The 72089-nt window shown below is 41.2% G+C and overlaps 2 protein-coding genes and 1 pseudogene across 2 annotated transcripts; all 3 read left to right on the top strand.

Moving 5' to 3' along the window:
• Window positions 1-14640: 14640 nt before the first annotated feature.
• Window positions 14641-17448, top strand: LOC122001946 (probable sulfate transporter 3.5). Its single transcript, XM_042556942.1, has 12 exons — window positions 14641-14962; window positions 15039-15246; window positions 15309-15480; window positions 15570-15635; window positions 15712-15825; window positions 15897-16013; window positions 16099-16225; window positions 16293-16579; window positions 16645-16835; window positions 16912-16991; window positions 17109-17185; window positions 17317-17448. Exons 1-12 carry the CDS (start codon window positions 14641-14643, stop codon window positions 17446-17448), a joined length of 1893 nt encoding a protein of 630 aa, XP_042412876.1.
• A 5-nt stretch (window positions 17449-17453) lies between these two features.
• LOC122001936 lies at window positions 17454-35478 on the top strand (annotated as a pseudogene).
• A 3195-nt stretch (window positions 35479-38673) lies between these two features.
• On the top strand, window positions 38674-39735 carry LOC122001928 (F-box/kelch-repeat protein At5g15710-like). The gene has a single exon (XM_042556926.1). It carries the CDS (start codon window positions 38674-38676, stop codon window positions 39733-39735), a length of 1062 nt encoding a protein of 353 aa, XP_042412860.1.
• Window positions 39736-72089: the final 32354 nt, after the last annotated feature.

Genomic DNA, 72089 nt, shown 5'->3' with positions numbered 1-72089 from the left:
AAGGAGACTTTCTCACCTGTGTCGACGAAAGACTCCCTCAGGGTAATCATGGCACTAGTAGCTCATTATGATTTGGAGATATATCAAATGGACGTAAAGACTGCATTCCTCAATGGAGACATAGAGGAGTCGATATATATGGTGCAACCAGAGAACTTTGAGTCTAACGACTCAAAGCACTTAGTATGTAGATTAAAGAAGTCCATTTGTGGTTTAAAACGGGCATCCCGCCAGTGGTGCCGGAAATTTGATCAAGTGATTACCTCATTTCGATTTAAAGAGAACCCCGTTGATCAGTGCATATATGTCAAGTTCAGTGGGAGCAACTTTGTTATACTTATTTTTGTATGTGGATGATATATTTCTTGCGAGCAATAATAAGGGTATGCTGCAACAAACCAAATTATTTCTATCTGGTAATTTTGAAATGAAAGATCTTGGTGAAGCATCCTTTGTTTTAGACATACAGATCTATCGTAATCGTTCAAGAGGCATTCTTAGACTTTCACAGCAGGCCTATATTGAAAAGGTGCTTATAAGGTATGGTATGCAGAACTGTACACCTGGTGATACACCTGTGTCAAGAGGTGACAAGTTCAGCTTGCAGCAGTGTCCACGGCTTGAACTTGAAATAAAGGAGATGGAGCAATTCCCATATGCGTCAGCAGTGGGAAGTCTCATGTATGCACAAGTTTGTACTCGACTAGATATAGCATTTATAGTGAGTATGTTAAGCAGATATGTTAGTAACCCAGGACCATCACACTGGAAAGCGGTAAAGAGAGTGATGCAGTATTCGCAAAGAACTAGAGGACATATGCTTACGTATCGGAGATCAGATCATCTGGAGGTGATTGGATATTCAGACTCTGATTTTGCTGGATGCTTGGATAGCAGAAGATCTACTTCAGGCTATATTTTTATGCTTGCTGGAGGGGCTATATCTTGGAAGAGCGTCAAGCAGACGCTAATAGCCACTTTTACTATGGAGGCAGAGTTGATAGCATGCTATGAAGTGTTTAATCACGGGATTTGGCTGCGAAACTTCATCACAGCATTACAGATCATTGATGACATTGACAGACTACTGAGGATATACTGTGATAATAAAGCCGCGGAACTTTATGCTAAGAACAACCACAGTTCGTCGAAGTATAAACATATCAACATCAAGTTTCTAGCGGTTAAAGAAAGAGTTCAGAGTTGTCAGACTATGGTAGAGCACATCAGAACAGATTCCATGTTGGCCGATCCACTCACCAAAGGCTTGGTGCCTAAGGTGTTTCATGCGCATGTTGTGGATATGGGAGTCCTTCTTATGGAAGAAGAACTCATCTAGTGGGAGTCTGTATTTACTTTTATTGCTCTAAATTTAATAATAAAGACAAACATTTTATTTTGATTATTGTACGTACTTAAAGTTCAAAACATTAATGGGAATTTATATGTTTGTTTGACACTCTGACTATGATATCATATTTACTACTGTTGTTTAGCATTTGGTGTTTGTAAATATGATATAGATTCCTTTTGGAATCATACAGTTTGGATCATGGTTTGCTATTGTAGTTTAGCATAAAGTATTTTGCAAATATGATCTGACCTCTTTTGAGGTCATCTTAGGACCAGTTGAAAATTGACATGTATTGATCACATTTCATGTAATTTCCACTCTACACATCCACATTTTGATCTATGTCATTAATGATATTGGTATTGTGATTACTGTTGGGGCTTGCTACAATCATATACAGTAGTTATGACCTCTTTAGTCCTATACCAATAAAGTTAATGGACCATGATCCTGTCCGAGCGCTGAGTCGACGGGCACTGGGGGTGTGGCGCTCTCCACTATCTCTGACTGGTGATGTGGATCTCCGGCGAACCTGCAAAGAAGCCGAGCCGGGAAGGAGTTCCCGGCGACGACCCTCCGACACTCAAGTCAGACCACGAAGAAGAAAGGAGGTAGAGTAACTGTGGCTACAGTGATGAGAATTCTGCAAACCTCCGTCGAAGTTTAGGGTCCTTATATAGGACCCCGAGGAGATGCAGGCACGCTTCTCGATACGTGCACACTTCCCCAAACATACCTCCGAATGAGTGTGTCAGAAAAGCATGTCTGACCCCATTCCGTAATCGTCCGTGCATATCTCTGACATGACCGGTGGAAACTTCCACCGTACGATATTCTGTCCAGTCCATCCGCCGACCATGTTGTTTGTTGGCGGCAGGCGTCTCGAGGATGATGTTACCAGCTGTCCTTTTGCGTCCCTTGTCTGTTCCAGGGCCAGGCGGTCCTGCTACTCGGCGCTCCTAGCACTCGGGCCCTTGTATGCCTCGGACCGAGCGAGAAGATCCTCGGTCCTACGTTCGGATGAGATCGCACCTCAGTGATTTGTGCTCGGCCCATAAGCTCCTTTACCTTGAGCGTCGGAAGCTCGACCACAGGTCAAGCTATATTTCGCTCGGCTGGGAGGGTATCCGGCCGGCCGGTCAGATGTCCTGTCTACTCGAGGACCTTGGGGCTGCCCTTATTGACCTTAGACCTCCATGTGTCGTTGACCGCCACCGACGTGGGTCCCTGTCCTTACCACCGAATCACATGTCTTCCCCTCAAGTCTAGTCGAAGGAGGCGCTAAGTTCGACTGACTGGACTATGAGTCTGACTGGGTGGCATCTGCTCTGCCGCCTTCTAAAATGCCCTTTCACTCGGCCAGTACGATGTCAAGTGGGGTCGTTCGGCCGACTTGACCTGCAACCTGTCACCGCCGACGTCCTCAGGATCCCCTTGGAATGCGTGTAAATCCACGCCATTATGGTTGAGCATGCGGGCTCTGCGTCGTAATGGGGCTCATTAAATGCATTCCTATGACCTGACGACGACGTGGCGTCGCTATCGTCATCGTACGGTGACGGCGTCGCGTCCGATGGGACCCTTGGCGGTTTAAAATGAGTGGCCAGATACGGGCCTCAGTCCTTGTGACCTGCATCCGACGGTTCAGGACGATCGGGCCCAACCCTATAAACCCTTCGCCCCCTCCTCCGCCGCACCTTTACAGTCGTACGTTCAGAAGCCTCCGCTTGCGCTCAGTGCACCGGTGAACTTGCTCCCTGGTATTCTGGCGACTCCTCATCCTCTTCTTTCGACCGTCCTCTTTTCTGTAAGGATCCTTTGCCTCTTGCTCCTTAGTTCTCGTGTTTTCTTTGCATTCTTCGTCGTGTTCTTTGCTTCTTGGTCACTGCTCCGTTCATCTTCTCCATTGAGCCCCTTGCTTTTTCCTCTTGACTTTGCACTTTCCACTGTTCCGGCAATGGCTAGTTCTTCCCAGCCCTCAGACCTCGCCTCCGGCCCGTGGTATACTACCATGGAGTCACGGTTCGATCAGCGTGACGCGGAGGGCCTAGTGAATGCTTTTGATCTTCCCTCTGACTTTGAACTTATTCTGCCCTCGCCTTCCGCCCAGCCGCACAAACCGCCGCCCGGCACTGTTTGTTTTTTCTGCGACCAATTTTTGGCCGGTCTGCGCTTTCCTCTTCATCCCTTTATCATTAAAGTCTATAATTTCTTTGGCATTCCACTTGGCCAGCTGGTACCAAATTCCTTCTGCCTTTTGTGTGGGGTTGTTGTGTTATTCAAAATCCATAATATTCCCCTCCATCCGGAGGTTTTCTACTACTTCTATTACCTTAAGCAATCTGAGCTGGGCACTTATCTGTTCCAGTCTCGGATCAGCTTGGTCTTCTTCGATAAGATGTCCACCTCCAACAAACACTAGAAGGAATATTTTTTCTTCCTTCGTCTTCCCGGACGGCTCCCCTTCTTGAGTAAGTGGCAGGTCGGACCACCGACCTCCCCCGAGCTAAAGAGATACAAGACCCGGTCGGACTATCTTCAGGCAGCGAATATGCTAGCCAGCCTCAAGCTCGATATCAATAAGCTCCTACCAGAAGGGGTGATGTATATGTTCAGCCTGAGTCCGAGCCGAACCAAGCTTCCGAACACTTTCGGTAAGAAGTTCATCTTTGTCTATAATTTGCGTCTAACTGATTTTATTCTCTTTCTTTCATAGCTAACATTATGATGGAGTCCGTCCTGTTTGACATCTTGAAGAAGAAGGCGGCAGCAATTGAGGCAATAGCAGCCAAGGAAATGGAGCAGCTGAACATCGCTCCGGTCGACTCTCACGAAAGTGAGAGCGAAGCGGACGCCGGGGAGTCGGCCGCTCCGACAGCCCCCATGGAGGCAACGGGCGAGGCAACTACCAGCAGGGGTCCGACTGCCGGTAATTCCAAACCGGAAGATGGTATCCCCCTCAACCAAAAGAGACGCAGGATGGAGGTGCCCCTGCGCTTAGCTACTTTCGCGATACAGGCATCCGAGCGGGCAAGCGTTCCTTCCCCGAGAGAGCAGGTGCCGTCTGTGGAGGCCCTCTCTTCCGACCGGACCCTCTCCCAGCTGCAACTGCCAGCAGATCCCATCGCGGCTCAGCCGGTCAGCTCCCTGCCTCCTGTGTCTCGGAGGCCTCGCCGCTCGGCCATACTTTCCGCGCCGTCTGCACCAGCATCTGATCCCTCCGCGTCCGCTCACACGACATCGGGCAGGCGCCGTACTATTAAGGTCACCCTGCATCTCCTCACCGAGGATTACCTAGCGGAGTCAGATCGGCCCACGGCCCCTGAGCACAAGATCGCCATCCGGGGGCCGCTTGCCGAGGTATGGGAGGATGCCCAAGCTCGCGTTGCCATAATGCCTACCGGTCTGCTGGCTAACAGTCACATGCGACATGCCACCGGCGTAAGTCTTTTGTCCACCCAAACTTCTGTGCATCGCTTCCCCGTTAGGCACTAACAAGCTTCTTTTTCGTTAGCGTTGGGTGGAAGATGTAGCGGTGGCCGCTCGTCTTGCGATGCTGGAAGAAGAGCTGAAGCATCTCAAGACTTCTGGCGGGCCGTCCTCTTCTTAGGACCCTTCATATGCCGAGTTGTAGAAGGAGCTGGCCAAGACCAAGGAACTGCTAGAAGCCGAGTGGAAGAAGACGGCTGATCAGGCGTACATGCTGGGCCAACTCGAAAAGTAGGTCAAGACTTATGACCGCAAGATAGAACTCGCGACCACTCGGAAGAATAACGCTATCGCCGATCTGGAAGTGAAGAATCTGGAGGCTCGCGCCCTGGAACAGCGGATAAAAGAGTTGGCAGATCTGCTGGATGGCGAGAAGAAGGGCTGTTCGGCCGAGGTGGTGGCTCTTAACGACAAGCTGAAGGCCCTGCAAGAGGCTCTCGATGCTTCCCGCGCTGCCCTTAAAGAGTACCAGGAGGCTGAGCCGAGCCGCTTTGCCTTAATGAGGTAGTCCTACATCCGCTCAGTCGACTTCATTCAGAAAGTGTGTGATCGACTCGTCCTTGCATTCGAGTTGGCCATCACTGCCACCGCGGACCACCTGAAAGCTCAAGGTCACTTGGAGGAATCTTTTGTCATTCCCGTTCGGGAGCATGCAACACTTCTCACCACCATACCGAAGAGTGTTTTTGATTATCTCGAATGAAATGCCTCTTGCGTCTTTGTATTCATGTCGTTCAGTCGGCCAACTTTTGTTTTAAATGCAATTTCTGTTCTGTTAGCTTGCTTCCCATGGTCGGCATTAACTATCATGTGGCCTGAGTGGGTGGTATGCCATCACGCGACTACTTTTTCTTTATCCATGAGATTTTGGATCACTGCTCGCCCATGTGTAGATGCAGGGCCTTAGTGTTGTTGCATGACGGTCTTCGGGTCAGGGGATTTATAGTCGTCGGTCCGACTCTAGAGTTTAGCGTCGTTGCTCGACGATCTTCCGAATGGGGTATTCATGGTTGCCGCTTCGACCCTAGAGTTTAACGTCGCCACTCGACGGTCTTCCGGGCGGGGTATTTATGGTCGCCGCTTCGACCCTAGGGTTTAACGTCGTCGCTCAACGGTCTTCCGAGCGGGGCATTTATGGTCGCTGCTTCGACCCTTGAGTTTAACGTTGCCGCTCGACGGTCTTCCGAGCGGGGTTTTATGGTCGCCGCTTTGACCCTAGAGTTTAACGTCGCCACTCGACGGTCTTCGGGTCGGGGGGTTTATGGTCGCCGCTTTGACCCTAGAGTTTAACGTCGCCGCTCGACGGTCTTCGGGCCGGGGGGTTTATGGTCGCCGCTTCGACCCTAGAGTTTAACGTCGCCGCTCGACGGTCTTCGGGTCGGGGGATTTATGGTCGCCGCTTCGACCCTAGAGTTTAACGTCGCCGCTCGACGGTCTTCGGACCAGGGGGTTTATGGTCGCCGCTTTGACCCTAGAGTTTAACGTCGCCGCTCGACGGTCTTCGGGCCGGGGGGTTTATAGTCGCCGGTTCGACTCTAGAGTTTAACGTCGCAGCTCAACGGTCTTCGGGTCGGGGGGTTTATAGTCGCTGGTTCGACTCTAGAGTTTAACGTCGTCGCTCAACGGACTTCCGATTGGGGTATTTATGGTCGCCGCTTCGACCCTAGAGTTTAACGTCGCCGCTCGACGATCTTCGGGTCAGGGGGTTTATAGTCGCCGGTTCGACTCTAGAGTTTAACGTTGCCGCTTGACGATCTTCCAAGCGGGGTATTTATGGTCGCTGCTTCGACCCTAGAGTTTAATGTCGCCGCTCGACGGTCTTCATGGAGTTTTTCCGTTCGACACAAAATGCTCATATCCTTTGTCTTTTTTAATCTCTACTCCTGCAACCAAAGGATACAGATGAACGGAGCATACATGAAATAGATTACACTGGCGCACCTTTTACCCAGCACGGTACGGCTGGAGGTGGTTTGCGCTCCATGGTCGTTCTAGCCGTCGTCCATCCTTATCTTCCAGGTAGTAAGCACCCGATCGGAGCTTCTCAATGACTCTGAAGGGCCTCGCCCAGCGAGCTTCCATCTTGCTCACATCGCCGACCGGCTTCACCTTCTTCCACACTAGGTCGCCGACATGGAATGCTCTGGGAATTACACGCCTGTTGTAATTCTGCTTCATTTTTTGCCTGTATGCCATTAGCCGGACGGCTGCCTTAGCTCGTGCTTCGTCAACTAGGTCCAACTCCAGTTGCCTCCGCTCGGCATTGTCCCCATCGTAGCTCTGGATCCGATCGGACTCTACTCCGACCTCGACTGGGACGACCGTCTCGCCCCCGTATACCAAGTGAAACGGTGTTACCCCCGTTCCTTCCTTTGGGGTTGTGCGAATGGCCCATAGCACGCCCGGCAGCTCGTCCACCCAGCTTCCTCCTATATGATCGAGCCGAACCTGAAGCATTCGCAGGATCTCCCAGTTGGCTACTTTGGCTTGACCATTACTCTGAGGATACACCACAGAAGTGAAGTGTTGTTCGATGTCGTACCCCTTGCACCATTTTCCGAGCTGCCGGCCGACGAACTGCCGCCCGTTATCCGAAATTAGCCGACAAGGAATGCCAAACCGACAGATTATATGCTGTCAGATGAACTTCTTGACCATCTGCTCAGTTATTTTGGCCAGTGGTTCGGCTTCGACCCATTTGGAGAAATAGTTGACCGCCACTAGTAAAAACCTCCGTTGCCTGGTCGCCATAGGGAAAGGTCCTACTATATCCATACCTCACTGGTCGAACGGGCAAGACACAGTAGAGGCCTTCATCCCCTCCGTTGGCCTATGGGAGAAGCTGTGGAACTTCTGACAAGAAAGGCAGGTGGCGACGGTCCGAGCGGCGTCTTCCTGTAGAGTTGGCCAAAAGTATCTGGCCAACAGGATCTTCCTAGCCAACGATCGCCCGCCCGGATGACCTCTGCAATGTACTTCCTGGAGAAGATATTCTGTGTCTTCCGAGCTAACACACTTCAGCAGCGGGCGAGAGAATGTCTTTTTGTAAAGCTGGTCCCTAATGAGTGTGAACCGGTCGGCTCTCCTTCTCAGTAGCTGGGCTTCCTCCCGATTGGACGGCGTGGCTTCCGAGCGCAAAAATTCCATTATGGTTGTTCTCCAATCGCTTGGGAATGTGAGGCCTTCCATCCGGTCGATGTACGCCACCAAGGACACCTGCTCAATTGGCTATTGGATGACAATCGGCGTTATTGAGCTAGCGAGCTTGGCCAGTTCGTTCGCTGACTGGTTCTCGGCTCGGGGGATCTTCTGTATGACAACCTCGATGAAGTTAGTCCTGAGCTTTTCAAAGGCCTCCGCGTAGAGCCGGAGTCTTGCGTTGTTTTTCTCGAAGGACCCTGAGAGTTGCTAAGCGGCCAATTGGGAGTCAGAGTACAGTATCACCCGACGGGCTCCCACATGTCGCGCAGCCTGTAGGCCGGGTATGAGGGCCTCATATTCCGCCTCATTATTTGTTGCCCGGTAATCCAGACAGACGGACAGATGCATCCTCTCTTCTTGAGGAGAAAGCAGCAAGATACCGATTCCGCTACCGAGCCGAGTGGATGACCCGCCGACAAACACTTTCCACAAAGCTTCAGGCTCAGGATTGTGTACTTCAGTGACAAAATCTGCCAAGGACTGCGCCTTAATCGCCGAACGGGCTTGATACTGGATGTCGAATTCATTGAGCTCCATCGTCCATTTGATGAGCCGCCCGGACGCCTCTGGATTTAGGAGCACTCTTCCCAGCAGACTATTCGTCATAACGATGATCGCATGCGCCAAGAAATAAGGATGAAGTCTCCGAGCAGCGAGGACTAAAGCGAACGCAAGCTTCTCGAGACCAGTGTAGCGAGACTCGACATCTTTTAAAATGTGGCTCAGGAAATACATGGGTTGCTCCTCTTTGCTTCCTCTCACCAACGCCGAGCCGACAGCATGCTCGGTGGAGGACAGGTATATGCGTAACGACTCGCCTGCGTTCGGCTTAGCTAGCACAGGTAAAGAATTCAGGTACCTCTTCAGCTCTTCGAACGCCTGATCGCACTCCTTGTCCAATTGGAATTTAGTAGCTCTTCGCAGGATCTTGAAGAAAGGGAGGCTCCGGTCGGCCGTTTTAGAGATGAATCGCGATAGTGTCGTTATCCGACTGGTAAGACGTTGAACTTCTCTCAGATTTCTGGAGGGTGGCATATCTTGCAGTGCTTTCACCTTGCTAGGGTTTGCCTCGATACCCCGCTCGGTGACAATGTATCCCAGGAAATGCCCACCTTTTGCTCTGAACAAACACTTTTGTGGGTTCAGCTTGACTTCGTACTTCCTTAGTGTTTGAAAGGTTTCCTCTATATCTTTGCAAAGATCTGTCGCTCGGAGTGATTTGATGAGTATATCGTTTACGTAGACTTCCAAGTTGCGCCCAATCTGCCCCCAGAATACTTTGTTCATCAGCCGCTGGTATGTTGCGCCAGCATTCTTTAGCCCGAATGGCATCACGTTGTAATAGTAAGTGTCGTCCGCGGTGACGAAGCTGACTTTCTCTTGGTCTTCTCGGGCGAGCGGCACCTGGTGGTAGCCCTGATAAGCATCCAGCATGCATATCAGCTCACACCCGGCGGTAGAGTCTACTAGTTGGTCGATCCGGGGCAAAGGGTAGAAATCCTTCGAGCATGCCTTGTTCAGGTCCCGGAAGTCGATGCAGACCCTCCATTTGTTGTCCGGCTTGGAGACTAGTACCACATTTGCGAGCCAGCTCGGGAACTGCACCTCCCGTATATGGCCGGCCTCCAGGAGCTTCTCTACTTCTGCTCGAATGATGACATTCTGTTCAGTACTGAAGTCCCTCTTCCTTTGCTTCACCGGCCGAGTGTCCGGTCGGACATGAAGCTCGTGTTGCGCTATGCTCAGCAAGACTCCTGGCAGCTCGTGAGTCAAGACGTCGCAGTTTTGTTGGAGATATTTGATCAGCTCCTCCTTCTGGCTTGCCTCCAGGTCGGATGCTATAAAAGTCGTGGCCTCCGGTCAGGCAGGGTGGATTTGTACTTCCTCTTTTTCCTCGTAAATTAACGTAGGGGGATTTTTCAGTTATAGCGTTTACCTCAACACGTGGCGTTTTCCAAGCGGCATTTGCTTCGGCTCGGACCATCTCCACATAACATCGTCGGGCTGCTAATTGGTCTCGCGGACCTCTCCAACCCGATCTTCTACTGGGAATTTAATCTTTTGGCAAAATGTTGAGACGACCGCCTGGAACTCATTGAGAGTTAGTCGTCCCAATATCACGTTGTAGGCGGAAGGGGCATCGACTACGATGAAAGTAGTGGTCCGAGTCCTCCGAAGTGGCTCCTCTCCCAGCGAGATAGCCAATCTGGTCTGTCCAATTTGAAGAACTTCATTGCCAGTGAACCCGTACAGTGGAGTCGTCATTGGCAGTAGCTCGGCTCGGTCAACTTCAAGTTGGTCGAACTCCTTGAAAATTATGTTGACAGAGCTGCCTGTATCAATGAATATGCGGCGAATAGTGTAATTAGCTATTACCGCTCAGATAATGAGGGTGTCATCATGGGGGACTTCGATTCCCTCAAGGTCTCGGGGCCCGAAGCTGATCTTGGATCCGTTCGCCCGCTCATGACTGCAGCCAACCGCATGGATCCTGAGCTGCCTCGCATGCGCCTTCCTTGCCCTGTTGGAGTCACCTCCGGTTGGTCCACCAGCGATGATGTTGATTTCTCCTCGGGACGTGTTGCTTCTATTCTCCTCCTCCCGAGTGAATGGCCTAGGACGCTCATGCGATGCCCGAGGTTGAGTTCTGGGCTGCTGATGACGTCGCCGCTCGGGGGATTCTCTTTCTACACGCCGATTAGGGCTTTGGTATTGGTGTCACCGGTCCGACGAAGGTGATCGACGGCGATAGTTCCTCGGCGTAGGATGAGCGATTGGGGGGAGGCTCCGACAATCGCGTGTGTTGTGGGTTTCTAACTGATAGAGTGAACAAAACATGAGAGTCCATACCTTCCCTCTTGGCTTAGGTCAATCGGCCGCTACTTGTTGAACGGCGTGCAGCCTTGCTTGCTGATGAGGCCGAGCTGCTTCCTCCTGAGGTCCTCTAGGTGGATGGTAGCTAGTGGGTCGCTTCCGCTCGGCTGAGGCCGGTGGCTCAGATGGTGCTTCCTTCCTTCTGGTCGTCTGGGCTTCCTCTATGTTGATATATTTATTGGCCTTGTGCAGCATATGGTCGTAGTCGCGAGACGGCTTTTTGATGAGCAAGAGGAAGAAATCACCGTCCACAAGCCCCTGTGTGAACGCATTCATCATAGTTTCTGAAGTGACTGTTGGGATGTCCATGGCCACCTTGTTGAAGCGCTGGATGTAGGCTCGGAATGACTCCTTCGAGCCTTGTTTGATGGTGAACAGACTGACGCTGGTCTTCTGGTAGCGCCTGCTGCTCGCGAAATGATAGAGAAAAGTTGTGTGGAACTCTTTGAAGCTCATGATCGATCCATCCGGCAGCCTCCGGAACCATCGTTGCGCCGATCCAGGAAGGGTGGGATGGCGTCGGAGAATTATCGGTTGATCCGCTCAGGTGACATGTCCGCTCAAGGCACTTTGCCCTTTCTATTGTCTCGAACGGGGGCTTCATCGGAAGAAGATCCTTGGATGAGGTTGGCCTGAGAGACTTCTGACGGTGTTTGGAATAAAGCCCGATGGAATGGTATCGGGGCGGGCGGGGCTTCCACCTGAGTGCCGGTCGGACCTTTGTTCTGGCCCCATATTGAGAGCTGCTCCGGCCGGTCTTCTGGTGCCGCTCGATCGCCCAATGCCGACGTTGCCTGCTGTGCTATCCGATCAGCTTGAGCCTTCTGCTGTTGCTCGACAATCTTTACCACTCGCGCTTGGACGAGCGCGTCTAGTTCTTCGGGAGAGAGCGTCACCATGAGTTGGCGTCCAACTTCTTCCATCGTCTCTACTCGGATTCAGGTATGTTCCCACAAACGGCCCCAATTTGATCCTGTCCGAGCGCTGAGTCGACGGACACTGGGGGTGTGGCGCTCTCCGCTATCTCTGACTAGTGATGTGGATCTCCGGCGAACCTGCAAAGAAGCCGAGCCAGGAAGGAGTTCCCGGCGACGACCCTCCGACGCTCAAGTCAGGCCACGAAGAAGAAAGGAGGCAGAGTAACTGTGGCTACAGTGATGAGAATTCTGCATACCTCCGTCGAAGTTTGGGGTCCTTATATAGGACCCCGAGGAGATGTGGGCACGCTTCTCAATACGTGCACGCTTCCCCAAACATACCTCCGAATGAGTGTGCCAGAAAACCATGCCTGACGCTATTCCGTAATCGTCCGAGCATATCCCTGACGTGACGGTGGAAACTTCCACCGTATGATACTCTGTCCAGTCCGACCGCTGACCATGCTGTTTGTCGGAGGCAGGCGTCTCAAGGATGATGTTACCAGCTGTCCTTTTCATCCTTTTGCGTCTCTTGTCTGTTCCGGGGCCAGGCGGTCTTGCTGCTCGGCGCTCCTAGCACTCGGGCCCTTGTATGCCTCGGACCAAGCGGGAAGATCCTCGGTCCTACGTTCGGATAGGATCGCACCTCAGTGATTTGTGGTTCGACTGAGCGGCCTGTTTGCTCGGCCCATAAGCTCCTTTACCTTAAGCGTCGGAAGCTCGACCGCAGGTCAAGCTATATTTCGCTCGGCTGGGAGGGTATCCGGTCGGCCAGTCAGATGTCCTGTCTGCTCGAGGACCTTGGGGCTGCCCTTATTGACCTTTGACCTCCATGTGTCGTTGACCGCCACCGACGTGGGTCCCCCGTCCTTACCACCGGATCAGACCAGATTATATATAGGGGTATTATATACCAATAAAGTTTGATATCAACTAAAGTTTTACTTGTATTTCATGTACAACTCATATATAGCCCAAGTGGGAGATTGTTGGATATAATTATCCTTATTAGGTGGGCTTATTTGTAAGTTGCACACGTGAATACGATCCGAACCCTTTAAAGTGATCTTACTTATGTCCAGTGGGTTTCGGGTAATTGGATGTGGATTTCGTATGTGTAGAACCTTTAGTCCCGTATCTATTATCATCTATATGCTGATAATAGATGTTCAGTATATATGGACTTATAGTCTCACATCTATTATTATCGATGGGCTGATAATAGATGTCCATTATATATAGGGTTGGTCCCCAAGGGCTTAGGATGATCTTGATATAGCTTTTGGTTCTCTATTGGCCTAAAGCTTTTCGGCACCGTCATCTCCTAAGTTCCTTACCTTTTCTTTCCACTGCTTCTTCTTCCACAAGATCTTCTCGACGACGCTAAAGGACAAAGATATGACTCTTCAATCAGGTTCTTTGTCATTATGTTTATGTATTATTAGTTTCTTATGTCATGTTCTCGACGAAATCAAGATCCATGCTTATATATTTTTGTTTTCCCTATTTGAATTCTTATTTCAGTTGTTTAGAATTCATGCGGCTTAGATTTTACGAGAACTTACAAGTGGTATCAGAGTCCGGATTGCCAGAAGGTTTAACCATCAACTGTGTACAACAGCCATTGTCTGATTAAACCATGTGGGTACAATATTATCTCGAACAAAGAAAGTGGGGGCTCCTATGTTCGAATTAAGAGGACCAGACGCCAGATAAGGAAATCCTAGTAGGTCGAGTGGATCGAAGGGCAAAAAGACTTGGTGGGTCGAAGGATCGGACTTGGGAAGCATGTGGTCCTTTGTTTGAAGGGGGGGGATTGTTGGGTTTGCAATGTTGCAAACATAGTCAATATTGTAAAACATATGAAAAAGATCATGAGTTTAGAAAGAGAAAAGATATCTCCATTGGCATGAAACCTTTTAGGGAGAGTTCAAGAGCAAAGTCATGAGGGTCTAGGTCTAAAGTGGACAATATCATGCAAATATGGAAATATCTAAATTCTTTTCGATCCTACATATTGAATATTCTAGATGTGAGACATCTTAAGAATGAAGGAGCGGTTATGAGATTCTTCAGATTTAGTCTCTCATATGCCTCCTATTGACACGTGGCATTGGATGCTTAGCAAACAACCAATGACTTCAGATCAGATCTGGTCCTCTTACATGCTGTTATTATGATTATATTTTGATCTATGTGAAAATACTCGCTTGATAACTATATAGATGCTCACAAAAGCAATGAGGGAGCCTCTCCAGATTCTCCTCCATTCAACCAGGTTTTATCTTTCATCTCTATCTTCATTCTTCAATTTACCATCCAAACAAATCATAACTTGAATGTCAAAGTGACCCGAATGACCCTAGGATCCATCCCTCAGTCAATCTAATTCTTTTTAAGTACATCTAAGGTCTTTTTATCTCCTTCATCGATCATTTTTTAAACACTCACCTACTAATAAATTCGTTGATTGGTTACTTGATCATATTTGGCCGGAACGAAGATCATTGTAATCAACTTTTCAATGGAGAAAAAGAAATTGACTCTCCATATTTATTTTAATTTTATCCCTACATTTCAGCGCGAAATTATATTTTGTTCTTTATAATTATTGATCAGGAGAAAAAAACGAGTTCCTCCTAAATTTATCCAGTCAAAGGGATCACAAGCGTCAACAAAATGTCAAACTCAGCGCGCCAAATCTGTCCCTTATCAACTCGTCGCCGATCTACCGCCTCCGCTCTCGGCCTCTCGCATTCAATTTAGATTTTAAATTGAGTTGGAGAGAATTTATCTCATGCATGAATGGAAGCGTTTGAAGGAGCCGTGCAGCGCAATGCCGTGAATTTTTCAGGCAGCGGTCAGACGTTCCTCTCCTCCTTCAGATCCGACCTCAAGGAGACTCTGCTTCCGGACGACCCGTTCCGGCACCTTAAGGGGCAGCCGGCTGGCGCCGTTACAGTGGGATTGCTCAGGTACTTCGTGCCGATACTTGAGTGGGCGCCCAGTTACAGTTTTGCCAAGTTCAAGTACGACCTTCTCGCCGGCGTCACCATAGCCAGCCTCGCCATACCTCAAGGCATCAGCTACGCCCGCCTCGCCAACCTCCCGCCCGTCATTGGCCTTTGTAAGAACGCAGCATCAGCCAGAAACGAACGATTTCGATCAGTTCAACTCATTGGTTTCATTATATATTGTGGCAGATTCGAGTTTCGTTCCACCATTGGTCTATGCGCTGTTCGGTAGCTCCACCAGTTTGGCGGTGGGGACGGTGGCAGGAGCCTCGTTGTTCCTCGCCTCGATCATCGGAACTGTAGCCTCGGCCACCGAAGACCCGCAGTTGTATTCCAACCTCTTCTTCACGGCCGCTTTCTGCACTGGAGTCATCGAAGCAGCATTAGGAATTCTCAGGTTGATCTAATCATCAGCTTCACACATTCCGATTATTGCCTTTTAATATTGCATGGATTTAGATTAGGGATATTGGTGGATTTCTTGTCGAGATCGACCATTACTGGCTTCATGGCTGGCACAGCCTGCATTGTGATCCTCCAGCAGTTGAAGGGCTTCCTTGGACTGCTGCATTCCACTCACAGGACTGATGTGGTTTCAACTTCGCATTCGCTTTTCACCCAAACAAACCAGGTTAACTTCTATGTTCATCCAATTTCTGAAGACAAAACAAAAGAGTTTCTTCACCATCTTCGACTTAAGTTTGCTACTTGGTGATATAGTGGAGATGGCAGAGTGTGGTGCTTGGAGTTTTCTTCTTTGGATTCTTGCTCCTAACGAAACATATAGTGAGTGTGGATTAGCATTATCTTATGTTACAATGTTTCATCATCTTGATACTAATGGTTACAAAATAAATTGCAGAGAAACAAAATCCCTAGACTATTTTGGTTGCCAGTGATTGCTCCACTGATTGTGGTCGTAGTTGGATGTGTTTTCGCATATCTTGTGCATGCAGAGGATCATGGAATTCATATAGTAAGTAAAGCTGACAATGTTACTGTAACTAGATACACACATATTCCCTTGACAATGTTTTATCTTCTCAGGTTGGTCCTTTGAAGAAAGGACTCAATCCAATCAGTATATCTGATTTAAATTTCCAATCTAAATACCTTAGTACTGTCATGAACGCCTCTCTAATGGCAGCTTTCCTAGCACTTTCGGTAGATTAATTTCAGTCTCTTTCACTTAAACATTTGTTCACTTTATCCTTTCCTCTGTAAAATAACATACCACTGTTTAATCTAGGAAGGAATTGCAGTTGGTAGGAGCTTGGGAATTCTGAAAAATGAGCAAACTGACGGGAACAAAGAGATGATAGCTTTTGGGTTGATGAACATTCTTGGCTCCTTTTTCTCATGCTACTTAACTACCGGTAATTAAACGCTGTGATATCCTTAAAAAAACTTGGTTTATCAGCTACTGATACATGGCAAAAACAGGTCCATTTTCAAGGTCAGCAGTTAACTATCATGCAGGGTGTAAGACTCAAATGTCTAATGTGATTATGGCTATTTGTATGATGCTGGTGTTGCTGTTCTTGGCACCTGTTTTCGAATATACGCCTCTAGTAGCTCTATCTGCCATAATTACTATTGCAATGATCGGTCTCATCGACTACGAAGAGGCTTACCGCCTCTTCAAGGTGGATAAGTATGATTTTTGCATTTGCATGTCTGCTTTCTTTGGAGTTGTATTCTTCAGCATGACTATTGGACTACTAGTTTCTGTAAGTACACTAAACAGAGTTTTCTAGTCTTGATCAAGTATTTCTATTAACACATACTTAAATAGGTCATGTTGTCGATACTGCGTGCACTATTGTATGTGGCTAGGCCAACTAGTTGCAAGCTAGGGAATATAGCAGGAACCGAATTGTATCGCGATGTAATGCTATATCCGAACTCGAAACTTCTCTCAGAAACTTTGATCATAGAGTTGGGTTCTCCTATTTACTTTGCTGCCGCTGGATATCTCAAAGAACGGTCAGAATAAACATTTCTACCATATAATTTACTTTGTTGTTTTACATACGAAGTTTAGTTTTGCATTGTGTTTTAGGATTCTAAGATGGGTCGAAGAGGAAGAGAACATTGCTAATAAGGATGAACATTTGAAGCATGTTATTCTTGACATGGGAGGTGATAATTTGAGGCATATTTTCTTTCTTGTTAGATGACTTATGGCTTATGATGTTAAAGAGATTAGTGGTAATTAAGAATATATCTAAGAAACGTGTTTGGTTTTTGATCAAATAGGTGTGACTGCCATCGACAACACCGGCATTGGAATGTTATTTGATGTTCACAGAAATTTGCAAAAGAAAGAGATCAAGGTAATTTATGTTTTTCCTTCGAGTACAAGGTAGAAATGATCATTGTGGAACAGACACTGAAGAAAGTGATAACAGTTGAAGATCAATGAAGGTTTATATCACCAATTATTGCTACTTGTTTAAATATACAGATTTCTTTGGTGAATCCTAGACCAGGAGTTGTAGAGAAATTGATATTGTCTCGCTACATCGAAATAATTGGTGGCGAAGAACGCGTATTTCTTTCGATTAAGGAAGCGATCGCATTGAGTCACTTCTCTTGAATATAATGGGCATTCATCACAATGATATGCCCATTGATGTGTAATTGTATACACAACTTATATTTCAACAAGCTTTGTTGCTCATTTTATCTTGTTTTTATAGTTGCGTGTACAGCATTACGAAGAAAAACTTTGACACAATGGTAAAGTTAATACCGCATGACTTAGAGATCACAGGTTAGCTTCATACACTGAACGACCCTTTGTGTATGTAACATTATCACTCATTTTTCTAGAAGCATTTATCATAAATTGGTAAAGATAAATTTCAAGTTAGTATTGTGGTTGGAATATTTTCTACAAAATGTACAATTAGACAAGAACACTTAAACATATATAGATTGGTTTGAAAGCCAATCTAAACACTTGTACTGTTGGACAACTATGCCAAGGAAAAAGAGGGATCTACCTAAGATTTTTGATACTTTTTGGAGTAGGTGGAAGATGTCAGTAAATAGCTAAGCTTTTGAAGCTCAGTGTAAATAGCTAATAACATGTGTGTGTTTTATTCACCTGCGCATTTTTAATTTAGACAATAATGATATGCTAAGTGTCATTTAATGAGATTAAATAAAAGCATAAGTGAATAACATTAGCAAGTGTTTTTTTATAAGAAAAACAAATTACGAACCGCGTAGAGGAAGTTTCGGAACATCCAAATAATGTACCTAAATTTTAAAATTATCAAATCACGAACTCCATATCCAAATGATAGATTTATCAATTGTTTGCTACAGTGTAATCTATAAATCGATTGATTGATAATGATTATGTGACTCTAAAACTAAATCTTAAAATCTTATTCATATTAAAAAAAAAAATCATTGCTCTTAATATAGTGAATCAAATTGATATTTGAGTGTTGAAATCGACTGATGGACCTAGAGAGTTCGGAATAAATGGAACTAGATCTTATATGTTCATCTAGTTCTCTTGATTATATTCATACCCTCAAACATCAATTTCACATTATATTGATAGCAGTGATTTTTTAAACACGAATATGATCAAAAATTCTGATTGGTGTTAAATATTCACTACTCTCAATATAATGGGTCAAATTGACATTTGAGTGCATGAATATAATCAAGAGAACTAGACAAACACATAGAGATTGATTCTTTGTCATTCTAAGCTTTCTAGGTCTATCAATTAGTTTTGGCTGAAATTGGTCAAAATCGACTGATAAACCTAGAGAGCTCGAAATAATATGAACCATGTTTTATATGTTCGTCTAGTTCTCTTGATTGCATCTAAATCCTCAAATGCCATTTCCATATATCATATTGAGAGCAACCATTTTTTTAATATAAATGTGTTCAAAAAATCTAATTTGTATTCAAAAACCACTAATTTGAAGATATTATGTCAAGTTAATATTTGAGAGCATAAATATAATTAAGAGAACTAGACGAACATATATAACTTGATTCTATATTGTTTTAAGCTTTCTAAGTCCATCAATAAATTTTGGTTGAAATTGATGAAAACTAACTAATAGACCTAGAAAAGTCAGAATGATATGAAATCAAGTCTTATGTGTTCGTCTAGTCTTCTAATTATATCTATGTTTTTAAACATCAATTTGACATATTATATTAAGAGCAATGATTTTTTAAACATAAATATATATATATATATATATATATATATATATATGAAAATTTTGATTCTTGTTTAAAAAAATATTATTCTTAATATAATGGGTCAAATTGATATTTGAAGACATAGATATAATCAAAAGAAATAGATGAACACATAGAATCTAGTTCAATATCATTATGAGCTCTCTAGGTCTATCAGCCAATTTTAATCGAAACTGGTCAAAATCGACTTATGAATCTAGAGAGCTAGAAATAATCATATCCTATGTGTTTGTCTACTTCTTATTATATCGATATCCTCAAAGGTCATTTTCATATGCCATATTGAGAGAAGCACTTTTTGTTAACACAAATGTGTTTAAAAAATTTGATTTGTATTTAAAAAATTATTGCTCTCTATATATGTGTCAAATTGATGTTTGAGGGTGTAGATATTATTAGGAGAATTAAACGAATATATAAAACCTGATTCCATATTATTCTGAGCTCTTTAGGCCCATTAGCCGATTTTGATCAGTTTTTGCCAAAATTAACTGATAGACTAAGATAGCTTGGAATGACATGAAATCAGGTCCTATGTATTCATCTAGTTCTCTTGATTATATACATACCCTCAAACATCAATTTAATATTCTCAATTGAGAGCTGTGATTTTTTGAACATGAATGTGTCCGATTCATGTTAAAAAAAATTACTGCCTTCAATATAGTGAGCAAATATAATTAGGAGAACTAGACAAACATATAGGATCAGGTTCCATATCATTCAGAATTGTCCAAACAATCAATTTTGGCTGAAATCGAATGATGGACTTAAAGAGTTCGAAATGACATAAAATCATATCTTATGTGTTCTTTTAGTTCTCCTGATATATCTATGCCCTCAAACATGCATTGCGCTGCGGACCTATTCGAACTGGACTGGGGGGGGGGGGGGAATTAATCCAAGCACCTGCAGGTAAAATAGTCTAGGAGCTTGAACTCTTTTAGTATTATTTTTTATTTTTTTTGTTTTATTTTGGAATATATTATATATATTTAGGGTCAAGATTTTAAGATTTAGGAATTGGGTTATAACGGGTCTAAGCCAATAAAATTTTCCCTCTAGGTTTAGGCTTCTTTCTTGAGTGTTCCAGATGAAAATTTTAGATGTTCATAAAGTATATTATATGTATTTAGGGTTTGCGATTTTAAAATTTAGGGGTTGAGTTATAATGGGTTTAAGCTAATAAGATCTTCTTCTAGACTTCAGGTTTCCCTTTTGGGTTATAATATTTAAGATAAATAATTTTAGATATTCACGGAGTATAATATAGATATTTAAAGAGATTTTAGAGAATTTTAAAAAAAAATTAAAAAAAAAGAATCGGGGCGCCGCGTCTCGATCAACAATTAGAAAAATAAAAAATAAAAAACTGATATGGAGTGTCTAGATTAATTCGAGGTGCTTGAATTAATTCTAGATGCCTCGAAAAGTATGTTGTGAATTGTTCCGTAGGAAACTATTCGTAGCATAATATTACACTATATATATATATATATATATATATAAGGGTATTTTTTGTTGGGATCCTTCGTACGGCTAGAGAGGGGGTGTGAATAGCCGACCCCAATCTTTCGCGTTTCTTCCTACGATTAGGTTAGTGCAGCGGAAATACAACGTAGAAAGAAAAACAGGAGAAGAAAGACAAACCATATAACGAGGTTCGGAGATGATACTCCTACTCCTCGGCGTGTCCGTAAGGTGGACGAAGCCTCTCAATCCGTCGGTGGATGAGTCCCCGGAGAACCGGCTAATAATATACTCCTTGTGGGTGGAGAAACCTCACCACAGAGTCTCTTGCAACAGCAAGATAAGTGTACAAGAAATACAGCAAGAAGCAAGAGCAATATGAATGTAAAAACAAACACTAGCTTGCCTTCTCTGTCGATCGGAGGCGATGAAGCAGCAACTTCACAACCCAAACGCAGCAGCTGATCGACGACTGGAAACTCACGCGAAACTTCGGAAGCGAGCTCAACAAAGCTCAGAACCTCGAGCGAGCCGAATCCAGGAAGAAGAAGAAGAAATAGCGAGAGTGATTTCACGAAATCACAGCCCTCTTTATACTGCGAAGAAGACGGTGAAGAAACTAGGCCGTTGCGTCGCAGCTAGAACCGATCGGTCTACGGACGGATGTACGAATCCCATATCTGATGGATGCCCCGAACCGATCGATCGCGATTGCGCCTTTGCTGCTGCATCGGCACGAAAAATGTCGAAAGGATGTCCATGACCGCCGACACATTTCCGCGCAGCGCCGTCTCGATCGGTCCCCGCACCGTCGAGGACATCTTCGATGGTGGACCGATCACCGCCTTTCTTTTCACCTCTCGCTTGCGATCGGTCACGGACGATCGATAGCAACAGAGCTTGACCGATCGATCGGTCACGGACCGATCGGAGAAAATATCCTGGATCGGTGCGGTGACCGATCCGAGCTATTTTGCCCAAACCAAGTTCCAAGACTTCAAACCAATATCCGGTCAACCTTGACCTATTGGTACTTCATCCCTAGCATCCGGTCACTCCCTTGACTGCTAGAACTCCACCAAGTGTCCGGTCAATTCCTTTGACCTACTTGGACTTTCCAACACCAAGTCCCATCCATGGATTTCCTCTTTCCCTTCCAGCTTCACTCACGGGACTTTCACCGCTTCACTCACGGATTTCCACCGCCTAACATCCCGATTAGGACTTTCTCCTGGCTTCACTCACGGGACTTTCCCCCGGCTTCACTCACCAGGACTTTCCACATGCCTAACATCCCGTTAGGACTTTCCCATTCACCTAGCTTCACTCACTAGGATTTTCACCGCCTCACTTCATTTTCCAGGACCCAGCTTCACTCACCGGGACTTTCACCTTCACCTAGCTTCACTCACTAGGATTTTCACCGGATTCACTCACGATTTCCATTGCCGCTTCACTCACGGGACTTTTCCCGTGCAAACTCCTGTTTGGACTTTCCCGTGCCAAGTCTCCATACTTGGACTTTTCACGTGCCAAGCTCCTGCTTGGACTTTTCCATGCAAGTCTCCATACTTGGACATTTCCGATGCCAAGCTCCTGCTTGGACTTTTCCGTGCCAAGTCTTCATACTTGGACTTTTCCCGAATCAGTCAACCAGGTCAACCTTGACCTACGGTTGCAATAATCTCCCAAACATCTATTCTTGTCCCTCATCAAGAATAGAACTCTCTCACGAGTGTCAAACATCAACATGCAACACAACTAGGTCAACCTTGACCTAAGGTTGCACCGACAATCTTCCCAAGTCAAACATCAAAATACAACTCGAGTCACGTCAACTCGAGTCGGGTCAACCAGGTCAACCTTGACCTAAGGTTGCACCAACAATCTCCCCCTTTTTGATGTTTGACAAAACCATAATCAAGTTAGGTTAACCCGATAACCTAACTTAGGTTTTCCAACCATCTTCCAATGTCCAATGTTCTTTCCTTGAACATTCTCTGGACATTCTCCCCTTAGGTTAACCCGATAACCTAACTTGGGTTCTCCAATAATTCTCCCCCTTTTTGACACACATCAAAAAGATTACCAATGTTCTTCCTTGAACATTCCTTGACATTCTTTCCCTAGCTTAGGTTAACCCGATAACCTAACTTGGGTTCTCCAATAATTCTCCAATGAACACTCTCCCCTTTTTGACACACATCAAAAAGAAAAAGGAGGGTATCAAGGTCAAGAGTTTCTTCCTAATGAAAGTCCCATACCTTTCATTTGAAACTCTTAATTTCCCCCTTGATACTAAACTCAACAATCAACTTAGTGATAATCTCATATCACTAATCCTTAAAAGTCTTTTGGAGTAAAAACTCCCCCTAAAAGTCAACTCCCCCTTGACAATTAGGTAAAACTCCCTCTTGACCATTGCACCAACAATGTCTTAGAGAGTTCCAAACCTTTAGAAATCCAAAAAACCCAACTTCCAGCTGAAATATCAGACCAACAGGTGAAAATCAGAAATTGGCACGCACTGATCGGTCCCCGGACCGATCAGAATCCGGATCGGTCCCGGACCGATCCACGCTCACCGATCGCGGATCGATTGCGATCGGTCACGGACCGATCGAACTTCCCTGGATCGGTCTGGTGACCGATCCACACTCTGAAATCAGAGATTTCTGATTTCCCTTCCCGGAAATTCAGAAACTCCTAATAACTTCCAGAAAATTCCAAAAATCGTAAAATTTTGAGGATACACTCCTCATACCATATACTATCACGGAAAAATAATTTTCTATGAAAATAGTTTCCATTTTTCAATCTTGATACAAAGTTTAAAAACTTTGAAAAAGTTCAAGTTTAACTCAACTTTGTATCACAATGTTCAATGATGAATGCTATCACTAGGAAAGCTTCATCAAGGTTTTTCAAATCAATTTTAAAATGCTTTTAAAATCATTTGAATTTAGGACCATAATCTTAGGGCTAGATGTACATGACTTGTACACAAGCTTTCCCTATGATCCTCCTTTTCTTGAATTAGGCTCATCTAGGTACAAAAACTATGCACCTTGATCCTAACTCATGATCCTAATATCTCACACACATCTAAGGTATATCAAACCACATTCAAGTCAATTTGATGTGAGATATGGGTTAAGGTCAACTTAGGCTAAGTTCTCATGCATTTTCTAAACATCAATTTGATCTCAATATCAAATTATATGTTTGTCCTTAAATCAATTTCATTGATTATAATGCAAGAGATGATGACATGGCATATAATGATATCATAAGTAAAACATGTGCCAATGTCATGATGTCATGGCATAAAGTTTGAAACTAAACTAACACATGACATATAATAACCTAAGCATTATCATGGCATTTCAAATGATCATAAATTAAATATGATGTCATGACATGGCATATGGCAAACAACCATGGTAAGTTAACACAAATAAAATACCTAGATTACCTATCTAAGTATCCTTAATCACTTAGCTAACTTAAATTCTAATCCTAGATTGCCCAAAGTGCTCCAAGAAAATGTCACAACCCAAATTGACATTTCTTGATCTCTTGTTTGATTTATACCATTTAAAATTCTACAAGAGTAGCACTTCTAAGTTAAGGCCCGGATTGCCTTGATTACCTAAGAGAATATCAAAATCCCAATTTGATATTTCTCTAGGTTTTTCCAAATTGTGTCAATTTAAAGTAAGATTAATATATTCTCACTTTGGCATAACTTACTCTTCCAAGGAGTGAATGACAAAGATTATTCCATTTCATTTTCAAAGGTTCCCAAACACCTTGAAAATGCTCCTTGAGTGTCAATTTCCTCAAAGTTGGGTTAACTACCCTTCTTATTGGAGTTGACACTCTCTAACCCATCTATGGGGTAGAGAAGATGCTCCTAGGAACCCAATACCTATTAGAGCTCATTGGGTTCACTAAATATTCACTAGGGATAACTTCCCTAGCAACCCTCCTAATGACCCTCTTAGGCTTTAAAGCCTTGGTCATTTGGGTCTCATCAAGGTCAACTATAGGGGTGACTTCCCTTGTCACCTTGGTAGTGGTCTTCCTAGCCCTAGGTTTTGTTCCATAATCGAATGGAACATTATGATAGGTGGGCTTGACCAATTGGGACTTAGGTTTGTGACCCAAACCTTTCTTGTCCTTGGACTTGGGTTTTTGACCCCTAGACCTTAGAGTCAAATCCTTAAGAGTCTTTTCTAGAGAGTCAAGTCTTGACCTTAAGGCTTGATTTTCTTTCTCTAATACCTCAAGTTTTGATTTGTCATTCTTTCTTGAGGTGTTCCTAGGCATGTGTCTAGTTGATTTAGGGTTTCTACCTAGGTTTTCCTTAACCTTAGAAGTGTTAATCCTAGGGTTAGCATTCCTAGTAGTATCCCTATCTAGGTTGACATGTTTAGCACCTAAGCACATGTATTGATTTCTAGTGTTAACATGCTTATCATTATTGACTAATGCAATAAAATTACTAGCATGTATCCTACTAGAATTGCACGAATGAGCCTTAAAAGATACCTTAGGGTTTGCCTTAGCTCCCCCTATCGATGTGCCCGGTCTCTTGCCCTTATGAGGTTGCCTCCCCCTTGAACAATGACTCCTATAGTGTCCCCTTTGCTTGCATTGGAAGCACACGATGTGCTCCTTGCCCTTGCGTTTCGGGACTCCGGCTTCCTTGACCTTTGGCGCCGGTGGAGTCTTTCTTACCCTCTTTGGACATTTACTCTTGTAATGTCCACGTTCCCTACACTCAAAGCACATAATATGTAATTTAATTGAACTTAAATTGCTTGAGTTACCTAGGGTTGAGGGTGGATGCGAGCTCTCTTCTTCATCCCTCCCGGAGGTAGAAGCTTCTTCTTCTTGCTCCGAATTTGAAGAAGAACTCTCCTCCTCTTCGTCCTTAGATGTTGAGTAACCCTCAACTTCTAATTCCTCTCCTCCATGATGTGAGCTACTTGATGACTCACTTGTCTCCTCTTCATGATTTGAAGTGGAGCTCTCCTCATGGTACTTGGCCAAGTTATCCCATAATTCCTTGGCATTGTTGTAACCTATCTTACACAAGATGTTAGTAGGCAATGAAAATTCAATTATTCTCGTTACCTCTTGGTTGATTTCGGATTTGTGAATTTGTTCTCTTGTCCACTCCTTCTTCTCAAGTGGTTTTCCTTCCTTATCCACCGGAGGAGTAAAACCTTCTTGTACACAAAATCAATTCATTATGTTAGTCATAAGAAAGTACTTCATCCTTACCTTCCAATACGCGAAGTCACCGCATTCGTAGAAGGGTGGAATTGTGACGTCTTCTCCATAGAGATCCATTCTCTAGCTTTGCTCCCACGGGTGTTGATCCGACGAAGAGCGGCCTCGCTCTGATACCACTTGTTGGGATCCTTCGTACGGCTAGAGAGGGGGGTGTGAATAGCCGACCCCAATCTTTCGCGTTTCTTCCTACGATTAGGTTAGTGCAGCGGAAATACAACGTAGAAAGAAAAACAGGAGAAGAAAGACAAACCATATAACGAGGTTCGGAGATGATACTCCTACTCCTCGGCGTGTCCGTAAGGTGGACGAAGCCTCTCAATCCGTCGGTGGATGAGTCCCCGGAGAACCGGCTAATAATATACTCCTTGTGGGTGGAGAAACCTCACCACAGAGTCTCTTGCAACAGCAAGATAAGTGTACAAGAAATACAGCAAGAAGCAAGAGCAATATGAATGTAAAAACAAACACTAGCTTGCCTTCTCTGTCGATCGGAGGCGATGAAGCAGCAACTTCACAACCCAAACGCAGCAGCTGATCGACGACTGGAAGCTCACGCGAAGCTTCGGAAGCGAGCTCAACAAAGCTCAGAACCTCAGAGCACAGAAGCAGAAACTTCAATCCAAGGAAGAAGAAGAAGAAATAGCAGAGAGAGAGTTTTCACCGAAATCCTGTAGCCCTCTTTTATACCTGCGAAGAAGACAGCGAAGAAACTAGCCGTTGCGTCGCAACGGCTAGAACCCTGATCGGTCTACGGACCGATCAGGCCCTGTGCTGATCGGTCCCCAGACCGATCAGTCAGTGCACAGAACCTTCTGTGCGTACTCTGATCGGTCTGTGGACCGATCAGGCCACAGCTGGATCGGTCCACAGACCGATCCCAACTCTGGCTGTGCTTCCGCGACATCGTCTCCTGATCGGTCCCCAGACCGATCAGGACATGGCCTGATCGGTCTGTGGACCGATCAGCCTGCCTTTCTTTTCGCCTCTGTTCGCTTGCTGATCGGTCACCAGACCGATCAGAGCAAACAAAGTATCACTGGATCGGTCTGGGATCAGAGCAAACAAGTATCACTGGATCGGTCTGGTGACCGATCCAGAGCTTGGTTTTTGCCCAAACCAAGTTCCAAGACTTCCAAACCAATATTCGGTCAACCTTGACCTATTGGTACTTCATCCCTAACATCTGGTCACTCCCTTGACCTGCTAGAACTCCCTGCCAAGTGTCCGGTCAATCCCTTTGACCTACTTGGACTTTCCAACACCAGAAGTCCGATCATCCCTGATCCATCTGGATTTTCCCTTGCCTGGCTTCACTCACCAGGACTTTCACCTGGCTTCACTCACCAGGATTTCCACACTGCCTAACATCCCAGTTAGGACTTTCTCACTGCCTGGCTTCACTCACCAGGACTTTCCCACTGCCTGGCTTCACTCACCAGGACTTTCCACACTGCCTAACATCCCAGTTAGGACTTTCCCATTCACCTAGCTTCACTCACTAGGATTTTCACCTGGCCTCTCACTCCACGATTTTCCCCAATGCCTGGCTTCACTCACCAGGACTTTCACCTTCACCTAGCTTCACTCACTAGGATTTTCACCTGGATTCACTCACCAGGATTTCCCGACTGCCTGGCTTCACTCACCAGGACTTTTCCCCGTGCCAAACTCCCTGTTTGGACTTTCCCCGTGCCAAGTCTCCATACTTGGACTTTTCACGTGCCAAGCTCCCTGCTTGGACTTTTCCAGTGCCAAGTCTCCATACTTGGACATTTCCAGTGCCAAGCTCCTTGCTTGGACTTTTCCGTGCCAAGTCTTCATACTTGGACTTTTCCCGAATCAGGTCAACCAGGTCAACCTTGACCTACGGTTGCACCAATAATCTCCCAAACATCTATTCTTGTCCCTCATCAAGAATAGAACTCTCTCACGAGTGTCAAACATCAACATGCAACACAACTAGGTCAACCTTGACCTAAGGTTGCACCGACAATCTTCCCAAGTCAAACATCAAAATACAACTCGAGTCACGTCAACTCGAGTCGGGTCAACCTTGACCTAAGGTTGCACCAACATTTTTTTCATAAAATATGAATATTAAAGGATATTTTTGATAAAAAATTAGTTAACTCCGAAATCAAGAAAAAACTTCAAGTGTGTTTGGTTTGCACGTTTTTCATTTTCATTTTCTAGAAAACGTGCATTTTCTAGAAAACAGAAAATGACTTTTTGTCATTCTTTATTTTTCTAGAAAATGCTAGCTATTTATTTTAGAAAATAGACACGAAAAAGGTAAACCAAACATCATTTTTTAGAAACGTACGTTTTTTCAAAAAATGAAAATAAAAAATACCCAAACCAAAAGCATTTTTATGATTTTCCTATTTTTGAGTTGTATGCTCTTTTTTATTGGCATGTCAAGCATGGATTATAAATTATTTAAACTAAATAAAAATTTTATTAATAATCTGGATAAACCAGGATAGGGGTCGGATCCTCTAGACCACTTTTTGCGATCCAGGGGATGGTCCCTCCATAATTTTTAGAGAATTTATTGTAGCATCAATAGACATGATGAATGATAGAGTAACGGGGTCTGATGAGGCTAGCGCCCGACCCGAAAGATTTTTCGGGAAAAACTTCAGACGTTGGCAAAAACGGATGAAATTTTGGTTTACTACGCTAGGGCTATTCTCCGTTATAGAAACAGATCCTCCTTCACCTGATGAAGAGGAACCTGCCTATAGTGCTGCCTTACAGAGGTTTAAGCAAAGGAATTATTTCTGCCATGGGAGGATCCTGTCTGCCCTCTCAGACGCACTATTTGATGTGTACTGTTCAACCTCTTCAGCTAAAGAGTTGTGGAAATCTTTGGATAAAAAATACAACTCCGAAGATTCTGGTTTAGAAAAGTACACTGTGGCAAAATTCCTAAACTTCAAAATGGTTGAAGGCAAATCTATAATTGAACAGACACCTGAATTCTAAGTTCAAATTCATGGTCTTGCCGAAGGAGATATGCCATTATCCGAAAAATTTCAGGTCTTATCAATCATCGAAAAATTATCTCCAAGTTGGGAAGATTTTGGCATGACTCTTAAACATCGGAGAGGTAAAATCTCTCTAGAAGATTTGATGATTGCCTTAAATATCGAAGAAGAACATCGGAAGCAACATAAAAATGATGATACAAGAATGCCTATGGATTTTATTTCAAAGGCAAATGTAGTAGTCTCATCTGACAAGAAGAAATTCAAAAATCAGAAAATGAAGAACAAGATGAAACCCAAACCAAAGGTTCAAAAGAAAAATGGAACCAAGTCGTGCTGGGCATGTGGACAAATTGGACATTATGCCAAATTCCGCCCTAAGAGAAAAGACAAGGAGAAAAACTAAAGCAATACGTCCAACATCAAAGCACAAGCAAATGTCGTGACTGCTAGTGACGACACCAGCAATAGGTTTGTTACCTTCAAACCCGAACTAAACTTGATCTATGAACCTAATGAATGGTTAGTTGATACAGGTGCAAATGTGCACTGTTGTGCTGATCACTCTGCCTTCCTTACTTATCAGGTAATTGAAGGCACTTCCGTGACCATGGGGAACCATTCTGCAGCCAGGGTCTTTGGGATAGGACAAGTTGACCTGAGGTTCACCTCTGGAAAAGTCCTGTCACTACATGAGGTGCATCATGTTCCAACGGTCTGTCGGAATTTGATTAGCGGGTCAAAGTTAGTCCGTGCTGGTTATGAGTTGAACTTTAAATGTAATAAAGTTGTAATATTACATTTAGGAACCTTTATTGGAAAAGGTTACCTTAATGAAGGTTTATTTAAACTCAATGTAGAAAATGTTACCTTAAATAAATCTACTGATATTGGTTGTTCATATAACATTGAGTCTTATGATATATGGCATGACGGATTAGGACATGTCAATTTTAATACCGTGAAAAGGATGATGAACCTAGATATGATTCCTAAGCATGTTATAAATGATAAGAAAAAATGTGAAGTTTGTGTGCAATATAAACAAACCCGAAAACCCTTCAAATCAGTTGAGAGAAATTCTGATATTTTAGAATTGATCCATACTGACTGTTGTGAGTTTAACGGTGTAATAACGAGAGATCATAAAAGGTATTTCATCACCTTCATCGATGATCACTCTAGTTATTGTTATATTTATTTGCTAAAAACTAAGGATGAAGCTTTAGATAAATTTATGATTTTTAAATCTGAAGCTGAGAATCAAACAAATAAATCTGTTAAGAGGTTAAGGTCCGATAGGGGTGGAGAGTTTACCTCAAACCTGTTTCAAAAATTTTGTCAAGATACAGGTATAATTCATGAGGTAACTGCTCCATATAGTCCTCAATCCAACGGTATACCAGAACGAAAAAATCGAACCCTTGAAGATATGATTAATTTCATGTTAGGCAGTTCTGGGTTACCCAACTTCATGTGGGGGAAGCTCTATACATTACATGCCATGTGTTAAATAGAATCCCCATGAGGTCTAGGGATAAAAGCCCATATGAGCTTTGGAAAGGCCGGAGGACAAGTTTGAAATACCTTAAAGTGTGGGGGTGCCTTGCAAAGGTACTAGTACCTGAACACAGAAGAAAAAAACTTGGTCCAAAGACCGTAGATGATATCTTCTTGGATTATGCTCAAAATAGTATTGCATATAGATTTCTGATTATTAAATCAGAAATTTCTGGAGTAGATGCAAATACTATTGTCGAACTTCACGATGCTACATTTTTTGAGGATATATTTCCTATGAAGACAAGAACACCTCAGTCTATATCTAGTATTCCTACTAGAGATAAGCCTGCTTCCGAAGAGGCCCCATTATCCGTAGAAGGTATATCTTCCTCAAGTCACTCTAGACTAGATGAATCCAGTGAGTGTACAGAACGGAGAAGAAGCAAGAGGCAACGTGTATCTACGGATTTAGGCCAGGACTTTATCACCTATAATATAGAAGGTGACCCTGTGACATATAGAGATGCTATGGCTTCTCCTGAAGCTAAGCACTGGAAAGAGGCCATTAAAAATGAAATGGACTCTATTATCTCTAATGCCACTTGGGAGTTGGTAGATTTACCTCCTGGGTGTAACACTATAGGATGTAAATGGGTGTTTAAAAGAAAACTAAAACCTGATGGGTCAGTAGATAAATTCAAAGTCCGCCTAGTTGCTAAGGGATTTAAACAGAAAGAAGGGATTCACTATTTTGACACTTATTCTCCTGTTACTAGAATTACTACAATCCGAGTGTTGATAGCATTGGCATCTATATATCATCTTGAGGTTCATCAAATGGATGTCAAAACAGCATTCCTAAATGAAGATCTTGAAGAAGAAATATATATATGGATCAGTCTGAGGGACATGTAGTTTCTGGAAATGAGAATAAAGTCTGTAGGTTAGTTAAATCTCTTTATGATTTGAAGCAAGCCCCAAAGCAGTGGCACGAAAAATTTGATAGTGCTATGCTATCGTTTGGCTTTGAAATGAATGACTCTGATAAATATGTGTATGCTAAAAAGAAAGGTGATAGTTGTATTATCTTATGTTTATATGTAGATGATATTCTACTTTTTTGTTCTAACCTTTCTATTATTAATGAGACTAAGGCACTCTTAAGTGGTAAGTTTGATATGAAGGATTTGGGTTGTGCTGACATGATTTTAGGGCTGAAGTTGATTCGATCAACTGATGGAATAGCAATTTCTCAGTCACTCTATATTGAGAGGGTATTAGAGAAATATGGCTATAGCCAAGTTAAATCTGTAGTCACACCGTATGATCCTTCAAAAACTCTCCACAAGAATAAGAGTGGTGTGGCAGTGTCTTAATTAAGATACTCACAAATAATAGGTAGTCTAATGTATTTAGCAAATTATTCTAGACCTGATATTTCTTTTGCTATATCGAAATTGAGCAGGTTTACCAGCTGTCCGGACAGAACGCATTGGAATGCATTAGACAAAGTATTCAGATACCTAAAAGGCACTATATCCTTGGGCTTGTGGTATGGGAGATTCCCTGCAGTCCTGGAGGGATATAGTGATGCTAGTTGGATAGCGGACACTGCTGAGTGTAAAGGCGTTACTGGTTATGTCTTTACACTTGGAGGCGGTGCAGTTTCTTGGAGATCTGTTAAACAGACGATTATAACTCGTTCTACATCTGAGGCAGAATTGTGTGCTTTGGATACTACAGTAACTGAAGCTAATTGAATGAAGGGTCTTCTTTCTGAAATTCCCTTGATGATGAAGCCAATACCTTCTATTTTAGTACACTGTGATAATCAAAAAACAATAGCTCAGATTAGAAACTCCAAGTATAACCAGAAACAGAAGAAATATATACGAATACGATTAAAGTATATTCGTGAGTTAGTGTCTCTTGGAGTGGTGTCATTGGACTTTGTAAGTTCAAAGGACAATATTGCTGATCCACTCACTAAAAGGCTTGATTCTGAGAAAATCAAGAAATCCAGTAAGGGAATGGGACTAAGGCCTGTCCTGGATTCATCTATAGCAGCAACCCAACCTATCTGATTGGAGATCCCAAGAAGTAGGTTCAATGTGGTATAAACAAGCTATAAGGATGAATCGTAAGCATCAAATTGATTAAGATGTAATCTCATAGTCTCTTTCCTGGATAGATGCTTGACTGCTAGTAAGGATGAGCTTAGGAGCTCTTAATGAGTTCAAGGTCTTAATGACAAGATGCTTGCAGTACATCCTTGGAGAACTCACCTATGTAAGTGTAACTGTGGGGCCGCAGTGTGGGGGGTCTAGGCAACTCTCCTTAGCACTTATGAAACAAGATTCGGTGGCATGGCTGTAATGCACCAACCCAGAAGGATTCAACCGTCGCCAGTGATGAGTTGTTACCAATTGATCTTCACATATAAAAGGTTTAAGATCAAGACTCAGTTCTCTTCAAACCTATGTGAATAAGATTGGTGTACTTAGGTGAAAATTCAAACCGGAAGGTATTTTCTCTAAAAGCTCATTGCAACCAAGTCTCATAACTTATCTTTGTTTTCGACTAAAATAATTTGAATTAATGGGGGATTATTGAGTTTTAATTCACATTATTCCTTATGCTTTTAGTCCCACATTGCTAAGCCAAGAAGGTTGGAAGGCCTTATATATGGAGTCCTTCCATCCATACTTACCAATGTTAAGGGGACTTACACTCATGCGCGGGCTGAGCCCAAATCAGGTGGTTTCGGGGGGTTCGAGCCGGAAATCCATAAACCGGGCGTGACGCACGCGATCATCGTGCGCAGGGGGGGTGCAAATTCCCAGCTCGTGGGCCTCGCGCTTGCAGGCGGCCTGGTCTGTTTTTGCCAGTTTGGTGACCTGCGAGGAAGCGAAGCAGCGCGGCGGCATCTGTTCGGTTCTGTCCGTGTCGCGTGAGGATGCGAAGCAGCGCACCCGCGCGTGAGATGAGGAAGCAGAAGCAAAGCGTGTGTCGCTTCCTCTGCATTGCTTCAAGTGTATAAATACACTTCCTCTGCTCCTTCTCAACTCATTCCGAAAAAAGCAAAGCATTCCTCTGCTCTCTGCTTTCTCTTTCTTCTTCTTCTTCTTCTTTCCAAGTTCTGAGGCTTGGTTCTGCGATCTGAGGTTGAGTCCGAGTGCGGCGTTCGTCTTGGAGTGCACCTACGAACGGCGCGAGCGGTTGTCGGATCTTGGGAGAATTTTGCCGGAGAGCCTCTGCACCGTGGGCGGCAATAAATTCTCTAAAGACAGTCGGCAAGCCCGACGCTTCAACCGGAGATACACAAATTCTTAAACTTATTCTTATTACCGTTTATTGCATGTTTGTCATTTATTGGTGTCATTATAGATTACTGTGTTAGCGTAATCATATTACAACAAAACTAAACATCTTCCAGCATGTCTTTTCTCATGTCTTGTCATTTGTACTGATGATTAGTAGTCATCTGTGATTTACCTTCTCTGTATTATCTTAAGGATGAGTACTACGGATAAGTTGGCGGAGGTGCTGGAGCGAATCGATTATGTGACTTGTGTTGTCTGATATAATGTTTCTGTTTTTCTTCTTTTGGTGTTTTATTGCGATTGTTGACATGAAACTGACCAGATCATTTTTTATCGAGGTGTCTTCCTATTTATGGCTAATCAATTTAATCCATTATCTCTCGACTGTGTTCTATCTTTGATCTTATCTCCCTAAAATCTTGTTTATGCTTTTTCTATTGAATGCCAATTGAATTTACACATAAACCGCTCCGTAGATGTAAGAAAAGATTCCGCTTAAGATTTGCTTTAAATTTAATTTCTTAATAATCATCTGTTCTTTTAGAGGGTCTACTTCTGCACTTTCTCATTCGAACAAAGTTTCTATCTTTTTTTCCCAGAGTAACCCTTCATCTCCAATGCCATGTTTCAGGAAAAACTACCTTTGTGAAGAGGCATCTTACTGGTGAATTTGAGAAGTATGAACGTAAGTGTTATGAAACTGATAATAATTGCTCAGTTTCTACCTCTTGGCGAAAGTATAATAGTAACATTTGGATAATTCCAGCCACTATTAGGGTTGAGGTTCATCCATTGGATTTCTTTACAAATTGCGGGAAGATCCGGTTTTATTGCTGGGACACAGCTGGTCAAGAGAAGTTTGGTGGTCTTAGTGATGGATATTAGCAAGCCATTGTTTGATGATTCTTTGGTTTTGTATTTTCATCTGAAAGTGTCCTGCTTGTTTTCCCTCTAATAGCAGGTGCCATATTTGCTTCATTCTACTTAAATCCTTAGTAACTGACTTAATTGTACCTGTCGTTTGTTGACAGCATCCATGGCCATTGTGCCATCATCATGTTTGATGTCTCTGCCAGGTTAACCGATAAAAATGTTCCAAGTTGGCATCGTGATCTGTGCAGGTAATTTGTCAAGATTCTCCCAAACTGTACAACTTTTAATCTCCACATGTCAGACCTTAGATCGACCTTTTTGTTTGGTTGGAAAATATTCCAATTGTTCTCTGCAGCAACAAGGTTGATGTGAAGAGCAGGCAGGTCAATGCAAAGCTAAGTTAGCTTCCACAGAAAGAAGAACCTCCAATACTATGAGATTTCTGTAAAGAGTAACTACAATTTTGAGAAGCCCTTCCTTTATCTTGCTAGGAAACTAGCAGGGTAAGATGAACACGAATTGTAAATTTAAGATATTATTTTTCTTATATTTGGGAGATTTTTATCTAACAATAATTGTGTTCTCTGGGATCCAAATCTTCACTTTGTTGAATCACCTGCTCTTGCACCTCCAGAAGTCCATAATGATTTGGTTGCACAGCAACAGTAAGTTAATCTTCAAACTTGGTCTGGTAACTGACTGTGAATCTTATTTGATATACCATACAAAGAATCGTTTATAAAGTTCTACAAAATGTTTTCTCATTTTCTACCTCTGTACTCGTAGTTAAAATGTAAGCATTGTGTGTTCCTCTATTAAACTTATTGGTGCGGTCTACAATCACATTTCAGGCATGAATCAGAGTTAGCTCAAGCTGCTGCTTAACCTCTTCCAGACGACGACGATGATGTTTTTGATTAAATTGTCTCTGTTCAAGTCGATATTCTGTAGGATGTTTAAAAGTGTTGTGTTTCTCTTCCATGATGTCTTGTATTATCGGACGACTTCAGTTCTTGAATCTCCCTAGGAGTTGAAATCATTGACACTTTTAGAAATGGATTTCGTTTTGCCAGTTAATAGACTTCTTCATTTCCTAGCAACGGCGTCCTCTAAAAGTCTTAATCAAAAAAAATTATTAATTTATCCTTGTATTAATGCAGGTATTTAAATGCGGAATCTACCTTTTAAACAAACTGTGTTAGAAAACGAATATCTTTTTTATCATCAACAACTACTTCAAATTGTCTAAATATAATCGGAAAAAATCTATAGCATGAAGTTATCATTGCATCCCATCAATCGGAAGAAAAAAAACTAAAAGAATAAAAAAAAAAGCCAGAGCATTGGCTCATTGCTCAATTATTTATCTGCGGATCAATCATATCAATCGCGGCACGCATCTGTACGCAAGCTACTGCTCCTCGACACGGCACCGGGCAGTGGGCTCCACATGGCGGAAGCAAGTGATTGGGCGCCATGATACGCCGGCACACCGAGGAACGACGCGATCTCCATCATATTCACATTCGCCGTTGGGATGGACTCCACTTTGATCCGACGGTTCACCTTCGTCGCGTGCCTCCTTAGGCTTCATCTTTTGCTTCTTTGCGTAAGAGCAGTCGCTTGATGCGGTTGGCCGGCCAACGTAGTCGGGCCCCACATAGCTTGGCCCTTGATTCTTAAATGAAATGAAAGAAGAGGAAAACCTTATCGTATGTCAGATTTTCAACTTCAATCAATCAAAGAGAACAATTGCATGTAATATAAAATTATTTTATATTTTTAATTTAAAATTATTTTACAAAGATGGTTAGACTACGAAAATTTGTTCCTGCAAGATCGAATTTAGAAGTCACTAATGAAGATTAAAATAATATAAAAAAAGATAGAAAGTCAATTGAAAATAATACAAAGGAGTGTTTGCCTTTGAGCCTTAAAATTACGGGAGCCAACAGATCCAATTGAGTCAAATAATATTGAAATATTGATATTTAAATTTGAATTTAAAAAAATATATATAATATTAAATTTTGAAATAATAAATAATTTTAGTTCGAGATGAATTCAAAATAAAATTTGAGTTTGATTCAAATTATTCAAATTTGATTCGAACATATTCGAATTATAATTTAAATTGACTTAAATTTGAATTATTCGAAACCTTGATTTAATATATTTACACATAAAATTGTGTAAAAATAATTAGAATTCAATTTAAGTTCGGCTCACAAATAATTCATAAATAATTGAATAAAATATTATAGATTTGAATTTGGCTCAAAAAAATCATCGAGCATGTTTGAATTCAGCTTAAATTCAATAATTTCGAATACGAATCGAATATTTTTTTTTGAACAAACTCGAAAAACTTACGGATCTATTTAATTTGCTTGCACCCCTACCTAATTTGCTTGCACCCCTACCTAGAATATGGTGCAATGGTAAAATATTTAAAATGGCACTAGCATTATTGGATATAAAAAGGTAAAATCAACACTTCAATGTTTCCTCTAGAGGGACACCTACTATTGGAAAGAGAGGTAAATCATGAGAGACTTCATCCAGTAATAACAGCATGCAAGGAGGGGTTAAGGTAACTAATGGGCATTTCACACTAGGGATGCAAATGAATCGAACCGATTTGTGAGTTTTTCATGCCAACTAAAATAAATATTTGATTCATAGTTGAAATTATAGAATTCGAGCCAAACTTGTACATATTCGATAATTTTTTCGAGCCTAATTTGAAGCCATAATATTTTGTTCGATTATTCACAAGCCGCTTGTGAGTTAAACTCGAATTAAATTCTTTTTTTTACATAAATTTAATTTAAATATATTCAAATTAATATTGGAATAGTTTGCCATTGGGACTATGAGATACTAGTAAGGTGTCTTCCTAATTAACTAAGTATCCATAATCGACTCTTAACTATGATGTATTGCGGAATTAATTTTTTCTAGTAGAAATATAATTTTGAAACACAGAGTGATGAGTCATTTATGCTTCTCAAAATACTGACTATGGTGGCTTATAGAAAATTTTTGTAGAATTAAATTAATTATTTTTTAATTAATCAATTCGAATGGCTGTATACTTTAATTATATATAAATGGATAAAAAATTTAAAGCAATAATAAAATATTTAAAGATAAAAGCATCCATATCAATTTTTCTAACCACATAATCTATTTTATATTTTAGTCACAAAAAACTTTCATATTAGCTACCCTAACTAGAAATTGACATGGATATTCTAAAGAAGGGGCGTGAAAATTTAGTAGGTTTTGAAAATTGTTGAATTTTCTATCGTGCATTGATTTATGATGGTATACAAACTCAACTTCCTTCTTAATTTATGCATGCATGAAAAAAAAAGTTATTTTCAATCTCTGTATGTAAATTTTTTTTTATTTCAACTCCCTAATCTACATCGATTGATCTAATTATTCTTATTTTTTATGTAAAAAAATCTAAAATGAAATATAATTTTTTCTAAATTAAACATATTTAAACTAGAATCTAATATATTTTCTATCAATCTACCTGACCAATTAATTGATATATTTAATTCTAGTTAAATAGTACTAAATTTAAGAAAAAAATATACTATAAAAGAGAATCTCTCATTATTTTTTATAGACACAAAAAATTCAAATGACGTATAATTCTTCTTAAATTAAGTATCATTTAATTAGAATCAAGTATATTAATAGATGTTAAAAAAAAGTTATGCTCAATTTGATAAAAAATATATTTGATTTTAAATATGTTGTATTTAAGAGAAATTATATTTTATTATAGAATTTTTATATTTAAAAAAATTAAGATAATTAAATAAATTGATGTATATTGAGGAATGGAAAGAGATTTAAAATAAAGAAAAGTTTGTAGTTGGAATTTAGAGTACATTTGTTTTTGACGGCCGAAACCGAAGTTAGGATTTTAGGATAATTCACAGTTGATTTATTTTCATTTTGGCGTCATAAATAAAGAAGTTGAGACAACTGATCGCTTCCCCTTACAGGATTGTCGTTGTAGATGAGATAACGGCTAAATTCTTCAGCCCTCCACCTCTGTTTCCATCGCATCGCCGGCGGCAGTAGAACACCGGGATGGGCATGTGGGCGGTCCTCCCTCTGGATCTCCTCGCCCGCGTCTTCTCCTTCCTCCCTCCTGATTCCGTCGCCCGAGCCATGGCTGCCTGCAAGCACTGGCTCGCTTGCGCCCGCTCCCGGGCCGCCGCGCCACGCCACGCTCCGTGGCTCATCGCCCTACCCGCGCGCGGCGGCCCTGCCTGCTTCGCCCACGACCCCGCCCTCAATCGCTGGCACGCCCTCCCCCTTGACTTCCTCCCTTGCCCCCTCCGCCTCGTCGCCCCCGTCGGCCGTTCCCTCCTCTGCCGCCTCACCGCCTCGTCTGACCTCCGCCTCGTCCTGCTCAACCCCTTCACCCGCCAATTCCGCCACCTCCCTGATCTCGCGACGCCGCGCCGCAACCCCGCCGTGGGCGTAATCGATTCCTCCCCCTTCTCCGTGATCGTCGCCGGCGGCGCATCGGGGTCCGGCTACGAGCCGAAGGTGGAGTTGTACGAGGACGGGCGCGTAGACAGGTGGGAGTCGTTGGGTCCGATGCCGGTGGAATTCGCGGTGAGGCTGACGGTGTGGACGCCCAACGAAAGCGTGCACGCAGGCGACGGGGCCATGTACTGGATGACCTCCGCGCGGGCATACAGCGTGATGGGATTCGACCTCAGGAGGAGGACGTGGCGGGAAGTGAAGGCGCCGATGGCGGACCAGCTCGAGTGGGCGGCGCTGGTGCGGCGGCCCAACAGGAAGCTGGGGCTAGTGGGCGGCGCAGTAGGCGGACAGGGGACGGTGTGGGAGCTGACTGACAAGGATGCTTGGGCAGCGGTGGCGGAGGTGCCAGCAAAGCTGGGACAGCGGATCTGGGGGTGCCGCAAGGAGGCGGCGGCTCTGGGGGGCGTCGTCCGGTGCGTCGGCGATGAGAGGACCGTGTACTTGTTCAAGGACTTCGGGTCGGAGATGCTAGTGTGGGAGGAGGAGAGGGGATGGCGTCTGATGGAAGGCCGTCGGCGCGTGTCCAGCACCCCCATCAAGGCCGCCCTGCTTCATCCGACGCTCTCTGTCGCCGAAATATTCCACGCCTCCATGTAGACGCTCACCATCGAAGTCCGTCCTCCTGCGACGCCGATCCCGGCCGCCAGTACGAAGGTCCTACACCCTCAGGCAACGACGAAGACGGACGGTGGGCCACGCCGTCTTGCTCGAGGACGAGGAGACCTGACAACGTAGACCGGACCACTCCAGCCGCGCCGCTGCTTGTTTTCGGTCCGCCCGCCAATCGCTATGATTGGGAGGTCTTGTGGGCACCAACACCATGTGAGGCGAGATTCGTCCAACTCATTGTCTGACGTGTATCACATGTGGATGGTACACGGTACACCGTGCTCGGCAGCCCATCACATGCGCATTCCGAATATATTACCGGGCAGCCTTTTTGTCGTCTTCTGCATATGCGAGGTCGATGAGTGACGTCGCGATCGATTCGAAATGCTTTTGAAACTATCATCAGTTTGTCTGCTCAGTTTGAAAGTTTCTTGATCTTTAAGTCTCTTTTGCATCAACAAGAGAGACGAGTTTCTGAATCATCAAGCACTAAAACCTTGAGGAATCCATGAAGGGGTTCGTGCTAGCGAACGCCTAAACGTGGACATCCAGCAGCCAATGCAAAGCCAGGTTTTCAACTGCCCTGAATGTTCTAGGGGCTTAACACATTAATGAATAACATCCCCGAAAGAGTCATATGCCTATAGACCTGGGAACTCAGACCATTAGTTCAAACTACCTCTTTGAGTCTTTGTGACAACCAATTAATCCTACTCCTGGAAATAAAAGTGTGGAACTCAAGTTTATGATTAAGCAAATATCAAAAATCTTAGCAGGAGAATAAACGCTTTGTAATTTCACATGGGCTAAAATTTGACTAAGAAAGGGAAATTGACTTGACCACTTGGAAGGGCCTCATATGTTGATCGAAAAGGGAAGTGAAGTAACAAAGATGCTACCTTCAAAGGTACACCAATCTGAGCAGCAGCAAGGCAAACGCTAGGAATCTTTCTCATGCAAGCTGATGTGACGATCTCCTTCAGCCCACTTGTCTAAGGGTTAAAAGTCATATTGATTCAGTTAAAATTGTTGGATTTAAAATTATATTATTATTTGTTTTTAAAGTGAAGCGTTATTTTCTTTTTATTTTTAGTTAAAATAAGATCAAAATATAAAAAATTGGAAAAAAAAAATTTATGAACAAGTATACTATTTATTATTTTATTAAAAAAATTAATTTAATTAGGTATTTTAGATTTTGTTTCAAAATAAATATTGTGAGAGATCATGACCGCCTATGCTTTTCCAATATTGAATACACCCACTTAAATCCACAAGTTTCTGTGAAATTTACAAATGTCTATAAAAGTCTTATAAAAAACGTCTATGGAATTCCATGAAATTCTTTTCACAACTATATGAGATTCTATAAAAGTCAATAAAAATCTATCAACTTTACAAAAGTCTATCATTAAAAAAAAGTCAATGAAAGTCATTCAATCTCTTAATTGAATACACCCTCATAAATATAGTTCAGCTGAGATTCATATTTGATCAGACCAACTCAAACATCAATGCCATCTCTCTGGCTCAGTTCTAGGTCTCGGTATTATCTCTCTAGCTCAACTTCAAGTCTCAACATTATCTCTCTGGCTCAGCCACAGGTTACAACGATATCTCTCATTCTCAGTTCTCGACACCATCCCTGCCTTAGCTCTAGGTCTCGACATTATTTCTCTGGCTCACCCTTGGTCTCAGCGACATCTTTCAGTCTCGGCTCCCAACATCGCCCCTAGCTCTACAATAGGTCTCAGCATTATCTCTTTGTCTTAGCCCCAGGTCTCAACAATATCTCTCAATCTCGACTCTTGACATCGTCCCAGGCTCAGCTCCAGGTCTCGGCATTATCTCTCTGGCTCAGCCCCAAGTCTTAGTGACATCTCTTAGTCTCTACCTCTGGTCTCGACATCCTTTCTATGTTTTGGCCCCAAACACAAATACCTCCTCTCAACATTTGATCCTGGTATCAACTCAGTCTCGATCTCAAATCTAAGCTTCATCTATTCCCAGGGTCACTCCTCATCAATATCATCTTTTTTCATTCTCAAGACTGGCTTATACCTTACATGGGCTCACTAATAATGACTGCGAATATTCTAGGACGCGTGACACCTTAAGAATACAGGATATGTTATGAGGTTGATAGGTCTAGTCCCCTAGAAGCTCCCTACTACTAACACATAGCATGGGATAAATAGGGAGGCAACTAAGGACTGTCGGATCTGATCTCCTCGTTGGCCTCTGCAATGATAATATTTCAACTGACATAAGGATGCTCTCTAGACAACCATATAAGAACTCATGAAGGTTAGGGCTATAAACAAGCCAAGTCAAGCTTTGGGGTATTCAAACTTGTTTGATAAGGTAATCCAGCTAAGCCAAACTGAGCCTAAAATGAACTAAGCCTTTGAAATGATTGTTCAAAGTTGGCTTGGTTTATTTTTGATGAGCTTGAGCATGACTTAAACTTGGTTCATTTAGATGTTGTTTAGCTTTCAATTTAAACTTGACTTGAGCTTGGTTTACGTAGATGTTATCGAACTCTCAATTCAAACTTATTTTAAACTTTTGCTTATTTGATTGGTTATAAGCTTGATAATTTAAACTTGTTTATTTATTTAAAATTATTTTTATTTAACATGTTGATAAAAGTTTTATTAATAAAAATGATTTACAGACATTGTTCATGAACGTTAACGAGCTGAAACATATGTGTTCAAGATTGTTTATTTAGTTTAACGAGTTGTTTAAGCTTGTTTATTTAATCAATCTTGTGTATATTGAACTAACATAAACAAGCTCTTACCATGCCTAGGGATGGCAATTTTCCCCGCGGGTTTGGGGCCCCGCGGGGAAAACCCGAAATGGGGATGGGGATCCCCGATTTTTCGGGGATGGGGCGGGTTTGGGGCGGGTATGGGAATACTATCCCCATCCCCGAACCCGCCCCGAATATTATTATTATTAATATTAATAAATAATAATATGATTTTTTTAAAAAATATTAATAATAGTGTTAATATTAATATTAAAATTTTTGAAAATATTATTAATAATATTATTATTGATATTGATATTAATATTAATATTAATATTATCATTAAAAATTATTATTAAATAATAATAATAATAATATAAATTAATTTAGAAATGGGGCGGGGATGGGGAATCCCCGAACCCGTGGGTTCGGGTTAGGGGAATCCCCGAACCCGAAAAAATGGAAACGGGGCGGGGATGGAAATGGCAAACCCGGCCCCGCCCCGCCCCGTTGCCATCCCTAACCATGCCAAACACCAAGCTTGTTCGTGAATGTTCGGTTCATTTACAACCCTAATAAAGGTAATGACAGGGGTCAAATTTCTCTCCAACTCCACTAGGTTCTATTTCATTTTCTCCATCCTCGTCCTTTAGCATATCATCTCAAATAAATCCTAATTTGAGTGTTGAAGTGGCCTACTGGGATCATCCTTGGCGCCATTCTGGCCTTCATTTTGAGTGGATCCTAGGTCCATTCTTCTTCACTGATGATCTCTGAGTAGCGCACATAAGCTGGTTCGTTAATTGGTGGCTTGACCATCCATGATATTTGGTAGAAATAAATTGGCGTTGTTTATGGGAACTCTAAGTTAAGACGCTGCAATGGTTAACACCAGAAGAACCATTAATAACTGTGACTCCACTGGAGAAAGAAGTCGCGTTAAAGTAGTGATCATTACACAAGAAAACGTTAATGAAATGATTTCTAAGGCGTTGTAGGGATTCCTGCAACAACACTCCTTCTTGTTATAGGATCGATGCACATGAGGGGGCAGAATCACGTGTATTTTTTTTAAAAATAATTCATTTTTAAAGCGAGTGTATAGCAGAAAAATAAACTAAGTAAGAAAAATAAAAAGAAAACAAACCACAATTATTTTTACTTGGTTCGATGCCTTCAACGACTCATACTCCAAGACACAGACCCTTTAGACCTTTCCGACAGGTAATTCACTAATCAATTGTAATTGAATACATAAAGAAGAAAGTGTAACAATACCTACACTTTTTTTAAGCAATAATTAACTTTAAATCAAAATCGTTACCTAATATTTAGACGGAGATCTGAATGAGCTCGTGTATTGGTATTGGTCTGTTTGTAGTAGTCGGGTGTAGTAGTGTTACAGTACAATAGTAGTATGAATTCAAAGTAGCCAGACGGTCGAGGAATCACGTTGAAATGTTGTTTGAATTGATGCCCGAAGTTGCTAGTCAAAGCTATGTTGGACCGTTGCAGCTGGCTAGAAGGGGGGGTTGAATATCCTTATAAAACAAAAAACAAAAACACGCTTCTTGAACTCTTAAACTAATACTTGTAAATTAAAGTAAGCAGAAAGTAAATCAGAAAAATGAGGCACACAGGGATTGACTTGGTTACAACCGGGGAGGTTGTTAATCCAAGGAAGATTATCGTACTTAAAGAAACTCCTTCAGGCGGAGAAGCCTCGTACAACGATGAAGCACAAAGGAAAGAAGCTAAACTACAACTGAGAGCGCACAAGTGTTGGAATTACAATTTCTGAGTTATTTTAAGCTTCTAGGCCAAGGCTATATTTACAGCCTTGGTCGGGGCGCTTGGAAGGGTTTCGGGCGCCCTGGGGGGATAAAACTTTATCCCCCAATGTTTAGATCGCGTAAAAGGCGATCCAGCCAAATATTGACTTCCGGGCGCCCGGAATGAATCTGGGCACCCTCTGCTCCGGTTCAGCTTGTCTCGATCCGGGTCCTTCTGCTCTGGCTCCGCTCGCTTGGGTGATCTCGACCATCCGGAAAAGGGCTCACCCGAACCCAACTTCTGGTCTTCTCGAGTGAGCTTCCGCTCCGGCTTCTAGTCCCTCGGAATCACCGCGTGGTTCCTTCTCGTCCGCCGGCGTACTCATCCGCAGTCTTCATCCCTCGGATGCACCGCATGTCGTCCTTCTCGCTAGCTGCATCTCTTGCTCCTCGAGTAGTCTTCCGCTCCGACTTTCGTCCCTCGGAACCACCGCACGCTTCCTTCTCGTCCGTCGGTATACTCTTCCGCAGCGCCTCGTCCCTCGGACGCACTGCGTGTCGTCCTTCTCGCTAGCTGCGTCTTCCACTCGACTACCTGTGCTCCTAAGCTCCTGCACACTTAAACACAAGGTCAGAAACACACAGGACCTAACTTAACTTGTTGATCACACCAAAACAACCTTGGGGTTCCAACAATCTCCCCCTTTTTGGTGTGAGCAACCCAAGTTAAGCTAGGGTAAAAATAGATATAAAATAAACTTAACTAAAATTTTCAATTAAGTACAAAAATAAAACAAGTAAAAATTTTGGTCTATCTCCCCTTAGACTTATACTTTTCCTTCTCCCCCTTTGATCACATAAAAATGAGGTTCTAAGAAAAAAAAAATCTAAGGGTAGAAAACTTAGAAAATTTTGAGATCCTTAAAAATTTTGCAATAATATTACATAAACAGTCTCTAGAAAAAGATTTTTAAGTAAAATTTTAAGAAAAGTTTCTAAGTGAAATTATAAGTAAAAAAATTCTAACTTTAGACAACGTTTGCAAATATATATATATATATATATATATATATATATATATATATTAAATTTAAGCAGAAATTTTCAACTTTTAACTTAGGCGAAAAAATATCTTCCTAAAATTCTTTTAAGTATAAAAGAGAATTTTTCTAAGAAAAAAAAATACAAAAAAAAAAATTGTTAAAAAAAATTATTTTCAAGAAAAATAATTTTTTAAGTCTGCAAAAATTTCACGTAAATATTTTTCTAAGTATAAAACTATTTGAAAAACTTTAAAAGTATTAATTAATTCTAATTTTAATGTTTTGACAGAAAGTTAATTAAACATTTATTTCAATATTTTGGCTTCTAGGTCGTGGCGAGGCACTAGGCCTTCTTGGTTATTGGAGCAACAACCACTTCCTTAAACAAAACATCATAAAGAATTTCAATGTTTAATTTTCTCACCCCAAAAGCTCTAAGTCTAATCAATAGTTTAATTTAAACAGGACTTAAGAACCCAATATAAGTTCCAATTTACTAGATTGATTAAAAATTTCTTAGGGACATATTTTCTAGAGATATTCCTAATTTGTCCCTGGTGATATCTATAATACCAATTCAAAATTTTAAATTTTCTAAAATTAGATGAGCATGCATAGTTTTTCAAATTATCTATTTGAATTTTCAGATCTTTATTTTCTGATTTCAATTTCTCATTTTCTAATTTTGATTTGTCTAGTTCTTCTAAGGGACAAGACTTAGCTAGAATTACTTTTAAATTTTTATTTTCATTTTCTAATTTGCAGCAATCTTTTGTTAAAAGTTTAAAGAACTTAAACATTTTACCGGGAGGAAGAGATCGTACCTGACTTACCTTGTCGATCTCGTTGTCCGTTTCTCCCCCTGAGCTGCTGCTTTCTTCGGACGTGGCTCCCCCTTCATCGATGCTTTCGATGCTCATTTCAGAAGAGCTTGACTCGCAGTCGTCGTCTTGATGACTTGCCATTAGATCAAGGCCGGAGAATGCCTCGACTTCCGACTCCGACGACGTATCGTCCCACGTCGCCTTTAGGGCCTTTCGCTTTTGAATGGGCTTCTTACCCTTCTCCTTGTCCTTGTTCTTCAGCTTGGGGCAGTTGTCCTTGACGTGCCCTTCTTCGTCGCAGTGGTAGCAGTGGATCGCCCTTTTCTTTTTCCCCTACGGATGGTTAGTAGATCTAAAATTACAAAGTTTCTTGAATTTTCTTACCATCATTACCATTTCCTCATCGTCGAGGGAAGATTCCGACTCATGTTCGTCTCTCGAAGCTTGGAGGGTGACGTTGTTCTTGGGCTCCTTTGAACCTGCACATCTTGATTCGTGCACTTCAAAAGTCGAGAAAAATTCTTCTAATGAAATTTTTTCTAAATCTTTTGAAATGTAAAAGGCATCTACTAGTGATGCCCATTTTGAATTTCTCGGAAACGAATTTAATGCGTACCTTAGCGAATCTTGGTTACTTACCTTTTCTCCGAGATTCGACAGTCTGGTGATGATCTCTTTGATTCTTGAGTGCAGATGCGCGACTGTCTCGTCTTCCCCAAGTCGTAGGCTAGTGAGCTGATTGCGAAGCAAATCTCGTCTGGCGAGCTTGGCTTCGGAAGTTCCTTCGTGCAGCTCGAGGAATTTCTCCCAAAGTTCCTTCGCGGAGTTATAGTTGCCGATTCGATTGACTTCTTGTGGAGGAAGAACGCTTAACATATGGTATTCTGCTTTACAGTTTGCCATGTAGTCAGCCTACTCCTTTTTTGTCCATTGATGTATTTCCTTGTCCTATGGAGATTCAAATCCAAGTTTCATTGTTAAAACTAATTCAAACTCTATTGTGAAAAATACCTGCATCAGTTTCTTCCAGATAGCGAAATCCCCTTCGTATTTCGGTGGGTGAATGCTTGGTTTGACCATCTTGTTGCTTCGTTCGGCGGTTAGTCCTCCTGAAGCGCCTTGGCTCTGATACCACTTTGTTGGACCGTTGTGGCCGGCTAGAAGGGGGGGTTGAATAGCCCTGTAAAATAAAAACAAAAACACCCTTCTTGAACTCTTAAACTAATACTTGTAAATTAAAGTAAGCAGAAAGTAAATCAGAAAAACGAGGCACACCGGGATTGACTTGGTTACAACCGGGGAGGTTGTTAATCCAAGGAAGATGATCATACTTAAAGAAACTCTTTCAGGCGGAGAATCCTCGTACAATGATGAAGCACAAAGGAAAGAAGCTAAACTACAATTAAGAGCGCACAAGTGTTGAAATTACAATTTCTGAGTTGTTTTAACTTTCTAGACCAAGGCTATATTTATAGACTTGGTCGAGACGCCTGGAAAGGTTCCGGACGCCCTATGGGGGATAAAACTTTATCCCCCAACGTTTAGATCACGTAAAATGTGATTCAGTCAAATATTGACTTCCAAGCGCCCGGAGTGGTTCCGGGCGCCCGGACGTCCGAGTGCCCGGACGTCCGAGTGCCCGGACGTCCGGGCGCCCGGAATGAATCCGAGTGCCCGGACCCCTAAGTCAACTCCAGTTGGCTTTTGGTCCGGGCCCTCTGCTCCGGTTTATCTTGCCTCGGTCCGGGTCCTTCTGCTCCGGCTCCGCTCGCTTGGGTGATCTCGACCATCCGAAAAAGGGCTCGCCTGAACCCAACTTCCGGTCTTCTCGAGTGGGCTTCCGCTTCGACTTCTCATCCCTCGGAATCGCCGCGTGTTTCCTTCTCGTCTGCCGGCGTACTCATCCGTAGTCTTCATCCCTCGGACGCACCGCATGTCGTCCTTCTCGCTAGCTGCGTCTCTTGCTCCTCGAGCAGTCTTCCGCTCCGTCTTTCGTCCCTCGGAACCACCACACTCTTCCTTCTCATCCGCCGGTGTACTCTTCCGCTGCGCCTCATCCCTCAGACGCACCACGTGTCATCTTTCTCGCTAGCTGTGTCTTCCACTCGACTACCTGTGCTCCTAAGCTCCTGCACACTTAGACACAAGGTTAGAAACACACATGACCTAACTTAACTTGTTGATCACACCAAAACAACCTTGGGGTTCCAACAAAAGCTACTTTTATAAACTTTTCCAGGTGCCTAGACCAACCCTAGGTGCCTCCACTAAAGCCTATATGATCCACCTTCATCACAGATTATCCATCTCTATGGGCCTAGATCCCTTCTTGGCACTTGGACTGTTGACGTAGCTACTCCTTAGCGAAGTCTTATTTGATTCGTCTTTATCACTTCCGAGCACTTAGACCACTCCCGAGCGTCTAGATAATGACGTGGGCCAACCAATCAACATCTGCCAACTCACCCGCCCGCGAAGCTAAGTTCGGGTCTATATAGGTGCCTGGACCCACTCGGGGAACCCGGACTTCTAGGAGCTTGGATCCTTCTGAGCGTCTGGAAGTTCCTTTTCCATCCAACTTTCAGCTTTGATGTCTTGCACCATAGAGTTAGTAAGATAGACAAAAGTGTTCGCGTAGCAGGGCCGACAAGAGGGGGATGAATTACTTGTTAAGAAATAAAAAGAACCTTTCCCAAACTTTGGACTTTAATTAACATCAATTTCACAATTATAATAAACAAAAATGAACAACTAATAAAATAAATGAGGCCAACAGATTTATTTGATTATAACCTAGGTGGTTGTTAATCCAAGACAAGTAAACACACTAAAAAGTCTCCTTCTTTGAAGGCGGAGAAGCCTCTTACACTCGTTGGAAGTTCAGAAAGTATTTAGAAAATGAATACTGAAATTGTTATCTATTTCCTAAGTCTAGAAGTCTTTTTATAGCCCTTGAAAAATATTATCAGATTCTGGAAGGCGCTTCCAACAGGCTGGAAGGCGCCTCCATAGAGGCGCCAAAGGATAAAGTTTTATCCTTTGGGAATGGCTAAACTCAGCTTAGTTGAAGGTGCCTTCCATAGCTAGAAGGTGCCTTTATACTATTCCTCGAAGGCACCTTCTAGCCATGGAAGGCGTCTTCCATAGTGAAGGTGCGTAGGCGCGCGGAGGCTCCTTCAACTCCCTTTGAAGACGCCTCCAGCAGTATTTCTAGCCTTCTTTTTGCTCTTCTTGTAGCTCCGATCGCCTGGGTGATCGCCGCCATCGAACTCATTTTCCGACCTTCTCCTCGAGTATGTTTCCACTCCGACTTCTCGTCCCTTGGAATGTCGCGTACGCCCTTCTCATCCATCGGTGTACTCTTCCGCATCACCTCATCTCTCGGATGCACCGAGTCCGTTGGCTCCCTTCCTGCGCCATCCTTCTCGCTAGTTGTGTCTTCCGCTCGACTTTTTATATTCTTAAGTTCCTGCACACTTAGACGCAAGGATCAAACACAACAGAACCTAAATTAACCCGGTTGATCACATCAAAACTACCATGGAGTTCCAACAATCTTCCCCATTTTGATGTGCATCAATCGAAGTTCAAGTTATGGTAAAAATAGTGCAATAAATATTGTAAAAAAAATTGCACAAATAACATTATAGAAACATTAAGTATAATGTGGCAAAATTCAAAATTTTATAATGTTGTAAATGAGTTAGCAAACTTCAAAATTTGCAAAAGTCAAAATTTTGAGTTATCAAAATTCAAAATTTTATAATATCCCCTAAATTTGTATCTATTCCTCCCCATTTGATCACATCAAAATAATAGGAAAATAACATAAAAAGTTAGAAAGTTTGAAATAAATTTTAGGGACTTAAAAAGTTTCCATAAAGTCATACTTTACTTTGTATTTGACAATAAAGAGTTTTAAAGAAAACATTTGTCAATTCTAAAAATTCGACTAATCCTTAAAGAATTTTAAAACTTGTTAAATGATTATAATTGTGAATCATTTAATAGTTAGTCAATTAAATATTAAATTCAATAATTGACTTTCAGACTGTGGCGAGGTACTAGATCTTCTTGGATAGACTGTGGCGAGGTACTAGATCTTCTTGGATATTGGAACAACAATCATTTTCTTAAACAAAGTCTTTTAAAGAAATTAATATTTAATTTCCTTTTTGACATTTTAACCCTATTTTAAAAAAAAATTAGTCTAAGCATAACTTTGAAATCCAATATAGGTTCCTATCTACTAAATTAATCAGAAATTTTGGAGGTATATAACTTCTGGGAATCTTTCTAATTTGACCCCTGTGAAATCGTAAATACCAATTTATCTAACCATAATTTCTAATTTTTTATTTTTGAACATTACTTAATTTAAAACATGCATGTTCTTTTTCCAAAGTTTCAATTTACATTTTTAATTTATTTTTTTCTAGTTTTAAACTATCTAATTGTCTTTTTAAATCAATGTTCTCTTTTTCTAATTTTACCAAATCCTTAGAAAGAATCTTAATGAAATTAAATGACTGCTTGGGAAATAGTGCATGTGACTCACTTACCTCATGTTCTGATGCTCCCCCTTCATCGCAACTTTCTTCTGATGATTCTCCCCCTTCATCGATGCTCATTTTTGAGCTGCTTTCATCTTCTTCTTGGTGGTCGGCCAGTAGGGCTAGTCCGGAGAAGGCCTCAATCTTGGACTCAGAGGATGATGATTCATCTCATGCGGCCTTCAAATTCTTGTGCTTTGGTCTGTTGCCCTTGTCTTTCTCCTTCTTCTTTAGTTTAGGGCATTCATCTTTGATATGTCCTTCCCCTTGGCAGTTGTAACATCAGACCTCTCTTTTACTCCGAAAGTGCTTCTTTTCCCGTGACTTATTCAATTTATTAGATTTAATGTGTTTACTAAATTTTCTTACCATTAGAGACACTTCGTCTCCATCAATTGACTCTTTGGAGTTTGGATCGTCCGTTCTTGCCTTTAGGGTAATGTTTTGACTCGATTCTTTTCTTTGTCCTGCACACCGATATTCGTGTTCTGATGCTCCCCCTTCATCGCAACTTTCTTCTGATGATTCTCCCCCTTCATCGATGCCTATTTTTGAGCTGCTTTCATCTTCTTCTTGGTGGTCGGCCAGTAGGGCTAGTCCGGAGAAGGCCTCAATCTTGGACTCAGAGGATGATGATTCATCTCATGCGACCTTCAAATTCTTGTGCTTTGGTCTGTTGCCCTTGTCTTTCTCCTTCTTCTTTAGTTTAGGGCATTCATCTTTGATATGCCCTTCCCCTTGGCAGTTGTAACATCAGACCTCTCTTTTACTCCGAAAGTGCTTCTTTTCCCGTGACTTATTCAATTTATTAGATTTAATGTGTTTACTAAATTTTCTTACCATTAGAGACACTTTGTCTCCTTCAATTGACTATTTGGAGTCTGGATCGTCCGTTCTTGCCTTTAGGGTAATGTTTTGACTCGATTCTTTTCTTTGTCCTGCACACCGATATTCGTGTTCTGATGCTCCCCCTTCATCGCAACTTTCTTCTGATGATTCTCCCCCTTTATCGATGCCTATTTTTGAGCTGCTTTCATCTTCTTCTTGGTGGTCGGCCAGTAGGGCTAGTCCGGAGAAGGCCTCAATCTTGGACTCAGAGGATGATGATTCATCTCATGCGACCTTCAAATTCTTGTGCTTTGGTCTGTTGCCCTTGTCTTTCTCCTTCTTCTTTAGTTTAGGGCATTCATCTTTGATATGCCCTTCCCCTTGGCAGTTGTAACATCAGACCTCTCTTTTACTCCGAAAGTGCTTCTTTTCCCGTGACTTATTAAATTTATTAGATTTAATGTGTTTACTAAATTTTCTTACCATTAGAGACGCTTCGTCTCCATCAATTGACTTTTTGGAGTCTGGATCGTCCGTTCTTGCCTTTAGGGTAATGTTTTGACTCGATTCTTTTCTTTGTCCTGCACACCGAGATTCGTGTAATTTGAAAGTGGAGAAAAGATTTTCTAAAGTAGTCACCTTGAGATCTTTGGAGATATAGTAGGAGTCTACTATACATGTCCATTCCGGTGTTCTCGAGAATGCATTTAAATCATACCTTAGCATGCCCCCATTGGTTACCATTTCTCCAAGGTTTGTTAGGCTAGTGATTAGCTCCTTGATTCTTCCGTGTAGTTGAGCAACTGATTCACCTTCTTCCATTTGGAGATTGTTGATTTGGTTCCGGAGTAGATCCTGTTTTGCGAGTTTGGCTTCTGACGTACCTTCATGTAGTTCCAGGAATTTCTCCCAAAGTTCTTTTGTTGATTCGTAGGCGCCGATTCTGTTGACTTCTTACGGAGGTAGTACGCTCAGTAGATGGAATTTAGCTCGTCCATTTACCACGAAATCTGCTTGCTCCTTTTTGGTCCATTGATACTCCTCTTTGTCTTTCTGTGCTACAAATCTATATTTTAATATTAATAATAAATCAAAATCAGTTTTAAAAAATATCTCCATGTGTTTCTTCCAAGACGTAAATTCTCCCTAGAATTTTGGCAGATAGATTGTCGGTCTGACCATTGTTTCGGTGCTTTAGTCGGTAGTTAGTCTTTCTGAGGCGGTTGAGCTCTGATACCACTTGTTGGCGCAGCGGAGCTGACAAGAGAGGGGGGGTGTGAATTGCCCATTAAGAAATAAAAAGAACCTTTCCCAAACTTTGGACTTTAATTAATAGTAATTTCACAATTATAATAAACAGAAATGAACAACTAATAAAATAAATGAGGCCAACAAATTTACTTGGTTACAACTTAGGTGGTTGTTAATCCAAGGCAAGTAAATGCACTAAAAAGTCTCCTTCTTTGAAGGTGGAGAAGCCTCTTACACTCGTTGGAAGTTTAGAAAGTATTTAGGAAATGAATACTGAAGTTGTTATCTATTTCCTAGGTCCAGGGGTCTTTTTATAACCCTTGGAAAATCTTATCTGAGGCTGGAAGGTGCCTCCAGAGAGGCGCCAAAGGATAAAGGTTTATCCTTTGGCAATGGCTAAACTCAATCTAGTCAAAGGTGCCTTCCATAGGGCTGGAAGGTGCCTTCGTACTGTTCCTTGAAGGTGTCTTCTAGCCATGGAAGGTGCCTTCCACAGTGAAGGTGCGGAGGTGTGCAAAGGCGCCTCAGAGGCGCCTTCAACTCCCTTTGAAGACGCCTCCAGTAGTATTTTCAACCTTCTTTTTGCTCATCTTGCAGCTCCGATCGCTTGGGTGACCGCAACCATCGAACCCATTTTCTAGCCTTCTCCTCGATCAGGATTCCGCTCCGGCTTCTCATCCCTCGGAATGTCGCATACGCCCTTCTTGTCCACCGGTGTACTCTTCCTCAGCACCTCGCCCCTTGGATGCACCAAACCCGTCGGCTCCCTTCCCGTGTCATCCTTCTCGCTAGCTGTGTCTTCTGCTCAACTTCTTGTGTTCCTAAGTTCCTCCATACTTAGACACAAGGATCAAACACAACATGACCTAATTTAACCTAGCTGATTATATCAAAACTATCACGGGGTTCCAACAAAAAGATAGTATTAAAATGAATATGTCAGTCTTAGGATTGTTCGGTCGTAACTTTGAATTTCATTGAAATCCTAGGTCAAACTGATACCTACTTGTTCCCTCAACCGGGAATGCATCTTCACTAGATCTCTCCTCTTGTTGCTTACCTCCACTTAGCATTTACAGACTTACTTGACTTTGATCTCTTGACCCACTAGGTCATCTTGTTAGATGTCCTATTTAGATTTCAGTCAGTTGTCTGGTCCTCCCTGACCCGACTAGATTTTCTATCAACTATATGGTCCTCTCTGACCCAACTGGACTTCCTGCCAATTGTCTGATCCTCCCTGACCTGACTGGACTTTAGCCTAGTGTCTGGTCCTTTAGATTCATCAAGTCTTTTAATCCTGCATTCTTGGTAAACTAATTAGGACACACAACATCTAACTATACCCTTTTGTCATATATCAAAACTTAAGTTTGATTATTATTGCTAACTATACCAACAATCTTTCAATTTTTGATGTAATGATAACCTGAGTTAAAGTTAGAAAAATATATAAAAATTAACAGCATGAATATATTTATGAGAAAAAAATAATTAACATTATGTTCATTCTCTCAACATTGTTATTTTTGTTGGGTTATGATTTTTCTTGTCTTAAACTCATTACCCTCCCCCATTGACATTCATCAAAACATATAAATAAACTAAGCAAATCAATAATCAAGCTATGGTCACCTTCCTTTAACATTTTGAAATAATGAAAATTTTGTCTCCAACTTTGTACTTAAAATTATAAAAAATTATTTAAGCACTTAAATAATGTTTTCAAGTAAGGAGACTTTTGTGAAAAAAAATTCTAAGATTTGTCAAGTAAGGAGAAGCAATATGAGAGTTTCAAAGACTTTTTTTTTTGTTTAAAAGAGTGTTTTCAAATATATTCCAAAAGAATTCCCAAGTATTTTTCAAAGAAGTTTTTAAAATAAAATTTTCAAAACACTATTGGAAGAATTTTTTTTTTTGAATTTCTTTTAAGACACATCCTCTCCCTTAACTTGACATTTGCAAAATTTTACTTTAAAATTATTCATTTAGGAATTTGTCCTTAGATAAATGTCTAATCTTTAGTTACTGATTAGCTACCAAAAGATAGTAGTTTTTACTTGGTTAGTCATGTTAAACAATATTATCTAGCTAGGTGGTTTGCTATGAAGGATTACTTGACTTGACTAATGTAAGATGGTATTTTTCACCCAAACATATATTGATGCGTGAATATAAGCATGTGAAGTCTAAGCACAACTTTAAGCATCTCACAACATTCTAAGTATTTTGAATACACAAGTATGGTAATCTTGATGTGCTTGTGAGATGATGACTACCTAGAACTATAGGTTCATGCTTTCTAGGAGAAACTTAGGCTAAGTCCAATCAATTTGTTGATTCAAAACATATAATAATTTTTGTAAAAAATATTTAAAAATGCTTGAAAAATAGCAGCAAGTCCTACTCTATAACACACATACCCCAATTGTCATCGTAAATTACTAAACTTAGATTCTGGAAGTGGTTTAGTAAAGATGTCAGCCAAATTTGACTTAGATTCAACATAGTTAAATTCAATGTCTCTAACAAAGTGATATTTAATTTCAATATATTTTGTTCTTGAATGATGTACTAGATTTTTGGTTATATTAATTGAACTTATTTGATCAATAAAGGTTTTTCTATTTTAAGTTTAGTCTTTTTAATGTGTGCATCATCCATAATAATTATGCTACACACTCACCTATTGCTATGTATTCTGCTTCAGTAGTAGATAAAACAACACAGTGTTATTTTTTACTAAACCAGCTGACTAGTAATGGTCCAAAAAGTTGGCATCTACCACCTATACTTTTTTGATTCAGTTTATAGTCGGGATAATTTGAAAAAGAAAATCCTGTAAGTTCAAAGTTTGTTGTCCTAGGATATAACATTCCCATATTAATTGTGCCTTTTAGATATCTAAAGATTCTTTTAACATTAGTTAGGTGAGACTCCTTAGCATAAGTTTGACATCTTGCACACATACTAATTATAAATAAAATATTATGTTGGCTTGCAGTTAAGTATAACAGACTACCTATGACACTTTTATAATATTGAAGGTCAACAAGTTTTCCATTTAAATCACTATCTAATGTTATATTAGTTGTCATTGGTGTTTTAATTTCCTTAGTATTTTTCATTCCCATTCTTTTAAGTAATTCTTTTGTATATTTTTGTTGTTATACATAATTTCCTTCATTGGTTTGTTTAATTTGTAAGCATAAAAACATGTTAGTTTACCAACTAGGCTCATTTTAAATTCTTATCCCATTAAGATTATAATTTCTAGTAAAAATTCTGAGTTTGTTAAACTAAAAATTATATTGCATATATATACTTGGGTTATAAATATATCTGATTTAAGGATTTTGTACAAAAAAGGGTTGACTTAACTCAACCTTGATTAAATTCTTTAGAAATTAGATAGGTAGATAATCTTCATGCTATACCCTATGTGCTTGTTTTAGATCGTACAATGCTTTCTTTAGTTTAAATACATGGTTAGGATAATCTATACTTTTAAATCTAGGTGGTTGACTGATGTCGAGTGTTTGTCACTCTCTCAGATCAAATTAATAATTTCTACTCAACCGAAACCCTTTAACCTATACTAAGGTAGTATACTAGAGGACCGAGTCGTCTCTCACGTGAAACTAATGGTAAGGCATTTATTTTCAGACCAAATTTAACCAAGGGTTTGTTCTCTAAACCTAATGCTATAAATGAAATCCTAACAAACAAGCAAATATGAACTCACAGTGCAGTGTCACTCTACACTACAAGTATCCCTTCTACAGAATAAACATGCATAAAAAAATTAACCAACTATCCTATCTAGCCATTGAAGATTTCTCTGCACAACATTGTCACACTATGACACAAGAACATCTATCAATAGACATAATATGTAAACATAACAAGTACCATAAACATGCATAAGGAAAGAGAAATATTCTAACAAATGCAATTAACTAAGCAAACTTAACAGCGATTAAACAAAACCTAACTATGCATAATTGATAAACTTACACCACATTGTCACCATATGATCCAAGTTTAGCAATCATGTATAAATAAAATCAAATAAAGTTAAAAAAAACCTAACAAAGTGCAAGACTTAACAATCTAACATTCATCATAACACAACTACAAAATCAAATGCAAAAATGAACTAAATTAACCAATCTCTCTTTTCCACGATCGTTCCAATTCGACTACCCTCCTCCGTCACAAGGGGGCCCAGAGATGGAACCACCAACGTCGGTGAACAACTACTTAGGTGACTGATCTCTGATCAACTTTTCCCCACAATGCAAACCACATGAAATTGATAGATTAAATCGACAAGAAGCAACACACAATTACAACACCAACAGGAACCATCTCAGAATTCCAACACGATAGAAACCAAAACAAGATTCTAACAAAAACAGACGAGGAATTCAAGCAGCATCTTGTTGTCTTTCCGCTGGAATTGGTGACAAATTGAGATGAACAAAGGAGTTGTCGGTTGGAGTTAGGAGGAAGATGCTTCTGCCATAATCTGGTGTATAACTGAGGTTGTTGGAAATATGCCTGCCTTTGCAACCATGTCCGCGGAAAGTCCACCACAGCCTCAGTGGTGCACTCAGAGAAGAGATTGTTAGAGAAGAATAAGAAAGATAGTTGGCTTCCTCTGGAATCCTCTGCTCTCGCAACCACGTTACAGGGGATTCTATGAGGAAGAGATGCAGATCCGGATGCCTTGTCGGAGCAGAACCACTCCGGCAAGGAAATCCTAGATTGAAGCTACGTGTTCCTTGAGCCGAGAGATGTGAGAATTCACCGCTGTATCAGAGCAGAGCCACCCTGGTGGCAGAGGGCATTGAGATGAGCTCGCCACCGCTCACAGGAGTTGTTGCCGCCACCGGATTGGAGAAGATCGCGAGAGGAAGAAGTTTGTGGGTGTCGACCGTCAGGGGGAAGAAGAGAAACAAATGTAAATAGTAACCCCTTAGCCCAAGCCCACTATTTGTCGAGGAGGGATCCTCTAGTCCACAAATTGAGGGACCAGAGGATGGTCCACTATTTTAGACCCTTGATGTGGATGGACCCCATCTATTTATAGGTGAAGTCTATCCAAATCAAGGGTCCTCATGCAATGGACCATCCCCTGTTTGATAATTTGTGGACCAAAGGATCCCTACTGCTATTTGTCTGTGTGGAGGAGAGAAAATAAAGGATTTTTTTCCTTCAATCTCAACCGTTCATTTTGATGAGGAAGATGGATGAATATTTTACTGTCCGATCATGAGATGAGCAGTTTAGATCATTTGAAATTAAATTAAGACGAATTTGATCAAACAGTCCATGTAGCTTCAGATCTAGATGGAGTGAAGGAACAAGATATCTCTAGATCTAGATCAATGGTTTATATTGATTTAGTTTGATTTCCTCCATTTGACCTCTAAATCAAGCCAAATTCGATCTGACTCAACTCTAATCCAGGGTTCTTTGGATTTCCTATAAAACCACATTAAAAATATGGGATTTAATTTCATAATTGTAGAAAATTTATAATTAAGTCCAAAATAAATTTCTACTCGTAAATCATGATATAAACACCAAACTTATCATATGAGAAATTTAAAATGCCAAGAAGAAGAGCTACAATAATAGATAAAAATACTAGTTATCAACTTCCCACACTTATTCTTACTCATCTCAAGTAAGTAAAAAAAACATAAAAGATAACTAAAGATGTATTCCCATAACAATTCTCCATCATGTTTTGAAAATTGGGAAAGAAAGTTACCTAGGATTGCCCAATTCCAATGACCCAAACATTCATAAATTTAATTTATACATTGATTAACAAATATGATAACTTCAATCCATAATAAATAAACTAAGAATAATAAAAAAATAAATGTCACAAAGTAAATGATGATGGCTCTCCTCTCATATACATGCAATCGTGGAGATCACTCAAGCTACTCATGATTTATGCACTACCATATGCTTGTTTTTCTTCTACTTTTCACCACTACAATATACATAGGAATGCACAATAAATTAATGAAGGCTTATTTTATGTAAGAGAAACATAAATCAAAGCAAATAATAGTGTGTAAGAAAAGAAATGAGGAAGATAAAGCAAGGTAAGGGTGGAAGACATAGACATAATGGAATGCTATACAAATGAGTATAACAAAATAATGCCCCAAAAGTAGTACATCCAAACTTCCAAGTTAACTTTTCACAACTCAATAAAAATATGAACAACTCCTACTATAGCTTTTCACAATAAAAATTCACTCATAATATACAATAAAATCTAAATGTTGCTACAATAAAAATTGTCGCTTCCAAAAATTCTATACTAAATGAGTATAAAATGGCATAACATGTCAAAAGTATTTTTTTTTTTCTTTCTTATGTTTTTGTTTTCAATTTTTCCACTTTTTTTTCCTTTTCCAAATTTTATTCTATCTTTTTTCTTTCTTTCAACATGTTGTACATCTTTCCTATGCATCATCAATAACTCAACTAAAAAGATAAATAGTATGACTCACCTTTGATGATTAATCATGACTTATCTATGTTTCCCCTAAATTCTACTAAGCTATTCCTCTCTACCACACTTAAACTTTTGTCCGTCCTGGACAAAACACTCATCATATAACATCCAAATTATCCACATCCAAATGTGTAAGAAAGTTAAATAAATGGAAGAGAGAAAGAATGACATAACCAAAGATAAGGGAATTATTCAAGCAACATATGATAACTGTTGGAACCCCAAGGTTGTTTTGGTGTGATCAACAAGTTAAGTTAGGTCCTATATTGTTTTAACTTTGTGTCTAAATGTGCAGGAGCTTAGGAGCACAGGTACTCGAGCGGAAGACGCAGCTAGCGAGAAGGACGACATGTGGTGCGTCCGAGGGACGAGGCGCTGCGGAAGAGTACCCCGGTGGACGAGAAGGAAGCGTGCGGTGGTTCTGAGGGATGAAAGCCGGAGCGGAAGATTGCTCGGGGAGCAAGAGACGCAGCTAGCAAGAAGGTCGGCACGGGGTGCGACCGAGGGACGAAGACTGCGGATAAGTACGCTGGTGGACGAGAAGGAAACACGCGGCGATTCCAAGGGACGAGAAGCCAGAGCGGAAGGCTGCTCAAGAAGATCGAAACTTGGGTTCATGTGAGCCCTTTTCTGAATAGCAGAGATCACCCAAGCGAGCGGATCCGGAGTAGAATAATCAGACCGAGGCGGAACTGAACCGGAGAAGAGGTCCTGGACGAAAAAGTCAACTTCTGTTGACTTTGGGCTCTGGGGCGCCCGAACCTGGAATTTGACCATATTGAGTCAAAACTCGATCTGAACATTGGGGATAAAGTTTTATCCCCCCAGGGCACCCGGAACCCCTTCGGGGTGCCCCGACCAAGGCTATAAATATAGCCTTGGTCCAGAAGCTTTACAACGAATTCATTACTTGTAATTCCAACGCCTGTGCACTTCTAGTTGTAGTTGAGCTTCTGTTTTCTGTGCTTCAACGCTGTAAGAGGCTTCTCCGCCTAAAGGAGTTTTAGTGCTTAATCTTCCTTTGATTAACAACCACATCGGTTGTAACCAAGTAAATATCTTGTGCCTCGTCTTTTAATGTTTTATTTATTTGCTCTGTTTATTATGCAAGTGTTAGCTTAAAGAGTTTGAGAAGGGTTGTCTTTCTTTTTATTTTTGTAGGATATCCAACCCCCTTCTAAGACGGCCGCAACGGTCCTACAACAAAAGAAATGAATAAAAACAAGTGAGATAACATTCATAAAAATCATGTAATCCTATGATAATGTGGTCTTGAAAGAATTAAGCAAGTTCTAAAGTAACATTAATCACAAGTGTATCACACATAAATGAGAACAATAGGCTTAAAAAGATCCTCACTATGCATATCAAAATTATCATCTTAATCTATGAAAAATTAAAAATGAACTACCAAGCAAAGAAATATATAAATACAGAAAGAAAAAAGAAAAAGTGAGTTGGAATAGACTCCCCTAAATTTCTGGTAGTTGAAATCGATTCAGTTCTAGAAGCCAATCTGGAAGTGGGATGGTTGTAGGTGAAGTGAGGACTACTCCCTCTACCATCGTCTCCTCAAAAATTTTCTCTGATAGTTGAGTCGATTCAGTTGGAGTGTCCACTCCAGAAGTTTTATTATTGCATATAGAGTTAGGGCTTTATTCAAATGATATAATGCATCCTTATGTGATTGATTGCAAATGAACTGTCTGTAGAAATCCTATGCACTAAAAAGAGGATACAATTCCTGGAGGGTCTAAAACAGTGAATGTGGCATTCTCTTGGACCGATAAAGGTTCTGGCTCTATCAGTCATGCAATCAAAGGAAGTGATTCTTGGGGGTCCCTACACTTCCATCATCACTAAGTGCAATAGTAGACTCAACTGGATCTGGTGGTAGTGTAATCAAAGGAAGTGATTCTTAGGGCTTCGTCTGCATATTACAAGTCCCTACACTTCTATCATTATCAACAATACCTGTAACATCAAAACTATTTGGAATAGCAATATCATCAACAATAACATTATCAGGATCAACTGTAATATCACGATATAAAAAACAAAAGAGTCATGTAGAGTAACTAAAATAAGGTCAAGAATACCACTCACTCTACAATCCATCTCCTTAGAAATTGATGTAGTATGTTGATTTGATAGCAACTGTAATGTGTTGATGAATGTGTCACTGATGTTACTGAAAATAAGGTTGATAATACTGGGGCTACTTAGAAGTCCTTTGTTGTGTATTCCTATACCTAAATCCTGCAAATGAATTATACATATCATGCTGATGAATTTGATAGTACTGAGGATTAGGTTGATGATACTAGATCCAGGTCAGAAAGACATTAACAAAGGAATAAACATCTTTAGCAATTATTGATCTAGTCCCAAACTATTGATAATTTACAACCATAATTTCAATAGATTCTCTAGCCTTAGCAGATGTCTTATTAACTAGAGCTTCTCCACTAGCTGCTTCAACTATACTCTTGTCCATGGAAAGCAATCCCTCATTGAAGTACATAATCAATAGCTAATTGCTAATCTAGTGCTTAGGGAAACTAGCAATAAGGCCTTTAAATATCTCTCAATATTCTTGTAATGATTCTCCTGTGAATTGTTGGACTCTGTAAATAATCCTCCAAATAGCTACAATCTTAGAAGCAAGAAAGAACCTCACCAAAAATAATTTCTTCATCTTAAATCAGCTGGTGATAGAGTTGGATGGGAGACAGTACAACCAATCTTTTGTTGAATCTGCCAGTGAGAATGAAAATACTCGAAGGCTAACATCTTCTTTTGATATGTCATGTGGGTTCAATATAGAGCACACCATATGAAACTCCTATAGATGTCTATTGGGATCTTCATTAGAAAGCCCATAAAACTTCGATAATAGATGTACGATTTGCCATAACTCAAAGTCTATGTCCAAATTAGAGTATCAAATACAGAATGAATCATCTAATAAATATAGTGCCCAAAGCTCTCCAAGAGTCTTTTCAGTGTTGTTCTCCATGTTGCTTATCAAATATGGGATCCTGAACACACTGAAACTACTAATGACACACAAGAGATTTTCTAATCTTACCTAAAAACACTCGTGCAAATAAATATTCAAATCAAGATTCTGAGTCTGATTGTCTAAAGCTTGCAATTAGATTTCTCATATGAGCGGTCTTACTTGGAGGATAGAATTTATCAAGGAACTGTTTCTCACATTGCTCCCAAGTGGTTATGCTATTAGTTGGTAAAGATTCAACCATTGTTTTGCTCTATCTCTTAAAGAAAACCCAAATAATAATAATCTCACTGCTTCGGATGGAACACCGTTTATCTTCATTGTGCTGCATATTTCGTAGAAAATTTCAAGATGTTGATTAGAATCTTCATGAGGTCCACCTCCAAACTAATTTTGTTGCACTATAGTGATTATTGTAGGCTTGATCTCAAAATTGTTGGCTTCAATAGATGGTCTTGTGATACTAGAACGAAGCCCTCTGGCATAGGGTGCTACATAATCTTTCAATTGTTAGAGTGTATACTAAAAGTCTAGCTTTTATATAAACATTTATTTAGAAATAAAGAATCATAATGGTCAAATACCTACATTTATTTGTTAAGTGTAGTTGTTCAATTAATTTATATTAAAGATAACATGGTGTATGGTGTCACACACAGAAGATCATGTTATCAGTTCTTTATAAATTATAAACAGTTGCTCACGACTAAGATGGAAAGGAACAAACCATTGGAATAGTCGTAGTATAATTAGGTATTAGTTTATCTTGACTAATAAATTACACTAGTACACTCTAAGTGTATTGAGTAGGACCATTTTAGGTAAGTTCTTTTTATACTGACTTGATAAAAGAACTAGACCTTAGTTATTATGGAAGTGTGTGCTCTTAATCCTAATATAATAACAAACACATATATTTAGTATTTATTTCTTTGACTTATCAATGAGTGAGATTTATCTCGATAAATCAATAAACCCGATAAGTTGAGAAATGATATTACTTATAGTGTGTGTTGTTGATTATAGAAGGAAACTGTGTCATAGTAATCTAGGTTGAGAATGACCCCAAGAGGAGCTCATAAGGATTGTCATGTTAAACCTTGCAGGTGGACTTAGTCCGATATGACGATGAGGTTGAGTGGTACTACTCTTGGACTAAAATATTAATTAAGTGATTTGTAAGTAACTCATTTAATTAGTGGGCATTCGACATCTTAAACACAGGGAGACTAACACACTTATAAAAAAAAAGAGCCCAAAAACGTAATTTGGGATTGGTGGGTAGTTCAATAATAATTCTTTAGTGGAATGAATTATTATTGATGAAATTAAGTTGTGTGTTCGGGGTGAACACGGGAAGCTTAATTTCATCGGGAGACCAAAATCAATTCCTCCTCTCGGTCCCTATCGTAGCCTCTTGTATATAGAGAATTATACCCACCTTCTTACCCAACCTATAGGGGCCGGCCAAGCCAAGCTTGAAGCTCAAGATTAGGATCGGCCAAGCCTAAATGTTGAGCCTTTAAGGTGGTCGGCCAATTGCTTGGAGCCCAAGCTTAGATGGCCGACCCTATTAAATTTAAAAGGATTTTATTTTAAAATATTTCTTATGTGGAAGCCATGATTTAAAAGAGAGTTTAAAAATTAAAAATTTTCTTTTACAGCTTTCTACAAAAGATTAAGAGAAGAGATTAATCCCTTTCCTTATTTGTAGATTAAAAGGATGGTTTTAATTTTGACGAAAACTTTCCTTATTTGTAAATCATCCACATGTTTAAAAGAAAATTTTAAATTATAAAAGTTTCCTTTTATAAACTACCATGAAGGGATTAAAAGGAGAAATTTTATTTTTAAATTTTTCCGGAAGCAAATTAGGAAGCTTTAATTTTTCTAGCGAAAAATTTCCTTATTTGCTTGTGTTGATGTGGCCGGCCATAGAGAGGTGGTAAGGAGATTTTAATTAAAAATTCCTTAATAAACCATTGACAAGAAAATAAGGAGTTTTAATTTTGGCGAAAAATTTCCTTATTTGTCATGACCAAGGATATAAAAGAGAGGGTAGGGATGCCTTCATGGGCTAACCTATATTCTATTTTCCTCCCCTCTCTTCCTTGGTGTGGCCGACCATCATTCCCTTCTCTGTTCTCTTCTCTCCATCTTGTGGCCGAACCTCATCTCATCCTTGGAGTCCTTGTGGTTGCCGGATCTTGCTTGGAGAAGAAGGAGAGAAAAGGAGGCAATATTTCTAGCATCCCTTGGAGCTTGGTGGTGGCCGAATCTCTTCATCCTTGGAGGAGCTTTTGGTGGCCGAACCTCTTCATCCTTGGAGGAGCTTTTGGTGGTCGAAACTAGGAAGGAAGAAGAAGAGCTTGGGTGGTTCTCATATCGGTAGATCATTGCCCACACAACGTCCAGAGTAAGAAGAGGAATACGATAGAAAATCAATAGGTCGTTGCATACAAATGAAGGTATAATTAGTAATTAATTTCTGCATCATATTAGTTGTTTTTCTTTTGTATGAATTCCAAACACAAGAGGCATTAGATCTAGTTTTTCAAATTATTTTTTCAAGTTTGTGTTTTCTTCTTTTACGAATTTGTGATTCGGTTGTTCTTTTTGGTTAACCTAGAGTTATTTAAGGAAATTAAATATTAGCTTTCCTTAAAAGGCTTTGTCTAGGCAGTGGTTGTTGCTCTCATATCCAAGAAGGTCATGTGTCTTGCCATGCAGTCCTGGAAAGCAATTTTAGAAATTAATATTTAATGGAATTAATAACATAGGTGGATTTGAATCAATAGTATTAAGTTTCGCTTGCGATTCAAATCTAAATCATTAAGAACAGATAAGTTAAATTTGGAATCAATGATGTTAAGTTCTGTCTGCGATTCCTAATTTAACTTCTAAAGAACACAATAGGTTATTTAAGGAAAGGTTCGACACTTGTACAAAAAAATTTTGTACAGTGGAACCGGTACATTTTCCTAGGACTAACCAACAAGGGTGCTACATAATCTTTCAATGGTTTGTTTGCCATATTAGAGCGTTCTTGTTCATCTTGATTTCTTTGTAAAATCTTCCTTCTATGAAAAGTTCTATCAATCTTTGGATCAAGAGGTAATAGATTTCCTGTAAAGTTAGATCTACGCATACAAGAACAAGATCTCAAGTTTTTTTTTTAAAAAAATTCTTTTTACTTGAAAAACAAACTAGATCAAAATGCTAAAAATATAAAATGTAGAATTTGAATCGCAACAAATTAAATTGCAGGAAAAGTAAACATAAATAAAAGGTGGGATTGTGAAAATAGAATTTCTAAGACTAGTTACAACTATGTAATAGAAAAGAAAAGAAAGGTCTAGTCTAACTCAAATGATTATCTCTAATGTTATAGATGCAGTCCCTGACAACGGTGCCAAAAACTTGTTACGTAACTGCAAGTGCACGGTTTCGTCGTCATTAATAAAAAGATATCAAATTCACAGAGACTAGTTATAAGCATAGAGATGTCTCACAATGAATTAGCTAAACAATCGACAAAGGAAGTAAATGTACTGAGTAGCAACCAGAAATAGAAATAGAAAAGCAAATGTAAGAACTTGGTTTTTGTGAGAGTTCTAGGAGTCCGGTTTCATTATGAAATTTATCAATGTAAGGTGATCTACCAATTCTTATCCTCAATTGTCATGCATTTGTAGGAAGTTGTTGGTTTCCTCCTGCAGAAGTCAACCAGCAAGGAACTTTTATCTATACCTCTAGTAATTTGATAGTTATGGTCTCCATGAAGTCCGTTAGCGGGGCAGCCTATTACCAACGCCCCTTGGTCATACAACATAGAAGCACATCACCATTCAATCCACATAAAGGCATAGAGAATAAATGCACTCAACCAATCCACCTCCTTGTAAGACTACCTTCACCCTTCAAGGTGATTCCCTAGATGTCCGTTAGCGGGGTAGCCTGTCACTAGCGCCCCTCTATTTTATGATCTAGGGAATCCCTCTATGAGATCTATAAGTAGTACAAACATCCAATCAAGCATGGAAATCATATCCAAACACAACAAATCACACAAGATCAAATAGATACAAAATATAACAACATTATTAATATAGGAAATTGGTATATCTATGAGATTCTTACATCAAATCACACCACAAATATTTCCTCAGTCTTAGAACAATGAATCCACTCCATAATGTAAAGATAGAGATCTGAAGACAAAGAGATCATAAATATTTCAATCCAAATCGAGAGAAGAGAATAGAAATGCTTATCTAGCGATGATGAGTGATCTTCAGAACCAATCCCTTGCTTCTGGTGTTGAATTTGAGATAGAAATGGCTTACGAACGCTGGATCACGGTCGGAGAAGATAGAGATTGGCCTCAAACTTGATCTCCCCAAAAAGGAGAGTATCCTCCCTTTTAGAAGAGGAAGAAGCTCCTTATATAGTGCAGGGCACGGGCACCACACGACCCGTGTCAAGATCATGTGGCACACACGACCCCAGCTGCTCTTCCCTCGACCAAGGTCACATGACCGTGTGGCCTTCACACGACTGTGTAACTCTCTACCTCTGGCTGGCTCACACGGCCATGTGGATCACACGACCGTGCCAATATTTGCCTCTGGAAACCTCACACGGCCGTGTGGCACACACGGCCTGGGCTTGCCTTTGCTTTGGAAATGTTGCATGGCCATGTGGAGAAGTTGCTTGGGCCGTGTAGATCTACATGGCCAAGTTCTGGTCATGCTTGCTGGGAAGACACGGTTGTACCAATCCATACGGTTGTGTCATTCTCCTCCTCTGGTGAAGCTACATGGCATGTCTGCTCCACACGGCCAAGGTTATTTCCCTCCCTGCTCCTTTGAAACGGGCGTGTGGCTCACATGACCAATGTTGTCTTCCTTTGCTTATTGCCTAGATTAGTCACGAACATCATTTCTTCTCCAAATTCAACTCATGAAGATAGAAAATACACAAGAGAAGAACTTCGAATAAAGAAAAGTATTCATGCTAAAAGTAAGCCAAAGAGTATGAAAGTGTATAGACAAAGCATGCGTAAAATATGTAAAAACATGCTAAACAAGTGTATGTAATCTACACACATCAAGTGGCTAGAGTTTACAGCTGAGGAGATATTTGGGTATGCTCCGACTTCAGACCAGCCTTCGACCTCGACCAAGCCTTCAACTTCTCTCTCCATCGAGGAATGACTCGCTCGACTTGAGGAGTCGTCCGCGCAGCTTCGGCAGTCAGTCTCGGATGGATTCAGCACACTCTGGGAGGAGATGACCACTGGATTTACTTCCCTCCGAGATGACATGACCTTCAGATTTGAGCAAATTCTTCAGGCTCTATGCACTCCTAAGTGACCCCTACCACCACCTGCTGACGATGATCAAATCTGATCGTGTTAGATATATTATTATGCATTGTATATGACTTAACTTACTATTTTTAGTTAGTTATTTTTTAGTCTGATTATTAAATTAGGACCATTATTATGAATGTGTTTCATAGACTAGGACCATTATTTTAAAAAATATTTTCAAAAAATTTCAAATTCTAGGGTAAAATTCTTTATACAGTTTTATTAAAATTCTTTTATTTTTAGAATTTTTAAAATTAATTTTAGTCTTAGTTTAGATCAAACCCATAGAAAATATGTTCCTATAGATCTAGGACTTTAGCATCTCACCAACACATTAGGGTTACTTGTTTGTGATTGCCAAACTTAGAAAGGGGTGAGATACATAGGTAGATTGTCTGGACTTAAGTGTTGGTGCAACATCCCTCAGGTCAAGGTTGACCTGTTTGACCAAGCTGAGTCTTGGTTTGGGTTTAGATGTTTGACAATAAGATGTTAATTGAAGAAGAGTCAAGTAGGTCAAGGTTGACCGGATACTTGACTGGGAAGTCCTAACTGGGATGTTAGGCAGAAGGAAGTCCTAGTGAGTGAAGCTAGGCAGAATGAAAGTCCTGGTGAGTGAAGCCAGGCAGAAGGAAAATCCTGGTGAGTGAAGCCAGGTGAAAGTCCTAGTGAGTGAAGCTAGGCAGATGGAAGTCCTAGTGAGTGAAGCTAGGCAGATGGAAAACCCTAGTGAGTGAAGCTAGGTGAAAGTCCTAGTGAGTGAAGCTAGACAGATGGAAAATCCTGGTGAGTGAAGCCAGGTGAAAGTCCTAGTGAGTGAAGCTAGGCAGATGGAAAACCCTAGTGAGTGAAGCTAGGTGAAAGTCCTGGTGAGTGAAGCCAGGCAAGGGAAAATCCAGATGGATCAAGGATGATCGGACATCTGGTGTTGGGAAGTCCAAGTAGGTCAAAGGATTGACTGGATACTTGGCATGAAAGAAAAGTACAAGTAGGTCAAAGGGATTGACCGGATACTTGGCACAGAGAAAAGTCCAAGTGGGTCAAAGGGATTGACCGGACACTTGGTAAGGGAGTCCTAGCAGGTCAAGGGAGTGACTAGATGCTAGGCATGACATACCAACAGGTCAAGGTTGACCGGATGTTGGTTTGGGAGGTTTGGGACTTGGTTTGGACAAAATCCAAGTCTGGATCGATCGATGGATCGATCCAGGCTCTGGATCGATCGGTGGATCGATCCGCACTTCCCAGCGAACAGAGAGCTTCTGGATCGATCCAGATGTCCCAATCGATCAGTGGATCGATTGGGACGCGGCTGCTTCGCGCGATAAACGCTGGATCGATCCGTGGATCGATCCAGGCGTTTTCCCAGAGCACAGAGGCGCTCTGGATCGATCCGTGGATCGATCCAAAGCCTCCCCGATCGATTGGGAACATTCGAATCGATCGGGATCCGACCGTTGGCATCGTTTATAGCTGCAGGCGTTCGATGGCTGCGGGACCGCTTCACTGTTTTCATCTCAGATCTTCGCCAGCTCCTCCACAGCACTCTCAAAGCTTGTGATCGCCAGTTCTTGAAGGTTCTTGAAAGCTCTCCGAGTCAAGAGGCGGATCAAAGGCAAGAAGAGAAGCTAGGGTTAGGGTTTTCTGCATTCATTGTAAGCTTTGTGCTTGTATTTTGTTTCCCTTTCCTTCTTCTTGTACCGAGAGTCTTGTAGGGCTTCTCCGCCCTCGCTAGTTACCGAAAAGGAGTGTTTCATAGTGGAGGGTGTGTGCGTGGTGTGGATCCTTGGATTAGTCACCTCCTTTGGAGGTGGATACCAAGTAAAATCCTAGTGTTAGCGTGGTTGTATTTGTTTCTGTATTTTCCGCTGCACATCTTTGAAGAAACAAGCAACGCCGAGCACCGAGCGAACGCGACGATCTATTCACCCCCCCCTCTAGCTACTTTTGGTCCTAACAAGTGGTATCAGAGCGAGGTTGCTCTTCACCGGAATCATTGCCGGAAGGGTCAAGTATAACAAGAAAAGCTAGAGGGTGAAGAAGTTGGAGCAAATTCTTCAAGTTCAAGACTTTATCAAGCTCAACTTCTAGATGCAATTCCAAGATGGACTTGGATTTGACACAAGGGTGGCTCCACCATACACTTCTACGAGTTTCGATTCTTGGAAATCAAGAATCGAAAATTTTCTTATGATGGAGATAGAGCAATGGTTTGCTCTAATGGAAGGCTTCAAGGCTCCAAGAAATTCAAAGGGTAAAGTTCTCAAGAGGAGCAAGTGGAGCCAAGAGCAAGTCCAAAGGTGCGAGGCCAATGACAAAGTGACCAAGCTCTTGGTCAATTTATTGCCAAGCACCATCCTTTGCAAAATTGGAGAATTTGAAGATGCAAAGGAATTATGGAGCAAATTGGCTAAGCTTCATGAAGAGATCCCCTCCACTGTACAAGATCATGAAAAATCCAGAGAGGGTGACTCTTTGGAGCAAGACCAAGAGGAGGACTCCGAGGTTGAGAGATGCTCAACCTCCGAAGAAGAGGAAATCCAAGAAGCTTCATCCTCAAGGGAATGCACCGAAGGGAACAAGGAGGGAGCATACTCCTTGTTTCATGTTCAAGATGATGAAGCCTCCACCTCTAGGATTGAGGGGGAGCAATTCTTGGTGACGCCGGATCAAGAAGAAGGAGAAGCTTCTACATCCGGGTCAAGAGATGAAGAGATTGAAGAAGCTTCTACCTCCACGAGTCAAGAAAAATCAAATGGAGGAGAATCAAGATCGGATCAAGAGGAAGCTTCTACCTCCGGATCCAAAGGGAAAGATGCCACCCCTACAAGCAAAGGTATAAATATTTCAATTAAAAATAAAAATCATATTATATGCTTTGAGTGTAGGGAACATGGGCACTACAAGAGCAAGTGCCCGAAATTGGCCAAGAAGAAGGGCCAAGTGGCACAAAAGGGCAAGGAGAAGCTCAAGGAGACCACCCCCGGGACAAAGAAGAGTAAGGAGCACATTGTGTGCTTCTTGTGTCAACAAAAAGGGCATTACCGAAGTCAATGCCCCAAGGGGAAGAAGATGGTCAAGGCTCAAGGAGGCACTAGTCAAGGGGGAGCCTCCAAGGTAAAAAGGAAGGTAACTTTCATTGAGCCTATTCCCTTGCAAAATGGTAAAAAGCATGTAAGGTCAAATTTTTATCATTTTAATACGATTTACCATAAGAATAGGAAGCATGAGGGCTTTAAGGAAAAGCATGTGGCCCTACATGCCAAAACTACTATCCCTAAGGCTAGGAATGTAGGTAAAAATCTAGGCGATAACTCTAAGGATTTAAGATACAAGCCTAGAAACAAAAATGCTCATGAACCAAATACTAAGGATTTAATGATAGAAAATCAAGTCTTGAGGTCAAGACTTGATAAAATGGAAAAGACCCTAAAAAGGATGGAAAATATACTATTAGGGCAAAATGAGCATAACCTAGGTTTAGGGGTACAAAAGTCATCCAATGGCCATAGAGGTTTGGGATACAAACCAAAGGCTAAGAAGGATGTGCCCTCTTACCATAGAGTTCCATATAGTTATGGAACAAACCCTAGGTCTAGTGGTCAAGCCAAAAATACTAGGGAAGTCATCCCTAAGAGTATTTTTGTAACAAATGTGACTAAGACTTCTAAGAAGTCTAAGAAAGTCACAAACAAGGTCACAAGGGAGGTTATCCCTAGAGTTGACCTAGAAAGTGTGACCAAGGCTTCCAAGAAGCCAAACAAGGTCACTAGGAAGGTATCTAGGGAAGTTATCCCTAGTGAATACCTAGAGCATCCAAGGAGCACCAATAGGTGTTGGGTTCCTAGGAGCATCTTCTCTACCCCATAGATGGGTTAGAGAGTGTCAACTCCGATTAGAAGGGTAGTTAACCCAACTTTGAGGAAATTGACACTCAAGGAGCATTTTAAAGGTTTTAGTTAACCTTTGAAAATGAAATGGACCTATTGACTACTCCTTGAAAGAGTAAAATGTGCCTAATGGTGGAAGAATTGATTTTAATCTTAAATGGCACATTTTGGGAAATTCATAAGAACTATCAAGTTGGGATTTTGGTATGTTCTTAGGCAATTTAAGGCAATCCGGGCCTTAAATTTAAAAGTGCTACTCTTGAGGAAAAATGGAATATGCCAACATTTGAGGACATGTTTATTTTCAATTGGCATACATTAAATCAAGGAAATTAGAAATGCCGAATTTAGGCTTTGGCATTCTCTTGTAGCACTTTAGGGCAATCTAGGTTTAAGTTGTAAGTTTAGCTAAGACTTTAAGGATACCTAGATAGTTAATCTAGGTATATTTTTATTTATGCTAAATCTTGCCATGATTGT

The sequence above is a fragment of the Zingiber officinale genome, chromosome 1A (genome assembly GCF_018446385.1).
Source record: "Zingiber officinale cultivar Zhangliang chromosome 1A, Zo_v1.1, whole genome shotgun sequence".
NCBI classification, from domain to species: domain Eukaryota; kingdom Viridiplantae; phylum Streptophyta; class Magnoliopsida; order Zingiberales; family Zingiberaceae; genus Zingiber; species Zingiber officinale.
This window is presented reverse-complemented; position numbering and strand designations above follow the sequence as displayed.

Coding starts and splice junctions, on each gene's coding strand:
- LOC122001946 (XM_042556942.1), top strand. CDS start 14,641: ATGGAAGCGTTTGAAGGAGCCGTGCAGCGCAATGCCGTGAATTTTTCA. Junction 15,481..15,569: donor TTTTCACCCAAACAAACCAG/GTTAACTTCTAT, acceptor TTGGTGATATAG/TGGAGATGGCAGAGTGTGGT. Junction 16,992..17,108: donor TGTTATTCTTGACATGGGAG/GTGATAATTTGA, acceptor TTGATCAAATAG/GTGTGACTGCCATCGACAAC.
- LOC122001928 (XM_042556926.1), top strand. CDS start 38,674: ATGGGCATGTGGGCGGTCCTCCCTCTGGATCTCCTCGCCCGCGTCTTC.